At 37.2% G+C, this 72,089-nt stretch overlaps 2 protein-coding genes across 2 annotated transcripts in view; one reads left to right on the forward strand and one right to left on the reverse strand.

Annotated features, from left to right (window-relative positions):
* Positions 1-4,141: 4,141 nt before the first annotated feature.
* FAM185A (family with sequence similarity 185, member A) lies at positions 4,142-34,687 on the forward strand. The gene is made up of 7 exons (XM_010001800.1): positions 4,142-4,251; positions 8,606-8,698; positions 13,584-13,722; positions 17,808-17,849; positions 23,650-23,745; positions 25,856-25,990; positions 34,270-34,687. The coding sequence occupies exons 1-7, from the start codon at positions 4,174-4,176 to the stop codon at positions 34,383-34,385; spliced, it is 699 nt and encodes a 232-aa protein (XP_010000102.1). The 5' UTR covers positions 4,142-4,173; the 3' UTR covers positions 34,386-34,687.
* A 2,025-nt stretch (positions 34,688-36,712) lies between these two features.
* FBXL13 (F-box and leucine-rich repeat protein 13) overlaps positions 36,713-72,089 on the reverse strand; it is a 75,606-nt gene continuing 40,229 nt past the window's right edge. Inside the window, 10 exon segments of the mRNA XM_010001803.1 lie at positions 36,713-36,772; positions 36,774-36,873; positions 44,633-44,796; positions 48,260-48,394; positions 52,877-52,960; positions 60,480-60,606; positions 61,640-61,759; positions 64,853-65,015; positions 65,168-65,285; positions 65,914-66,012. Coding sequence (XP_010000105.1) covers positions 36,713-36,772; positions 36,774-36,873; positions 44,633-44,796; positions 48,260-48,394; positions 52,877-52,960; positions 60,480-60,606; positions 61,640-61,759; positions 64,853-65,015; positions 65,168-65,285; positions 65,914-66,012 — 1,170 coding nt within the window.

Below are 72,089 nucleotides of genomic sequence, written 5' to 3' on the forward strand. Positions count from 1 at the left end.
TTTTAAACCAAAGGCAACTTGTACTTACTGGGTTGCTTACTAAGTGATCTTCAACTTCTGAGTGTCTGGTCTTAGGCTGTGTTTAGTCTTTCAGTATCATACATGATCTGATAATCCTCTCGGACACATTTAACCTTCATACATTATAGATGTCAATTAATTTCTCTTTAGTTTAGCTTATTTATTTCTTTTCATTCAGATTCTATTTAGATGTTAGCTGTTTAGTCCAGGGACAGTGTAGGCTCATGTGTATAGGTTCAGAGCCTGCTCAGCACAAAGAGAACCCTGTATCAACCTGCACGTGCTAGTTAGACCTGAAACCAGCTCTTTGGTTACTGTACATTGACTGAGTACTTAGAGGCAAACCCGGCTGAGGTCTGGCACAACCATAATTTGAGATCCATCTGTCCTGTTTTCCCATGTGGATCTTAAGTTTTGCTTTTGTGGCCACACATTGTATTAGTATTGTAGGATAGTTCAGATTGGAATGGACCTCAGAAGGTTTCTAGTTCAACCTCCAGCTCAAAGCAGAGTCAACTGCAAGGTCAGAGGAGGCTACTCAGGGCTTTATCCAGTTTGATTTTGAATCCCCCCCAAGAATGAAGACTACACAGCCTTCTTTGGCAAACTGTTCCAATGCTTTACCATGTTATACCCTGGTGAAGACAGCAGAGGTTTCTATGCCGATGTGAAGTAGAACAGTAAGTTTTGAAGTGGTGGCCAAGTTTCCCAAAGTAGAACACCAAGATTCTGTCCCCTCCGGCACAGGATCAAGCACTCCTATTCTCAGCCCACTTACAAGCCAGCATGGTTTTTTAAATTACTATTTTTTGTTTATTTTTATAATAAATTCTCTCTGTGGGAGAGAATTATCTCTCTCTTCACTCATTCACATCAGTCTTATTTAAGTCCATGAGATCTCTTCCCTTTTCAGCTAAATACTGCAGGTTCTTAAGGCAAACTGAATAAATGCATGGATCTTGAATGTTTCTGTGAATCCATTATTTTATTGTATCCCTTAAACTATTTTTATTCCTACTTATATGAGGGGAGAACCTAAGCTCCTGAGACATTTCTTATTGTTGTTGTTTTTTCTTTTTGTAAATGTTAATGGAAAGCAGATGTGAATGTTTTCAACAGTGTGCATTTCTGAAGTCTTAACATATTAATGAGTTGGGAAAAAGATAATCAGTGTCTGCTCCTAAGCACAGCAGATGTACAGCCTCACAGTAGCCCTCAATAAATAGTTTTTTTGTGGACTGAATTATTTTACATATATTCCTACTTACTGGTAAGCTTCCTATGTGAGCAGAGAAGTGGATCATCATGAAATACTTCTTGTGGTCCAGAGCTGTAGAGTCACTTTAAAAAAGGTATTTTACCATATTTCAGATATTGTAGCTTAAAGTGATATTTCTGGAGTATCTTTGCCTAAATTTTGATACCAGGGATCTGTTTTTCCTTATGTATTTGCAGTTTAGGTCCTTTACACCTCAAAGATTTACATGTGTTCTTTGACGTTTGCGTGGCTAAAGTTGACTTCAGCCCTCAGCTTTGTTAAAGAGCAATCAGACTATCTATTTTTGGAGCTTTGGCACTGAAACAGATTGTATCCTGTTCCTCCTTGCTGGTTGAAATTTCGTTAGCAATATTATCCAGCTCTTAGCCTGCCTCTTTGTGGAGTCATTTATCCTTGCCTCAGGAAGCCTGTTAGGGACACAACGTAGCTTCATTCCCTGTCTGCTAATTTTTGCTGTATCAAGGCCGGCAAAGCTCTGTGACTATATAGAGGATCAAGGCACAAAGTATGTTTCCAGGAATCCCTGGTGTGTCTTAATAGCAGACTCATGAACCCCCAGATTTCTGTGTCCTCTTTTAGCATCCATCTTCAATGCAGATAGGATTACACTACTCATCTACTCTTCAAATTAGGGCCATAATATCCCCTGCAGGATCAGAAGTTTTTATTTGCCTTATTCTTACATAAGTCTTATCAAGTCTGACTGCTTTTAACCCTCTTTCTCATCCCTTTTGACAGAAGCAGTAAGAGCAAGGTGGTATGTAGCTGAGTGACATCCAAGATTTGCAGAAGCAAACCAGCTTCTGGACCTCTGTCTTTTCAGAAAGCAACACAGGAAAAAGTCTTGGACATAGGTCATATCAAGGACTGTGCTGCTTTCCTGTGCATGAATTGAGCAGTTTTGAGCTAGACCGCTTGTATTTCAAAAATAATATTGCTCTCTTTTTGAACTCTTCAGGTTTCTGCTCTTCAGGGACATACTGTTCCAAGTGTAGATGTTTGGAGAGTGCCTCTATTTGTGTCTCACCAGGCACTGTGTTTAAACAATGCAGCTGCTCCTTGAGAAGTAAAACCTTACAGAAAAGTTTTCTCTCAACTCTAGAGCTTGTAGATAAGTATTGGTCAAATAGAAATATCTCAGATACCAGTCATATATTTTTAGTCTGGTGAAACTGTTTAGGTTTTACCAACATAAAACCTTGTGGTGCTGGACCTTGTGCCTCTAATAAAAGTCACTAGTCCAGTTTGCCAGGTTTTATGCTCTTACATGCCTCAAAGCCAATCTTAGTTTACTTAAAGTTAAGAAACATAAAGTTTGGTTGAAATCTTTGCCATAGTATATCTTGGAAGTCTTCCATGAAGAGGCTAAGAAAATAATACCTGCAAATAAAACAGCTTTCTGGAAAACCTGCTTATCCAGTCCACTTCCAGCCCTCTTTCTTAGGGCATTGTTACTTGTGAATTCAGTCTGCATCCTTCACTAAATGTAAACTTGTAGCTTCCTGTGACAATAAGGTAGCACTCTTGCGGCAAAGATGTAGTGTGTTGTATTCTTCTGGTTTGTCAGATGGGAAAACTGTTGTTGGTCATTTGAGTTCTTGGTCTCTCCTCTTCATGGTCTGCAAGCTACTGTTGTCATTGTTCCAGCACCTGTGATGAGCAGCACCATGACAATATTGACCTGCAGCCTCTCCTGTGTCACTGGTTTGACTTGGAGAATCTTGTTGGGGCAGAGCTTGTTAAACATACTCTGATTCTTCACCTTGCATTTCTGGTTACATTAGCAGATAGTGGAGGTGAAAGAAAGACTTTCACAGGTGCTTAAATGATAAATGAAGGTTTCTTTCTCAGATGATCTCCTTTTCACTGGAGAGTAGTAGGCTAATGATCTTTCTCTTAAACTTTCAGTAAGGCATCTGACTCTCACTCGTTTCCTTTTTCTTCTTTCCGCCTTTTATCCTCAGAAGAGAAAAATGACTTTCCCTCTCTTTACCTTTTGCCAGTGGTTATGGTGATAATTAACTTATTATGAATATAGTCAAAATCCCCAGACTGTATATTCTCAGACTTATTTCTGATTCCTTAAACTCAGAAGTGAGCTCGAAGCACTATAAGCTCAAATAACTCCCTTGATAACAGTTACCTACAGGACCTATTGACATTTCTTTTGTGGGAGCCTGCGAACCGTAATAAGGTGATTCAGACCAGAGGCAAACATGCTTCTTCATGCCAGGGTTGGTAAATCAGGCCTTCCAGAAGGCTAGGGGAGAATGACACATGTGGGCTCCTCTATGCCTGTTTTTGTGTCACGTTAGTAGAAGCAGCACGTCTAAGCAAGACCTGCGCATTTGTGTTGTTGAATCCTATTGCTCTGCGTGTGGTCTCAACCAACCTACCAACCTTCCCACCCACGGGAAGGGTACCCAAATGTCTCAGTAGAATTGCTAATAGAATTGGTGACTAGGGTAGCTGTGAGATGGAGGTGGAGTTTAGTAGTTGCTTAAAAAGTAAAAAAAACAACACTTCACTAAAGGACCACACCCTGCTGATGCCCTGCCAGAGTTAGTCACTCTGCTGCCTCTTAAAGTTCACTCTTGAAGCTGGATGGTTACACAACCTTACACACTGTCAATGTCAGGTGTTGATAGTGATACAGTGATACAGATAGTGATACTAGTCATACAGTTCAAAGTGTGCAGACAAACTTTACAAGAAGGTTTTGTAGTAACAAGCTGCTTTTTCCCCCCACTGTATGTAGTTACTATATCAAGTTATCAAGTACTATGTTAAATAGGTCTGACTCTCATCATTCTGTTGCTAATAAAACTCTCTTAATTCTAGATTTGGATATCAAAACATCAGGGACTGGCTGCATGAAGATACAGAAAATAGAGTGTGATAACTGCAAAATAGAAACGGAGAAGGGGACTAGTGTCCTGCAGTCAATAAAGGTACAAAGAACCCTCCCTCACTCCATCAGTGAGTCTGAAATGGGATTGCGTGGAATATAGTGTAAAAACTTAAATACCAGTTCTGGAGATGAGAAGTACTCTGATATTTCCAAGTGTTCCTATGTGTATAGCACCTCACCCTTGTTTATTGCATACAATTGCCTCGCAGAGTCAGTAACATGGAGTCAGAAGTCCAGGGACCTTTGATGACAGGCAAAGCCAGCTAAAACAGTGACAGTAGTAAGCCTAATATCTGCCCTGCCCACCTCTCAAAAAAACCCATGCAGAGTGGGATTTCCTGTCTAGTAGGTGAATAGTCATGTTGGCTCAGTTGGGACTTTTTTTTTCCCCCTTGTGTTTTTTTAATAATTCTGATATATCAGTGCTGTTGACAAATGCTTTAATTTAATTTTCAATCAGACATTACACATTACATGTCCAAAACACCAGACTGAAATATGTCTGATAAATACTTTTCTATATCATGATCGTGACCTTGCTTTTTCAGTCTTAAGACTTCAGGTTTGCTGACACAGGCATTTTTAGAAATAACCAAAGTATATCTGACTTAAGTGCTATTTGGAATCAATTTTACTTGAATAATTGAGATTGTACCTGCAGGGATAGGTATAAATTCAAAAGAAAGGCCCTTCAAATAGGGTGATTCCTAAGTTGAAAGATTTTTTCGTATCTCAAAAATACTTAAATGTGTTTGTTTTTTTTTACCATGGTAAGAGATAATTGTATAGCACACATATGGGAAACCAAATTTAAGAGGAAATTTAATATACAATCAAGCCAGGTTTACTCCATATTCAGTGACAACTTGTATCTTCCAGATTCTGTGTAATTTACCATATTACTCTTCAAAAGGTAAATAAAATCTAACAAAAGTTAACAGTACTAAATGTGTTCTTGCTGTCTAAAGTTTTGGTTAGAAATTAAACTGTCCTATAGTAAAATCAAACAGCAGTACATGAGAAACTACATAATATGAGAAAGCAAGGTAGTTTTGGCCAGCAATAGTAACAGTCATCTCTGCATGCTGTCATAAGTGTCAGGAATTTCTTGTGATGTCATAGAAGAAGGACTCTGAGGGAAGACAATTAACTGTTTTTGTGGGCATCTTTTATCATGTATAATCTAAGATGTGCAAAATGTTACATTTTAAAAATGAGCACGTTAGTTCTATTTTTCTTGAGGGTTGAAGTGGCAATGAAACAGTACTCTCTAAGGAACTGAGAAGAAGACTGCAGAGTCACCTGCTGTGGCTTCTGAGACTTGATTCTTCACAGCCACATTATGGGTTAGAGCAGTTTGGTGCTTATTTCCTCTGTCAAACTTTGAGCCTTCCTCAATTCACAGAAATTCTGTAGTGCAGCACAAGAGTTGATCTCCCTGCAGGGAATGAGCTTTACTGAGCATACTGAAGTGATACTGCCTTCCCCTGGATGGATTAAAGAACTTTTTAGTGTTACTTCCCTGTCATGCTGCTCACAAACCTCATTGACCAGGAAAGCAGGAGGCTCTTTCTGTACAGTAGAGATTGTTGATCAATGACTCTAAATACATAAAAAATCTGGTCATGTAGGGATTATTCAAGAGCACCAGCAGACTTCACAACTGCTAATTCTTTTAACTTGCCACAGACTGCAAAAAGTTGTTTGTATAACTTGTAATTAAAAAAAAAACTTGCTGGTTTTTGGTATTCTGAGTGATGTCTTTAGAGAAGACCTAGAGATTTGACATGTACCTTCCTCAATCATGCAGGCTAGTAATTGAAAATGAAAGATTAGTATTCTCTGAGGTTTTTAAATGGATTTTGACTGGTGCTTTTGGTGTGGCAGGCATTATACAGCCTGTGAGATTTGTTGAGTGTTGTTTTAATGAATATATTTTTTTATTTATTGGTTGTTGTTTTTGTAATTGACTAAAGCCCAGTTCACCCAGTCCCTTCCAAGTCTCTTAGACAACTGATAGTAGCAGTAATTTCAAAATACAATTACTAGTTCTAGGTCTTTTTCAGAGTATAAATTATTCCCAAATTCTTTATTGAGGGAACACTGCTGCTTTTTTTTAATGTTTTTCTTCTACTTTTTATGACAGTCCTTTAGCTTAGCAGAGACAGTGGGACCAAGGAGACCCTTTATTGTTTCTAGGTTCAGCAATTACTTCTGACTCCTTGACTGTAACTCCGCTGGTAACAAGAATTTCCAGATGTCTCATGCACAGTCAGTGGAAGACCTGCCATCCTTCCTCACCACACACATCTGAGCCTGACTTTTTAAAGTCCTGCACCACTGTCCTTCCTTTCTTTGAACTGAACACATTTCTCTGGTTTTCTTTTAATGTCTGTCATGGTCTAGAAAGCCTTGTACCTCTCCTTACTCAAACCTCTCTTCCTGGCTAGGAGAAACCCTGTGACAGATTAACTGAAAGGAAGCAGCACTTGTGGAGTATTCCTGCTTAATGAAAAAGTTACTTGACCATTTAACTTGCTTCCTCTCAGCAAGTCCTGCTGTCTGCTCAATGTCCCTGTTCATACCTGCCTCTGAAAACCTGGGGTTTTTTTGAGAGGTTATAGTCTAATAATTCTGAGAGGAGAAGTTGAGAGACCTATGTTGTTATCAAAGCTTTTTCTATCCCACATATGATAGAGTAAAAAAACCACAATAATAATAGCAGAGGGAATAAGTGTGTATGTTGTGGTTTTATTTTACTCAACTAACTTTAGCCACACTGCTAGGCCATTGCTATACATAAATTCTTTTAATCTTACAAGTTTCCATATTTTCCTCAAGTTATATGCTTGGAGGATTTGCTCTTTAACCAATATTCTGTTAATATGCCCAAGATAACTGCCTCAAAGGAGTGATGTTTGGCTGAAGCATCTAATTTAAGTATTCTGTTTACTGTGTACTTGTATTATATTTGTATAGAAGTTTAACTGAGTAGCTGAGTTGTTTGCAACTTCAAAAGATCTGAGGCACTGCTGCAGTCTCAAGTTAGGGGAGTTGTGTTTTACTGTGGGAAAGCCTCTTAAATTAAGAGGAGAAAACAGGAGTTGAGTACACAAAGATTAAGAAACACTGTTCTAAAGTTCTTCCTGTCTTATGAAGCCCCATGAAACTTCTGGTTCTTGGGATTTCATCAGAAATGTGTTGGAACGGTATGAGTCCATCTTTTCCATGTTGGACTTGCATATTTTCTTTTTTATTTTAAAGTTCTTAAACTTGTTGCCATCTGATTGCAACTTCTTAATGCAATTTATTATGGCTTATCCAGGCAGGTGTTTAATAAGTACATGTCTTTAATATTTCTGATATGCTTGATTGTCAAGTGTAATGGGTGGTCTTCTAAATTAAATAGCATTGACAGGATCAATACCCTTTTCAACAGAAGCTAGTATATCTGAAAATGGAGGCAGTGGTATAGGAAAATGAAGGAGAGGGTGTGTGTGTGTGTGTGTGTAAAAAAGCTTTCCCAGCATTAAGTATAAAAAATGCTGAATATTTTTTTACTTCTGTTACTTTAGTTTTCATGCTAGTGAGCATAAGCAAAAAGCTTTGAGAGCTATAGACTTCTTAAAGTTAGATTTGTTGAAGTTGCAGATTGTGAATACAGTTGGATTATTTAAAACTGAATTATTTTTTTTTTTTCTTTACCCTTCTTACAAATGGTTGGTTTTTCCTTTCAAGACCTGTGGGGTTTTCTTTCTGAGATCAGTTTGTATGTATTTCTGTAAGTTGGGTTTTTTTGTTAGTTATATGCAGCAGCTAAAAAGTGTAAGAGCTATAATGTGTCTTACTTGAAACCTAATTTATTTGTCGAAAAACTTGAGATTGTAATGCAGATCTATGCAAAATAGCTAATTTGAATTAGAATCTGGTTGGAGTTCAACACTGTATGATCTGGTTCCACTTCCAGGGCTAAGGTTTGAACTTTATGACTATAGATACTGCAAGTATAAGTAGCTTTGTGGTGTGTTTGTGTATATACATGATTATCCTACAGATTTCTGTGACACTGTAGATTCCAGATCACTGGAAGGCTCCAGTTTTTCAGTTAAAAAAAAACACAAATAAAACCAAAGCAAAACCAACAAACCCACCTATATTGAGAATAAAGGGTGCCTTAGCATCATTCTTTCCCTCATGTTTCTGGTTACAAAGAAAGGTGACTTTTTGAGTATGACTCCACTGGAAATAAACAGCAGTTTTGGTAGGCACTTGAGAAGCCGTCTTCACATTAAAAGGGATGTTTGTGATCTATGGTGGCACAGCTTGAAAAACAGGGTAACTTGTCTTCTAATTATGATTATCATAACCATATGAGTTTTAAACTTCTTTTTCAGAGCCATAAAATCGATATACGAACAAATGGTGGCAAAGTAATTGGTCTTGGAACACTTTATGGAAATACAGATATTCGTGCAACAGAGAAGGGTGTAAGTAAGAAGTAAAACTTACTCTTCAGTGGCTTGTTCAGCTTGTAAAATGACTAAATTTTGAAGAATGTGCTGAGGAATATTTTATGACCCTCATTGGTTGATTGTAATTTCACTGCTAGAATTCATTTGTCTGTGTAATCATACTGCATTATCTTATGCTGGATTTAGATCAGTAGACAGTCTCCATAGAAAGAGCAGTAATAAGCATGTGATCATCCCATCAGTGCAGAGATTGTGCTCGCTGATAGAACTCACTGACTTTAATTTTGTGGACCTTCACAACAACAGTCTTAAACTTTTTACTTTGGTGATATCTAGACACCTGGATTCTGCAACAGGCCCACAAGTTGTATCTCATGAATAGTGACTTGTATTGTATATTTGTACCTGCTGTACACTTTCAGCATTGTATGGTTGAAAGAATTGAAGAGGGGGGGAGGAGTTGTATAATTCTTTGCAGCTGAAGAAATTGCATGTAATATTGTTACAAGTTGCAGGGATAAGAATGAACAGGAAAACAATTTCATAGAGACATAGCTCACAGTTTTCAGCAGGTGGCAGCATCAGACAAACCACATGCTCCTCTATTCTGGTTTTCTTTCTTGTTTTAAGTAGTCAATTATCCATTATTTAAAATAATGTAGAGCTTGGCTCCCTTACATAGTACTATAGATCTCACATCTAGTTTTGAGGCTGAATTTGAGTGTCTAGGTATCCTAATGTCCATGAACTGGATGCATTAGGATTAATTGGATCTGAAGCATTGATACATGAACATGCACAATCAAGCCAAGTGTGGAAGTAGCTTGGATGCATGTAATAATCTGTCAGAATCAGTAGGTACCAGTAGCACTGGGAAGAATGAGAAAGAGTGCAGGTAACTCTCCCTCGCCAAGGGTAGAACTGAGACCAAGACACAAAGTTCTAGGAGCCCAAAACGGCCTCTGTGATGTGCCGCTGGGCGCTGTCCTGCACTTTGCAAATTGGTTGCTGAGATCATACCTGCACTTACACAGAAGCCAGCTGTTCTTGGCTCCCTCCTGTAAACTGAGCAATTTGGCATTGGATTTTACAGAAACTGTCAATGTTAAATTACCTGCGTTTCTTTGTAGTGGATGCTAGCCTGCTTGACTTTTGTGTACAAAAGAGCCCAGGGGCTGCTGTAGCTGTACTACTGGTATTTCTTTACAAACATCTTCATCCAGCAAGGCCTGCCAGCATAAAGCAGAGTGGGGAAGGTCTGACTGACATGCTCTGTTGATGCCACAGTTGGACTGTTCAGCGCTGACTGATTGGCAGTTGGGACTATTACTAGTTAGTGGAGTTAGGATCCACCCTAAACCACTAGCGACCACAGAGGGTGGAGGGGGCAGCAGTAGTTTACCTTTTTTTCTGGATGTGTCATCCATCTTCCTGCAGAGGGCTTCTGTTGGAAGGATCCAAAAACTAGAATCCTTGCTTTTTGCTAGTGGATAAGATTCAGTACAATGTAGGAAGTGCTTTGCTGTGCATTCATGCTGCTTGCAGCAGACTAGCATCTTTAAATCAGATTCGTGCTGCTTAGTAACTAATCTCAAACTAGTTTGTTACACCAGTGCAATCCAATGAGTTAATTTCAAATAGCATCTTGCTAGTGTTGATTAAAGCAAGTGGATGGTAGAAAAATAGTTAGATCTCTATCTATGTTAAAATACAATTCATGAAAATTAGAAACTTACTTAAACGTGTTTTACTTTGTATCTTTAAATGCTGTTTAAAAATAGTGTTTTTTTCAGATACAGTCTCCTGAAACAGTAAAACAAACTTCATGCAGTTGAAGTGCTTCTTTGTGATCATAAATATTTATATAGTCTGTCATATTGCTAGAATTCACCTTCACAGTTCTAAAGCTGTAGTAACTTGAGGGAAGTGAGTAATTTTAAAAAGAATGTACAGCTATGGAACAATATTTTGTGTTGTTACTGTGAACTTCTCATTAACAAACTTTGCTGCGTATTTAGGAAGAACAGTGAGATTTCTTTTCTCAACTGGCCACTTCTGGTAATAATCAACCATACGTCTTCTTTTGTGTTTGTATGAGATGTTTCTACCATCAGTTGTAGTCATCATTATGTAATTATGTAATTATGGCTCTGTCAGCATTTCCAGCCCCCTCTTGGAGGTGGGGAGGGAAAGGATGTGGTAAAAGAAACTAAGCATTTGAGAAACAGAGTCTACTTTTAAGGGGGAAAATGGAGAATACACTAAAAATATTTGAGCAAGGGTAGCACAAAAAAGAAGGAGGAAGAACAGGAATATGGGGTAGGAGTTGTTTATGTTCTCTTTAAACATAGCATGGTGTTAGTTTTCATCTTTAAAATATGTTCAGGTGCAAAAACAGTCTGATTTATGAAGACACTGACACTTTTTTTCTTTAAAGGATAAGAAGGGTCTCAGTAAATGCAACTCTCAAGGCTCTACTCTGAATGGAAGGAATTTTTTCAGAGAATTTGGTGGTTCAGTGGACAAAAATAATCAAATTTGTTTGACTGGGGAGTCATTAGCTAATCTGTACCATGGGGACTTTTCTATAACACTGATTTAGCAGAGCCAAAGATCTATGTTCTGCCAAAAATTCATAAACGTTAAGGAATTTGGGGTTGAAAACATATTTAGTCTTGGCAAAAAGCAATCTTTTTTTCTTTTTTTTCCTTGTGCTCTCCTTATCTAGAATAATTTAGTCTTTTTCTTGAGCAGTCTGACTTCCCCCACTCCCAGATGTGGACTATTCTGAAACGTTCATTGTATTGGTAGTTTTTGGTTTATTTTTTGTACTAGCTAGGTGACTCAGTGCTGGTGAATAAGATGATCTGATATGCGAGCTTGTTTGTAATAAATACTGAATATTATTAAGATAAATATCTAAATAGAGTAAAAACTTGCATGCCATAGCAACAGATGCAGCTTTTTCTGGCTTTCCTTTTCCTGTGCAGGAATACCACAAGGCAGACAGTTTGTACCTAAACTATGCAATTATTTTTTATTCTTCCCCCTGCTAAAGTGTGCCTTGCTTTATTTTCATTGTGCTGGTAGCATGATGGCCCTGCTAGAGTTGGAAGGGTTCTTTGCAAGTTATTTGACTCTGTTCAGAACAGGTTTAGATCATGGAGCCTAGAATGACAGAGGCTTTTCTTGTCGCTTCAGCCACGTGCCACAGCAGGTTTACCCTTTGTCATCCAGGGTGAGGGAGCAGCAGAGTATTCTGAGAAATGTTCCTAGGACACGCAGTAACATAAACTTAATGTTTGCTAAAGTCTCTGCTTGTTAGAGTTTTGTTAGAAGCACTGTGGAAGATTGATAAGTTGACTTGCTCGCCCTTTCAGTAATGAAAAATTATACCTTAATATCATTGGTTTGTACACGGCTGATGCTTAGATGCTGTAGCACAGATCTGAGCAGCATTACCTGCAGAGATTGTAGATACTGTCATGCATCTTGAATTCTAGCTCAGCACTTTGATTATCAGATTTTCTTAAAGATTAATGTATCTTGTTACATTCTTAGAAGGCCTACTTTGTAGCATCAAACCAAAAGTCTTAAGACAACAGTCCATTTTGTAATGAATTAAGGGCTAAAGATGGCATAAAGCTCAATAGGTATGGATTGATAAACTCACAGTGTAATTAGACTATCATATAGTATGTACCAAACCAGACTCTTTAACTCCTTGGGACACAATGCAAGATGGAGCTTGTGCAACACAATTGAAGTTTGTGAGAGTACTTCATCCATAGCATATTTTTTACATAACATAATGCTGAAAGGGTCAGCAGACTCATTTTTTTTGTATTAACTTTTTTCCACAAGATGAGAAGGGTAAAATGACAAAGTGGGTTTAAAGGTAAATTGACATAAAGCACAGTTTGATCTAGAGAGTCATGTATCATTTCATATGATGAATAAGGATTTTGTTGAGTTCACTGAAAATCCGCATAAGAAAAATAAAAACAAATGGAATGGGGTTAAGTATGAACTATTGCCTGATTCCATAAAAAGTCAATTTAACTGAGGAAGAATAGAATTAAATTCATCTATTAGTTGCACAAGAATGTGATTTGCTTTGCTTTGTCCAAATCCACACAGGTTATGTCAAACGTCTTGTCACTTGTACGGAGATAATGTCATCACTTTTTATTCTCCAAATCTATCCATCGTGTAGCTTTTCAAATCTTACGCTTTCTCTCAATTTCTACTGAAAATAAATAGAAATTGAGATCTTATCTATCCTTTTTCAAGGCTTTGTATAGCTTGGGGCTTAAGTCCAAGAATAGAGCCCTGAATAACTGAGGTAACATGAACAATTACAGTGAGAGAAAGAGCTGCTGTGGCTCTTTTGCAAACCTTCACCAAAGCTATGTCTACAAAGTGAGCCAGTTAAAAGTCCCCATAAATAGCTGTATGCACAAAGACAGTGCATGTTTCAGTATATGGTAGCAGAAAGCTGATTACCAGTGCTTTTAAGTGTCATAATGCTGTATGAATGTTAAGTCTTCATTATTACAGCTGGTTTATTATTATCTTTCAAAATGAAATGTTTTGGTTTTTAAAAATAAATCAATTTTTTCTTTCATTTGTCTGTGAGTGCTTGGTTTCTTCACCTGTTTGATGGATGTAATAATTCATAGGAATGTTGTAGAGGTCATTAACTTGTTGGCTAGAATTCTTGGATGGAAAGTTTTTTTGTTTTTTCTTGCGTAGCTTTTAGCTAAGAATTTGATTGCATTTGTTCTGCACCAACAACTGCTTTCCATTTGTTTTGCCTCTTCATATGTTGCTTCCTTCTTCCTTTCCAAACTGTGATGACAAGTTTTCCATTATATTTATTTAAGTTTGTTTCTTACAGAGTGTGAATATAGAGAAGCTGCAGGGGACATCCATCAACATATCTACTGAGGATGGGCTGCTGAAAACTAAGTATCTTTATGCAGAATCATCATCTCTGTCTTCAGTAGCTGGTGATATTCTGCTGGGAAGTATTCATGGTAAGTAGAAAATACCGTCACAAATTTAGCTGCTTTGAAGTTGTTTGTAATGTTTGCAGTAACACAAAGACCATCACTAAACCAGTAATTGTTTTAAACTGAGAGAGCGGAGATTTAGGTTAGATATTAGGAATAAATTCTTTACTATAAGGGTGGTGAGGAACTGGAATGGGTTGCCCAAGGAGGTTGTTGATGACCCATCCCTGGAGGTTTTTAAGGCCAGGTTGGATGAGGTTTTGTGCAACCTGGTCTAGTGGTAGGGTTCCCTGCTCATGGCAGGGGGTTGGAACTTGATGATCTTTAAGGTGCCTTCCAACCTTAATGATTCTAAACCAACTGTGCACAGTAAGTGAACAAAACAGGCTTTTATTAGAGACTGAATTGATGGGAATTGATTTACCATAGAGCATACTGTGTTTACTTTTAGAAACATTTTTATAAGCACACTTGTGAAATAAAAAAAGTTGTATATTATTGGAAAGACACATGCTAAGGATGTTAAAATATTTTTAAATTGAGCAATGGAAATTATACTAGAAATAGTAAAGAGTCTTCTCTTCCTCTCTTTCCACCCTTTATTTACTTCATAGAAGTAACTCTTACAGCATCTACTAAGGTCTATGGTAGAATTTGGTTGTATTTTACAGTTTTTAGCAAAAAGGGTCTGTGTGTGTGCTAGCACCCTGTACTGATAGACTGGTGACAGTTTGTATTCTTTGACTGGGGGAAAGAGGTCTCAAAGCCATCCCCTGTTTACTGACCTTCTTCTAGATCTAAAAGTAATGAACTTGAGTGTCATTTATATAAACAGTAGTCAGGCTTGGAATCTGGTGTGGTTTTCTAATTAAACAAAATTCCCACTTAATTGTGACTGTGCTATAATGTGTTTGGGGTGACTTAGTAAATATTAAGTAAAACAAGCTGGAAGATGTACAAACAGTGAAAAATTAATTTAGGTAGGTCAGAGTTCTAGATTTCCATCTGTCTTATAAGCAATTTGCTGAAATTTTTCAGCAATTTTGTGTTGTTGTCTTGCTTCAGAAATAACTCTTGTTTATTCCTTAAAGGAGCAACTCCTTTGTCCATTTATATAAAATAAAGACTGGCTTCTAAACCTGTTAGGTCAAGTTAACCTTCAACATGCATAGGCATAAAAAAGATATTTTTTTTCTTCTTGTTGTTACAGCATTTTTTCTAATGTGGGGACTGTATTGTTACTGGTACTTCTGTCTGATAAGCTGTTTTCTTTTGGTTCTTTTTTTTTTTTCCCGTAGCTTCAACCAGGTATAATCATATCATGATATAATCAGTTTGTGTGTTCATCCCTCTATGCACATCGAAAAGTTTATTTTTGTTTTCATGGTACAGAAGTGAAATAACTGCAGTGAGTTACTTACTCCTTTAGTAATGTCTCATTGTCATTTAGCTGAACGATACTGTGAAAACAAACAGAATTGTTCCCAACTTATACAGACATTTCTTACATTACTTCAAGATTATTTTCATGAGCTCTCTACTAAATGGGTCTGGAATGCCTAACATCATTTTAGCAGTTTCTTTTAAAAACAATTGCACATTAGCATTTGCTTGGTACTTCTAGTCTGTTTTATTTTTATTTTTTTTAAAAATATTTTCTGCAAAGTTTCATGCTCCTCAATCATGTTCTAATAGCAAAAGCAAATACTTTAGAAGTCTTTTAAATTATTATATTACATAGAGGTATACACATATATTACCAGAAAATATAAACTCAGGTTATAGTTCTATGTTAGAAAAAAACTGATCACTTTCCCTTGAGTCTCTGCTCATGGGGAAGCTCAATGTTAGTACTAGTTTTGTAAATGGTTGGACAGATTGTTTCTTGCAGTTAAGGTCACTATTTCCCTATAGCTGGCAGTTTGCCAGTATGTATATTTGGCATAAAATCACCACATCTGTGCACCAAACTGAGCTAGAGTTCATTGCTTTTGCACTGAGAACTTTGAAGGCAAAGCAACATAAACTTTACAAACCTGCCTGAGACCCATTTTGTGTTTGAAACTTGGCCTGTACAATTCCATCACTGTCAGAGCCCAAGCTGGAGTGCAAATTTGGCTCAGGAAGGCCGTGAATGGAATCAAAATTAGGACCTGAAAGAGTAAAACTGACTCTATGTAGAAACAGAATCACTTCATTTTAGACTTCATAGTGTTGCACTACAAAGCTGAAGTCAGTTGGATGTAATAATCAAACTAGCAATGGCCTCTAGTCAGGTCTTTCTATATTTGCCCTTGACTTGTCAAAAAAATAGGTGAATAACTTAAAAATAGTAAGGTAAGTGTTGGCCTTTGTGGAACAACTGCATGACCAAAAATGTACTTCTGTGCACTGTCTGTAGACACTGCAGGTGACAACATGGCAGGACACTCCTGTCTGCTTTAAAAGCAACTTGTGTTCTGGCTAATTGTTTGAAGTGAGCCTGTCACAGTAATACGTTTACATTACGCAACATTAGTTGTATCTACTGTGTAAGTTTGTAGTTAATAGGGGTTTGATTTCTAAATGTTTAGTATTTTTCAAGGGTCTGAAAATAGAAAACAAAAACCCCATAAAAACAAAGAGCAGACCAAAAAATCCTCAAGTCCCAGGGGCTGTATTCAGACAGTATAATAGCTTCAGCTCCTTGTGAGTTGCCAGCTGAGAAAACTCTAGTCTTTCTTGTAGGTTGTACGAAAGTAAGTGCTAGTTGTGATAAAATGTAGAAAAGGATGGTGTAATTATAGTGTGCCTTTTAAAAACATCAAACAGTAAAGCCAAATGTCTTCCAAGTCCATTCAAATATGGTTTTGTTTCAGCTCTGATTTTCAGAACCCCTAAGTATTCTGTACAGTATGTGCTTGAAATGATGAATTTAAGTCTCTTGATGATAGGCTGCTTTTCTAGCTTCCAGCCTACAGACCACTAAGGAAAACACTACAGGTCATACCCAGTGGAATGCATTCTGCCCTAATGATTGTTTACTACTGTGTAATTATGGAACACAAGAACAGAACTTGATCCATTTGCAATTTTTAAAGGCCTCTGTCAAAAGTTCTGAAAATTGTTGTGAATACTGTGTATTACTAAATGGACTCAATTAATACAATCAGCCTTATTTTTCCATCTGTTATCCTTCTGGGAAGATGAAAGAGTGGCAAGAATGACATGCTGTGCTTTAGTTCTTAATTTAAATAATTTTTTGTGAGGCAGTTACACATGTAACATTCATGGAACTATGGGAGTTTCTACCAACTTTGTTAGATTGTTAATAGCATAGAAGGCTTTTCTGTTCTGAGGTACCTCTGTCCTTCTTCCAGATCCCCTTGATCCAAGAGGTAAAAGGAAAGAGTATAAATTTTGAGATTAAGGATAAAACGCTAGTGTCTGTTGAAAGTAATGCAAGTTCAGTAGGAGTCCATTCTGCATCTTATGCCTTATGTGCTCTTTTGTTTGATGTTCCCCAGTTTGTCCAACACATTCAGATGTCAGTCAAGTCAATGAAAAGCATTGACAAGGGGTTGTTATGCACATGAGTTTGGAGGCAGTAGGTAATGTTGAGTTAATCCAGAAATTAGTCTTTGAGAATAAAGCACAAAATTACCTCCGAGGGGGGCATGTATGTATAAAAAAGAGGAAAATAGTAACTGTTGGTGTTAATTATCCTATTAAAACTACTTAAATCATTTATAGTGCTGTTGCAGACATCGGAGCAATTAAAAAACAAAAAAGGCCCAAAACAAACTAAGAAAATATTGTGCTTTAGCCTCACAATGCTTCTCTCCCTCACACCCAGTCTGTATCTTTAAGCTTTGCTCAGTGTCTGGAATCCTTCCTGTCTGGAATCACTTCATTGTTACCCACGTGTTGAGATTTTTATTTGTAAAGCAATAATATTCAAACAATGTAATTAGTTGGTTCTATTTTGGTTTTATATGCAAATAAGATATACTACTGTGACTGTAATGCCCTTGCATAGGATCACATTACTTTAGCCTTTGCTACAATTTCAGAAAGCAGTTAAATAATCAGCTTTTAACATTTTTTTTCCACTTTTCTTTTCTCACTAGGTAACACCAGCCTTCAGACCAAAACAGGCAGTATCACAGTAGGTAGGTTCTAACTTCTGAGAACTTTTTCTTACTCTTCCCTTTGCCATTCTAAAAGCTAAATGTCCACAAGGAAAGGAAAAAGGAGGTATTTCCTTACATATGTTCTGCCCTCTTTCCAGGACTAGCAGGGGTAGCTCTGTAGCTGCAGGAGATGCTGTCCCAGCCCGGCTGTCACCTTTGGCAGCAGGGCAGGGCATGTTCTGCCTTGTGCAGCACGGGACTGCTGGGCTCTGCATGGGTTGGACTGAGGTGTTGTCTTGTGGATTGAGATGGGATGAAAGGACATGAGAAAAGACTAAGCATTCATCCTATGCAATCATTGTGCCTCTAACTTCTGTCTTACATTTGTTGATACTAATAGTTAGCTACGATTAATTTTTATTAATCATTGATGTGTAGCATACTGTGGCTTGTGATAATATAAACGTTTCCAAACTATTACTCCAATAAGTGGGCTTTTATACAACAGGATAATTCAGAGTTCTCAATTATGATACACATTCTATCAGTTACATTATTCTAGGAAAACATTAGAGCTTCTCGATTGACCATTTTATAGTACATCAACACGAAAGTGAGAAACTAAAATCTGGTCATTTCCATGGCAGAAAATGGAAGTAACAGAATCATAGACATGACTCCGTGTGTCTTAAATGTACATGGAAGGGTTTCCCCTTCTGTAAATAAACTTGGTGACAGGCCCAAACCTTGAAGACTTCTGCTAATGGTAGTAACCATAGTCACTGAGAAAGCATTGTTCAGGGACGAGCTGGACTGTCAAACTCTTCTTGTGTTTCTAAGCAATCTGTATTAATGTTCCAGGAAAATAAGGCAATGCACATTCTTAGGAGTTAGTCATTAAACCACAGAATTAAATTAAGCTTGCTAGTCTGTTTTTTTGCTGTTAAATAAACTTATAGAATATGAAGAGTGTTCAAATCAAAGTTTCTTAATGCAGGAGCTAGCTTTTTCCATCAAAAGATTTCTGTTATTAGAAATTATATCTTCCTTAATTAGCCAGACTCAGCTTAAACATTAAGACACTTTTTACAGTTTAATAAACATTATTTTTCAGATTTCAATTCTGAAAGCAGTAGTTAGACTTAAATCTTATTCCTAAAGAACTTTAAACATCCCTTAGATTTTTATCGATTTTTTCCAAAAGCAATTGACTTTTCAGATCTAGTGATTCAACTTTAAAAGCTTAAGAAACAGAATGTTAATTTTTAAATGAATTTTTTGTGTGTGTGAGAAGTTTACACCACAAGATAGTTCGTTGGATTTCCAGAGACTTGAAAGGGATGTGCTGATACACATAGGAGGAACAACTCAGATCTTCCAACTCTATAGCTACGTTTTCATAGGGATATAGTAATTTATTTCACTGGAGACACAATTTTATCAGTTAACTGAAAAAAATGCATTCTCTTGACTTTGAGGATCTATCCTTAGCTTTTGAGAGTTTTTGTTTTTTGTTTTTTTTATAAAACAAACTAAAGCAGGGTTGGGAGTGCTGGATTTTTTTCAATATATTTTGGGGAAGATATAAGAAACTGTATTAACAGTTTCTTATTCTTTTATAATTCTGCATTAAAACAGAAGATCAATGCTTTTGTTTCTTACTCCCTTTTAATTTTTTGGTTTTTATTGTATAGAGAGTAGTTTGATTTGATTTAGGTTTTTTATGTTGGTATTGTTTGTGTAAATATGGTCTTTGAAAACTCCATTCAAAATTTAGTGCAATTTTTTAAGCATCTGTCCTATGGCAGTATTTCACACTGACATGGTTAAAATAAGAAAACAGGGATTATTCCTTTTTTTTCTCTACTGTGAGCTTTTTAGTCACTGACAAATTGTTTTCTAGCCCTAGACTAGAAACTTTCTAACAAATGTTCCATGTGCTTTGAATGGGCTTTAACTGAAAATAACCAGACCTGTTTTTACTTCTAGTTTAAGTTACTACTTTAGTCATTAGAAATCTGAATAATCTAAAAAAATTAATGGAGTACTTTGTTTTTAGAACTAGATCAATATTTTAATTTTTTATTTGGTAAATTCATAGGAGAACTGGGGTTTGAACAGGCCTCAGGAAGTTGCAGAATCACAGAATGGTTGAGGTTGGAAGGGACTTGTGGCAGTCGATCTGTGCAGCCACCCTGCTCTAGCAGTCTCTGGTCTCCAGCCTCCTGCTCAGAGCCATGCCAGCTGTGAGGCTGCTCAGGGCTTTATCCTGTGCTCTTGCAAACCTCCAAGGATGCAGACTCTACAGCCTCTCTGAGCAAAATTGCACTGCTTGACTGTCCTCAGGGTGAAAAAAATTTTCCTTTTATCCAGACTGAAACTCTCCTGTTTCAGCTTGTGTCTGTTTGTGCTCTCATATGCACCACTGAGGAGCCTGGCTTTGTCCTCTTGATCAACCTCTCAGGGATACAGGGGGGCTGCTGTCAGGTCCTGAAGCTCTCCAAGCTGAGCAAGCCTCATCCCTCAGCCTCCCCTGATGGGGAGGGTCCTCCACAGCCTGCATTTCTTTGTGTTTTTCTTCCAGTTTATTGATGTCTCCCTTTTCTTGGGAGCCCCAACACTAGATGCTGTGTTCTAGATGTGTCCAGTAAGTGCTGAGCAGGTAATCCCTTCCCGTGGTGTGCTGGCCATGCTCCAGCTAATACTGCCAAGGATACTGTTGGATTTCTTTTTTGCCAGGGCACACTGCTGGCTCATGTTCAGTCTTGCTAGGATTTGCTTGTTGCTTAATGTTACTGGCATGGGCTGATTATATATATTCTCCACCCTGCTGCCAAGCCGGATTTTCCTCTACTGGTTCAAAAAAAAGAATTTGTTTTTCCTTGCTGGATTACTTGTGTTTGACACAATTACACAGTGAAGAACTGAACCTTCTGTGTTTGGTGTAGTCAGAAATTATAAAGCTTATGGTGGTATTTTGTTTTTGAGGGGTTGGGGAACAGCCTTAACAGGACAGCAGGGACTTATTCTGGCAAGAAACTGTATCTTAAGATCCAAGAAAATCTATTTTTTTCTTTTATTATGTCAGTGACAGTTTGCCTTATTCTGTTAATTTCTTTCATCAGTAACCCACACCAGATAACCTGAAGTCTTCAGTGACTTACTGTGATGCTCACTGTCTTAAATCAACAGAAACTTAACAACTAAGAACATTTCAGCTTTCTCAAAATTTGAGTGTAGTCCTGACATGAAAGTGAATTGAGATGTCTAAGATCCTCCTTTGTGATGAGACTATTGTGTAAGGCACTTCCCTGGACTGAGACATAACACCTAAGTTTTAATTTATAAAGGGAATCAATTATGGAAAACAGTTACAGTATTCAAGACAGTTTTGGATAACAGAAAAAGAAAGCAATAAACTCTAGTGTATTTAGAAGTAACACTGCATCTTTGAGTTTTATTTTGAGAATTCAATTTTTATTATGTGCTCTATGGAATTTTAAAAGTAAAAACCTCATTTTTGAATTCCACTAAAGGCATTTACTGTACTTCATAAAGTGCAGCTCTTAAGTGCTTTATAAAAATAAATCACACAAATGCTTGTCCCTTAATAACAATTATTTCTATTGATCTAGTCTTTGCAATCTCCTTGAACTGTGTTAACGTTCTGGTTTTCATTTCAAGTCTCCTTCTTCCAATCCTGTATCTCAGAACTCGACCTTTTTCTTTGTTCCACTGATGACTAACCTGTAATTTATTTTCCCCCCCAATTGTTCCTATGCTTTCTCCCACACATTCCTGCACAAAGGGTGCTGCTGTCCAAGCAGATTAGAATCAGCTGCTTTTTCTTAGCATTCAGGTGTCAGATTATGAAAACAAAAGTTAAAAAAATTAGTTCATTATGAGTTAATGTCTACTGAGTTACTACTGGGTTTATCATCAGGATTAACTGATTAATATGGGTCCCTGTGAAGTACCATCAGCTGGTGGTGTCCTAAAGACCATCATCAGTTGTTCTCCCTGGAGAGGGTCCTTGTCCTACCACAAGAGGCTCTTCTTTCTTCATGGTGCAGATAAAAGAACTAACTGCATCTTTTGTTTAGAGCACTAGAGTCAGAGGCTGGATATTTCCTGTATCTTTTGCCAGCAAAATCTCTGTCAAGGTTATGTGGAGTCACAGGGATTGGCTGTTACTAAATTTTATTTGGAATATCTGCAAAAATAGCTTGGATGTGAAAATGTTGGTTTATTGCTACAAAAAAAAAATAAATTAAAGGGGTTGACTCATTAAAAAAAAAATCCATTTCAATGACTTTAATTTCCAAACTTATATTTTAAAAAGTTATGGATAAAGTGTTTCATTGTGACTTACACAAGGAAAAGTTTTTTTCCCAGTTCATTAATTTCACTTAAAGAGTTCATTTTTTTTTTTTTCCTTCAGATTTGGAGCAGAACTTCTTTCACTCAATCCACTGATATGGGAAAAACATTCCCATCCAATTGTAGTTGTTATTGGTTTCATGTTAATCAAGGAGAGTCTTAGCTTCTCAGCTGTCTAAATATGAGTTGGCTACATTAATTACTTTCCCCTTCAAAGAAATCAGTTTTAGCTGTGGGTTAATAGTCCCTTTCTGTGTTTTTACTCTCATATGCAACACACTGGTCTTCTGTGCTTGAGACCTGGCATCAGAAAAGCTCCACTTGAGTTTATTTAGAACTAAAATTATATGAAAGCTTTAGGCATTAATGCTGGGCATTGTTGTTATGATCAATTAATTCATTAATGTTTTTACTTTTAAAAATAGGAAGTTTCATTTGGGTTTAATTTTATTATTTTAGCTGGTTCTGAAAGTTTGACTGTTTCTTTTTCTATGCACATTGAGAAATTAAGAACAACAGTCTCTATCAGTATTTCAGGATTTCTTGCCAATAGTTTAATTTCTAGCAGTGAATCTAAAAAGATATTTCACTGCCTTATGCACATATGTAATTCTTTAATGCATCTCTAGACTTGCTTTGTAATTTCTTTGCATTTTTAAATCATAGTTCAAAAGTTAACTCTGCAGGACTTCACTGTAATATTGTAGAAATTTGTGTATTAAAACTGGAATAAGTTGTAGGTCATTAAAGACTACTTCTCAAGTATACAATTAAGGCTTCTTAAAGACATTATATTTGTAAAAAGGTTTCCTCAGAAAGTTTTGTTATAATAAATTTCAGTTAATAAGGTATAGAAGAAAATGTAGGGCTGTCTACTCCAGGGCAAAGAATGAATGCTGTTTTCCTATGGGTATTTAAGTGCAATAGTTATCTCAAACATTTGTTTAACATTCAGATGTAGTGAATCAGACTTCACAAAGCCTGATAAGCAGTTCCTCTGTGGAACAAGTTACAATGTACAACTGCTTGGTCGTTGCATGGGGTAGTTTTCCTGGGGACAGTTCTCCCTGTGCAGAGTCTGAGCAAATGAGCTCTTAGGGAAACTGAATTACCTGATAGTGTTGAGAGTTTGAGCTTGGTCTTCACACAGAGATGGATCCATTCTTCTAGAAAGGGGGGAGTGTTGTTAAAACCTTGTAGATGCTACAAGTCCAGTAACAACTGCAGGGCAATGACCTTTGGATCACTGGATGCCCCAGTTCTGGACTGGGGAGAAATTTTGTTCAGAAACCTGTTTTTCTGAGAGGTCTGACATTCACTAAATAAATATAAGATACTTGTAAAACATGGAAGAACGGACAAAACCAGTTCAAAGTACAAATAAGGATGACAGCAAGTTTTTAAGTAAAAAGAGTGAACAATAAACAAGTTTTTCTATTGTCTTTTTTATTTTTTTTAGATTCATCAGATGGAAGTCTAAAAGCTTCTACACATCATGGGGCAATAGATGTTTATGTCAGTCAATTAAGAAAAGTGGATCTGAAATCCGAGAAAGGTTGGTAAACTAAAGCAAATATTTTCTGTGGCAGCTTATGATGTAAAAGAAAGGGGGGTAAAGGGACTTTTGTTTATCATTCTGGAAAAAAATGAGTTTGGGATTGTTGGTTATCTACCTTCTTTTTTACTTATAATACAGTAAACTCTGTAAAGGACAATGATACTTCAAATGGATTATAGAATTGTTTTGTTTTTCAATGTTTTGGGTTTTTTTCCTGGCAATCTAACTTGCAGAATTCTGAAGAGTTCTTCAGAGTTCACTTGGATTACAATCTTCCTTTGCCTTGAGCACAGTTTACTTTATAATGCTGATAAATATGTGTGCAGAGTGACCACCATCACACATTTACTTTCTTTTTCCTGATCAAATGTCCCATTATTGAAATTGGAAGGTAGACAAAGATGAGGGGGCCTTATTTTACCATTCTTCCTTTTTCTCCTGATTGCTCACTAAAATTTCACATCCTAGTTAAAAGCTCACTCATAAAGCTGGATTCATAGTTTTACAATATCATTATCTTCTGAATGGCAAAGAACAAGGGAAAAAAAGCACTATAACATTTCTATACTTCAACATTGTCAGACACTACAGGTGATTTAAATGAACGTGGTGTTTGGTACCTTCTTCTCATTGTGAGACAATCCCTCTGCCCTAATAGTTACTCAGAAGGGGAATAATGAAGGAAATGCATTGAAATCACTTGTGTTCCATTCTGTACAAGCTATTCCAGTTTCATTGGCAAAGAAAATATTTTTAATTTTCTTTTCTAGTTACCTTCTGAAGCACTTAAAATATTAAGCTACATCTCTGAATTAGTAGCAAAGAGGAGCGTATTTAATAAAAGCTAGTTAGTGTTATTTTCAAAACATTGCCTGACATCTCTTCTGGCAGGACAGTTCACTAAAAGCAAAGTTGATGCAGTTCTGTTTTCATTTACCCCATAAATTCAGAGTAACTGCTGACAGCTGCAGTGTAGAAAATGTCCCATTTGTGATAAATAAACGGCATGTGTGTTGGATTTTTTGAGTCACTGAGCAACTCCCTAAGGAGCACCCAAAGATTAAGACCTTTTCCCTTTCTTATCTTAAGGCTTTGGTGTATCCAGCAAAATTTAGGCCTAAATTATTCTGACAGTTCAGAGGCAAGTGATTCTGCTGAATTTAGATTACATTGCCAGGATTGTTTTCTAACTGCAACTTAGTTGTTGTGTCATCAGTTTTCTTACCATGTTCTGCTTCAGCTTTTGGGATGTATTTGAAGAAACTTTTGTATGTTTTTCTAAAGTGAATATTGGAATTGGGCAAGAAGTAAGGAGTATGGATACAGAAAGTGTATTCTGCATGTTGGTAGGTTTTGTTTAAATGTGTGGGGTGCAGCTTCCAAACATTGTGACTGAATAATTCCAAAATTACTAACATGGGCAGGTTGAGGGCCCAAGATCTGCTTTCAGTCTGATGGATAGAAGCACATATTTAGGGGAATTAGAAGGCAGAATTTGCTTTTAATCACAAGGATAAAATTATTCAGGCATTTTAGTGATACACAGTCTAAACTGCTTGGTCACTTTTGAGGCTGCATCTGTTCCAGGATGTGAACAGCTGGCCCTGTGCAGTGAAGCACAGACAATTCTTAGTGTTAACTGTAGGTAAGTGGCATTATCAGTCCAGAGGAGCAGTTCTTTCATCATGTGCCAGGCAGTGGCTGGATTGAACATCAAATCCAGTCTCCCATCCTTGCTCAGGAGTGTAAATATGCAACTAGAATATTAATTAAGTCATAACACTTATGGGATCTATAAGATGTGTTTCCCTTGAACACTCCTGAAATAAGATCCTCTTCCAAGAGTCACTGCTAGCAGTTATATGTCCATGTCAATTTTCATGTCTGCCAAGGAAATAGTGTGATACCATTTCTACAAGCATTCTGGTTATGATTTATGAAGGTATCTTTGTTTATACTTTCAGAGATAAGAAAGAGGTTACTGTGTCTGCAGGCTCTTAAAAATAAGCCAAACAGACAACAATTTGATTCAATTTGGCTGAATAATTGTGTTTCATGCTTTAATCTCTATGTAAAACTAACTAGCTTTCTTTTAAATTTATCCCAGGATGTATTACAGTCAAGGTGCCTGCCTCTCTCAAAGCCTATTTACAGTTGTCTGGAAGAAAAGTGGATGTGAGCTCAGAGATCCAGTTAAAAGAAACACAGAGTGCCTATGAAGATGATCACGTAACTATAAGTGGTAAGGGTGACTAATCTTGGCTTCCAACAAATGTCTGTCTGGCCTTAGCCAAAGGCATCTATGTTTCCTTATGAGTTTATTGCTCTTGGCTTCTTGTTTCATTTCTTTCAGGTTCAAATGTTTGCTTGTGCCATTGTACTCCCCATGTTACTAGGTGGCTTTTTCATTGTAAATGACTTGTGAATGCAAACAACTGTTTCCCTAACAAAAGTCTTAGAGCCAAATTATTCAGCATTATTCCAGTTAGTTTGTGGGAGGTAATCCAGGGCTGAATTTGACCCGTTGCTTTGTTGGCTTAGACAGTCACATAAAATAAATTGTCAGGGAATATATATTAGAAATATAATGAAAAGTTTTTCTCTGTCTATATCTGTTGGGTGGGAGGGGGAAGTAAAGGAGTATATGGCATATTTAGAAATGTACAATATAAATTTAAACAATTATGAGAAATGATGGATGGGAGATAGCTAGAAGAAGCTGGAGCATGAAGGAATAGAGAGTACATGGAAAAGTGCCTGCAATTATTGAAAGCATTCTTCTGATGCATTTAAAATTGAACTCAGGAAGCCCAAGTCTTGCTCTTTCCTGCTTAGGAAACAGTTGTACTATTCATTGTCAGGGTGTGTATTTCTCTCCTCTCCAGATGTATCCATCTAGAAGATAAAGCTGTTGCTGTTACCAATTACTCAGTTTGCTCAGGAGGAAACACTAATGTAACATGTCTAAGGCTCCAGCTTTGTTTTTGAACGTGTTGTGTCAGTATGACCTGATATGATAGCAGAGCTTTGAGTTTTTGTTTGGTTTTAAACCTAAAAAAACATGCACAAAGGTTCTTTTCCTCCCCCATGTAAGATGATAATCTCAAAGTCAGGAAATGTTAGAAGTGAATGTACATAATTTTAATATGTAGCCTGCTTATATAAAATAGTAGTCTTGAAATGTATACATGTATCTCTTCCTGTCTTAAACAGTAACTAGCACTTGTATTTACAAGGGCTTATTAAATATAAATATTTTTTTTTCAACCATAGTTAGAAGCTTTCAGGCTAGAAACCTGTGGAAGGACCTCAGATCCCAGCAGGGCCCTGTGGAATGAGTCGCCTCTGCAGTAAAAGAACACAGTGAATGAGAATCACTGGCCAGTCCATTGTCTTTCTGGCAAAAAGATAAGGGTGGTGTTTCAAATACACACAGCTGAGTGGCTTCTCTGGTTTTATGACCCAGCCAGTATTTACTGTAGGATAGTCCTTGCTGAAGCAGATGTAATTTTGCACCCACCATCCTGCATGGAAATGATCTTGGCAGTTGCGGCCACAAGTGGCTCTGATTAGTTAATGTATGTATCCACAGGCATGGATATCAGCAAGAGTTGTGCAGAGACAACAGCTTTAGGCCACTGATTATCAGGTGTTGAAAGAGGTTACAGCATTGCACAAAAAAAATATTAAACATAGATCTTAATTGATCCTAATCCAGGTGACTGAGAAATGTGCCTGGAATGGATTTTCTGCATGATACAACTCAGCTAGAGCAGTGCTGCCCTGACATAACGTGTCTGCATCTGTCTCTCTGTGCAGCATTTAGCTTTGCTGAGTGCTTGCTCACCTGATGACACCAGGGATTTATAGCAGATCTTTCCTCCCTTTTCTTCATTGTTCAGTAAGAAGCAATAAATGTGACAAGAGATGAAGTAGTTGGATTTAATATCTGCTTTGCTCCTTTTCTAACCTTTTTGAAAACAGTGCATCCTCTTTCTTTGCCAAGTCAGTAACACTGCTTTGGCATGGCCACAGGAGATGCTTCCTGCTTTCCCTTTTCTTTACCTTATCCCATGGGGACAGTGTATTCTTTCACAGTATCCTTCTAGTTGGAAAAGACCTTTAAGATCATTGAGTCCCTCAAGTTCTTTGTGCAGGCCAAGCAGTTATCTCCTCATTCTCAACGATCTCTTTAACATTAAAGTTGGTATTTGAGAATTTTCTTATACAAGTAGATTCTGAAATAATTAAAAATCATTTAATACTGTTTCTATATCATGAAACGTTACCCACTCTTGAAGTTTCAGAGTCTATAGTTGTCCTGATGCAACCAAAGAAATTTAAAATTGAGAGAGAAGAGGGGTTTTGGATAAAGTGGGTAAAAGTGGATAAAGACCCACTCTATCACAAGAGCATGACGGTTTCAATTTTTATACTTCTGAGCTTAAAGGTTAGGTTAAAAATAGAAGATTTTTTCAGAAACTGTCCAGTTCTCATGTGGGGATAGATGATTTTTCACAAACTGTCCAGTTCTCGTGTGGGGAACAGGAACCAGCTGCTTTCAGGAAGCTTTGCCTCTGGGAATATTGTGAGAGATGTTGGAGAGGAAGCTTTCCAGTGGGGAGACAGGGTAGAGTTGACTTGGGTGAACATGTACATAGTCTGTTCCCTGCTCTAGGAAGACCTTCCCTGCTGCAGATTGGGAAGACAGAGGGGGGAAGACAGGACACTTACTGCCATGAGCAGCCACATCTAGGCTTTCACAGTGTCACCAAGGAACAGAGTGGGATTCAGTTGAAGCAAGAAGATGAAAGCCTGGAGAGAATGCTCTAGAGGCAGTGATGGGCATATGGAAAGTTGTTTTGGTCTTAGAAAAGGGACTTCCCTGCAAGATGGGGATGCTTGCTGGGAAAGTGGAGGAATCAGAGAGCAGTGTCAGGGAGTTTATTCTTTGGAGCAGTTTGCAAAGATAAGGCATCTATTTCTATTGACATCAGTAGGAACTTTTAGAAGTAATATATATGATATAATTAAATCTGTTATAAAAACACATTTTCCATCTCAAGCACTGGTCCAGCATTTGTTTGACTGTCTAGTTTGAGAGTGCTTCAGTAAATGCAGTAATTTCTGATGGTGATTGTGTCAGGGCATCCTTTTCCTTGCCCTGGCTGAGAGGGTAGGATGAGAGCATTCTGCTTAGCCCTTGCTGCATGATGTCTGAAATGTCCTTGTGTCTCCAGGTCTACCTGTATTCTTAAATCAGCTGATTCAAGAAGCCTGTAGAGATTATAAACTGTATCTGGAACCATATACAGCAAGAAGAAGGGTACCAGGCTAAAAAGTGTCAAATGTTTAAGCAGAAAAGGAGCTTAGGTTACAAACATGGAGAAGGGCATGGGTAAAATTAAAATAATCTTGATTTACATTCTTTTTAGGCCATTTTTCCAAAAAGTCCTTCTAAGTTCAAAGTATGAAGGTAGGAATAATATTTCAATAAAAGCATGAGTAAACAGGAAACAATAACATTACACAGTTGCAAAAAATAAACTACATTAACATGACTGTTCTGTAAAACTCAAAATAATCCCTTGGCTTTACTTGGCATTAGTAATACTTCGCTGGAAGCTGACCAGTTTTGAGTACTGCACTTCAAAAAGGATGTGGCCAACTGTAGAGACTCCAAAGGAGAACACATGATCAGAGCCCTAAAAACATGATTCATGAGGGAAGACTGAAAAAAAGTGTTGTTCTTTGTAAAGAAGAGAAGACTGAGGGAAGATAAGATACACTTTTCCTGTATGTAAGAAATTGTTGCAGAGATGAATGAAATAAACTGTTCACTGTCCACTGCTGATAGGACTAGAAATTATTATTTGACCTTACAATAAAGAAAACTAGCTAAATAATAAGCTAAAATTGCTGTAGTAAACATTTATCTGGTGAGGCCATAGAACTGTCAGTGCTGGAGCTTGTGAAGAACAAGCTAGGCAAGCGTGTCAGGTTAAATGCAGAGCATCCTCAGGAGCACTGTACTTGCTTTCAGCCCTATTTTCTCTTGTCCTAAGTTGATGTGACCATCTGCTCCCACCCACTCCACAGTAATTCCAAGGAAGGTTATGAGGCATGTGGGTGGATGAATTTGGGGACTAAAGTAATGCAGCCAGTGGGCACACTTCTGCCCCCTTCCACTGCCAGCATGTGTTGACATCTGTAAGCTTGCTGGAAAAAGTCTTGCAATTAGTCAGAGACTTTCTTTGGAACTCTGTAGCCGGTGGTGTCAATTGCCAAATCTAATTGTCTGGAATATAACCCCTTTCTTTACACCATGTGTATCTTGCATCTCAGCGGTGCCAGGGTCTCGTCTGACTCCAGATCTTTCTCCATCCCTGGCCCCAGTTCTAGTGCCGAGTTCATTTCCAGCAGCAACCTCTGACCTGATGCTGTCCATCTGCTTGGTGCTGGGGGAGCTTTTAACCTTGGCAGTCACTTACTCCATCTGGTTTTCAGCACTTCCATGAGTTTCCTTGGTAAAAGTCCCACAGTGTCACAGGTGCTCCTCAGAGGCTGGGGATGTTTGTCTTTGTAGGTTATTGTGCCTCCTTATTCTTACTTTCTCAAGCTGGAAAACCAATCTCTGTGTATTTTTCTGCCCTCTTTCGAAGGACATACTCTGAGAATGGTTGTCTTCTCCAAGTCAAGACATTCTTCCTCTCTGTTTCTTCTAGCTTGACAATAGTTGCAGCAGTTAACAGGCTAAAGAGCTTTTGGTACTTATCCCACTCCATCCACAGCAATACAGCTTTGCTGAGCCACCTCTGACCAGTGTTCCTCTCAGGGTTATGCTTCTGGCAACGCTGAACGCAGGTAACAGGGCTCTCTCTTTTGTGTTGTCTTCTCTGAACCCTTTTCTCCTGTGAAAGTTTCCAGGTAGATGTTGCTTCTACTTTTTTGGGTTGATGAGCATCCAAGTATTATTTTAATCACTAGCAACTCTTTAGACAGCCTTCCTCTTCACATGCCTCTAGAGAGAGTCAGCCTGTCTAATTACCAGATTGCCTGGAAAAGATGGATATTGACCATCCTGTCTCTGAATTTTTGGGTTTCTCTTCACTTTCATTCACTGAGGCATGCACTGAAATAAAAAGACTTTAACATCTGACTCAGGTTAGATCTAGGTTCCCTGTGAAACACAGGGGATTTAGACACATTTTCTACCTTCAGGAATAACTTCTTTCTCCCTGCTTATGCAATGGCTCCTCACCCAGTAGTATGGGGAGAGCAGCCTATGAGGTGCTGTGGACTTACCCTGTAGGATTGTGTAAGGAGGGAGCTGACTGCATAAGTCTCATACAATGCATACAAAGCTCTACTGATGTGCTTAACTGTTTCTGTTATCAGAAACTCTATGTTGTTTATTCTAAGGTAATGTCTGTGTATTTTAGCTGCCTGGAGTTCCAGGGTTAAATACAAACACAGCTGAAGGGACAGTGAATAACATGAGGCAAGCAACTTGCCTTTAAAAGGGAAATACTGAAAGAGCTTGTATTATGGCAGTCCGCTGAAACTTCAGTTTCTTCTGAAACTAAGCAGCTGCTGAGTGGAGCACTCCATCTCCCACTGTGCAGCTGGCTTGGGTCTTGCATCAGAGTTATGGTTCTGATCTCTGGAGTAACACTATCAGCTGTTGTATCCCTCCCCATTTGTCTGTTCTCAAGGCACTTCTTCAAAACTGTCCTTCTTTCCTAGAAACAAATTTTATTGACTCTTTGCCACTAGAATTAAGTTGGAAGAGCTTTGTTGTGCAGTTTCACAATGTCCCTCTAAACACTGTCACTCTGTGAAGCCTTGGTCCTTAAGCAGTATCTTAGTAAAACAAACAAAGACCCAGGTTGTATCTGGAAAAGATTACATTCCTTCAAGTCGAATAGAGAGTTCATCCAACTTTTATAAAACACACTAGCTGAGATGCTATCCTACAGATTTTTATTGGTTTCAGCTTGCAGTTAACTCAAGCTGTTCATAGGCTTATTGAGATATACCACAGTCCTGACAACAATACCAGTGACAACCATTTAAAATATGCTCATCTTTGTGTGTTTTGTGATATGAAAACAGAGGTCCCTATTCACTTGTCTTCCTGGAGACTGGAGAGGTTAAACAAGTACTTCACTGCATAATGTTCTGCAAAGGTGTCCTCTGCCTTCAGATACACATGAGAGGCAAAACAAAACCACACCAAAACCAAAAACCGTAACAACTTTTACCTGGGCATTAAATTGGAAAAGTGGCCACGCAGACTGTTGACTTTTGTGATTTAATCATGCTAGCAAAGGCATCCTCAAAATCCACTCATGTTCCCACAGTATTCAGAGTGCAGGCAGTGAGTACAGTTAAGACCAAACTGTCATCAAAAGGTCTCCAACTAAACCTTGTTGTTTGATTAGCATCTCATGCACAAAGATGTTTAAATATTTTAAGCTTGATTTGAACCTGCTACTGGCAATAGACTTAGTAACTCAAGAATAGTTTGAAGATCTTCATCCCTAGGGAGGGGAACTTGACACTCCTGCAGGCAGTTTGATACTACTTTCTGCATTCCCTTCACAGGCGGATCTCCAAATAAAGCATAAGGAACAAAACATTTTTCTAAGTTCACACAGCAAATGCAAAATGAGAAACAGAGCTCAGACAACAACTGAGCTTTAAACCAGCTCTTGTTAATTTGTTTCTGTGTTTCTTCAAATCTCTTCCTTAACTTTCCAGCAAAAGTGGGGCAGGATGGAAACAGCGCATGAAACTGTTCATTTGCAGGGCTGGTTCTGCACCTCAGGGTTTGGTCCTTGTACAGAAGAACAAGCCATAGAGACATAAGCATGAGAGGAACTGGGACCAAGCACTTCAATGTGCACTTCCTGGAAAATATATCTTTGCCCTACATTTATTGTCACCCCTCTCCTGAAGGGGAAGGGAACCCCTAACCATATTTGCAGTGCTCTAAAACTCTGTTAAGGGATCTACTGGAATTTTCCTTTACACTTCATTGCTGGTTCTTTTTTTTGACACCCTGAAGCTATTTCCTGTTTAATTTGGTCTGATCTAATGTTTTAAGGGATACCTCTGCTTCAAAGATTATTTTGTTTTCTCTTCTCAATTCTCTGGTACAATACTATTGCAAATTGATGATTCAGGAAAGCTCTCTGAGGAATTGAAGTTTCAGATTTTTACAGATTCCACATACAAAACGTGTATCCACATTTGTGATGATCATCATAGATGTCAGTCCATAATTAGATGGACACCAGAACTGTGGATCCTGCCTTACAATAGGAGTGATATTATGACTGTTGCTGCCTGGAGCAATCAGGAGTGCAGAAGATGGACTAGGACATCCATATGGAGATCCTTGAAGGCATGTTGTAGTCTGACAGTAAAAGACACTGAAATACCTCTTCATTCAGTGGGAGAACTCTATCCAACATTGTTGGACTTCTCTGAAAATCCTGTACTTCTAGACAGTACCTCAGCCTTCTAATGCATTGATGTGGGTTTGGCCTTTACCCTCACATTAATCCCACTTAGATCTACCAAAGCACTGAAATGCTAGTTAAAAGTTCTGGCTCAGAGGCTTGAGTTGTGGAAGGCAATGCAGTGATGTCCGTTGGAGTTTTGCCGCTGGGTTTGATGTGGCCAGAGTTTAATTTCAGCTGTGTGACAGGTCAGAGCAGAGCATGTTTGCAAACTTGCTTCAGAATCTGTTTCCCTGCCATCCCTTGTGCTATTCCAGGCTCACATTAGTTCTAAACTTAGAATTCACTCAGTCACATGAACACTAAAATAATAATAAAAGATATTTTGTGAAGATAAAACCACAGGGAACGTTGATCTTGTGATAAAGGCAGTGATTTGGGACTTAAAAGATCCTGGTTTAATTCCCAATTTGGTCATGAATCTTACGTATAAATTTGGAAGGTCACTAAATCTCTTGGCCTCAGCTTCCTAATTGTAAAATGAGGGTAAGTTGAACTCTCTCCTTCTGGTATAGAACAGGCTGTTCAGAGCATGACTCTGCAGACTAAAATGTTGTGAAAAATGTAAAACATACATCTCAGGGGTGAGGGTTTTTTAAGCCATTATCGTAAGAAAGTTGTAATAGTAGCAACATGTCTGGTCATCTGGAAAATTAGGTCTTACCCATGGCTCTTTTGCCTGTTTACCATAAAGATGAAAACATTTCAAATTACTTAGTCAGCTGAATCTGTAGTGTAGACATATTTCCTAGCCCATAGTAAATGCTATAGTACTATATAAAAGCCCCCACAACTTTATTGTAATAATATATTATAGGAATTGAGTTTAATGCAAAAAAACTAGATCGAGAATGAGATGTCAGAAGCCCCTGTTAAAAATACATACTTTCTATCAAATAGGAGTCTTATAAGTATTGCCAGGGAGCTTGGAAAAATATGAAAGCAGTATGTTTACTGTGTGTCAGATTAAACTGAACAGAATTCTCTTTTCCAGGTCACATGAATCAAAGGAATGAAACAGACAAATGGATTAAGGCTGACACACAAAATGGCAAAGTGTCTCTTAAAAGCCAAAGCTGGATCCAGTCTGTCAAGCTGAAGAGTTCTTAAAGGTGAAATAGGCCAAAGAGATTAAATCAAGAAATAGGAAAGGGACATTTCTGTAAAATTACTGAAACTTTGTCGATGTATATTCTTAATATAAGAGAGAAACTATATTAAAAATGAGGGTGTTTTAACAGAAGATTTGCCTATCACAGTGTCTAGTGTTTAACATGTCTGGTTTATTTTTAGTGCCTTTTAGGAATGACAAGATCTTACATACTCTGAATTTGTATAACTTGGCCCACTTACCATGTCAGTTTAAAAGGTGGCAATTTTCAAATAGAGGTTTGGAGTCATAATTTAAAAATGAGAAGTATTGTCAACATCTAGTGTTTGATAATATCAACATTTAGTTCTAAGAATACATGCTCTGCAAGCTATTTTATATTTTTAAACGTCTCAGTGCTGTGTTAATTCTACTAGTTTATGCAAAATGCAGAGAATTTTCTTTGTTCAAATTATTTGCATTATTGATAGGATAAAACCACTTTCAGAACTAAATCATAGAACTATTCAGGTTGGAAAAGACCCTTGAGATCACCAAGTCAAACCATCATCCCTACTCTATAAAATTCTCCCCTAAACCATGTTGTTGTTGTTAAACAAGAAGAACTGTAGTTCTTATTGTAGTTCTTGTTTAGTGTTTGACCTCTAAAAGGTTTCTGCCTTGTCAGTGGGTGCTGTATGTGTAAAACTACTTGTGTGAAACAACAGGACTTGCTCCATGTCATTCCAAACCACTTTTTAAGGATAAGAATCGGAAATCTAGCTGTATCTTCCACTGCTCATCTGCAAAAAAAACCTTTTCAAATAAATACCCAACAGTGCAATGGGTCTGGCTGTTTTTGTGGAGGAACACTCCACCAACTAGACTTTAGATTAGAGTCTGATGGGTGTGGCAAATTATGTATTTTTAATAAAACACTAATATTTAAAACATGGCTAATATCATTATTAAAAGCAATCTAATAAATACTACTAGTTGGTGGTAATCCTTTTTATATTTTTTATGATACAAAATATAATAAATCAGTAGTGGTTTTAGATTTCCTGAAAAATCTTTGAAATTAGTTATTTATGATAGGAAGCACCTCTGAATTCAAGCTACACTGAAAAACAAAAACAGTGTAGTAGATATTCCACAAAATCGAGCCTATTTAGTGGTTTTGTTTGTCACCTCGAATAAGAAGCCTCTCTGCCTCTGTGATTAAGGTTGTGCTTTTTGGGACTGCTGCATGAGTAGTTTAAGGGAGAACATAGTGAGAAAACATGTTATTTCTTTCATGTTCAGAGGAAAGCAAGCTAAGGCTTTCATATTCTAAAATAGCTGGAATTAATCATTAGGATTGCTAGTTACTTGCTTAAAGAAGTTTAAATAAGCCATTAGAAAAACTGAGCTCCAGCCACTCTGATTATATTCTTTCCAAGCTAATAAATGTTGAGACCAGCTAGAACTTTAACGTAAAGGTCAAAAATGAGCTGAAGAAAGAAATCTTTAGGAGTTTCCCCAAAGGCCTTTGAATAATGTCTTGTTCTGCTATAATGAAGTGAAACTTTATATTTTTCTCTAGACAAGAAAGATTAGTGGGTAGCCAGTAATTGGGATTTGAATGGTAACGCCATGTGTGCTCATTTTTTTTCTGTCCATTTGATGAGAAGACACACTCTCATAACTAGAGAAAATTCATCCTTTAACACTTTTCTCATCTGTTCTCCTTCTCATTTGATTCTCCAGACTCTGTCAGCTGCCAGCCAGCCAGCAGTTCAGATCTGCAAATGTAAGCATCAGCTTGCTTAGAGAGTTGAACTCAGCCTGAAAGGCTTTTATGAGAATGAGGGCTCTGGGCACGCAAGTAGAGAAGTGCGCTTAGATGTGCACGTGTATGTGTGTACGGAGGAATCTGTAGTGACTACCTACCCACTGCTCCTCATTGCTCAAGAACACTGCACTGATGAGTACCAGCCACGACAAGTGTGAAGTTCAGTGGGAAGCCAGAGTGTTTATGTCCTGCAGAGGACCTTAATGGCAAACAAGAACCCCAAACACACACAGATTTATTTATTGCTGTCTCTGCATGGGACTACAAAAACGTCTCATTATTGATGACTAAGTCAGCTTGAATGAACATCTGAAAGTTAGCAACGTTGTTTCACTGCTCCTGTCTTCCTTGAAGGCACATGCACTCCTGGGAGTGAGATTTGCAGTGCTTACTTAGTAACCCAAACAAATGGCCTTTTATTAAAGTATGATTAGTTTTAAGAAAAATAACATAGTGCTCTTTTCATGCTCCAGTGAAAAACCTTTGAACTGTGGAAGTTGTTGTGCAGTTTCTTCATCTTTCATTCTGAAGAATGTGTATATTCAGGCTCCCATGTTTGTTTTTAGGTGTCAGTAAGTATGTTGCCATCCCGGTCATATCCAAACCAGGAAGGAGGGTCAGTATTACTATGTTCATGTTTCTCCAGTTTGGCTGTGTATTTCAAGACAGCTTGTCTGCAACAAGAATTAAAAAAAAATTAAAAATTACAGAAGAAAAAAAAATAGCAGAGGCTGTTTCTACAAAGAACATTAAAAGCTGTTTAATGAGCACAAGTTCCTAGTTTTAGCTGAAGCTATTGACATTACAAGAAGTGGTGTGGAAATTAAGAAAGAAGATAATTAATTGGTTAGGCCATAGAGTCACAGAATATATTAGCTTGGAAGGGGCCTCTGGAGATCATTTAATCCTGTTCTTGCTCTAAATGGATCCAACTAGACCAGGTAGGTCATGGCTTTGCCAGCTGAGTTCTAAATCTCTCTAGGAATGAAGATTGCACAGCCCTTCTAGGACCCTGTTCAAGTGTTTGACCAGATTCCTGATTAAAAAATTAGTTTCCTTGCATGTAATCAAAACTTTACATATGCTGCTTGTCTTAGTGCACCTTTGAGAAAAGTCTGGCCATATCTTCTCTTCTGTGTCCTCTAATGAGAGTTACAGAGGGCAATAAGGTCTCCCCCAACCTGAGCCTTTACTTCTTGTGACTGAGCAAAGCAATTCTTTCTGCCTGGGTTTATATTTCTGTGCTCCAGCACAGCTCCAGTCTCAGTCACCCTCATCTGCACTCGCTCTAGTGTGTCCATGTCTGTCTGGACTGGGGAGCCTAAAACATTGATCTTTGGGACTGAGCAGTCAATGCCATGGGAATAATAACATTGTGCTGTGAAGAAAACATTACACCAAACAAGATAAATAAACCAATTACATCAAAAGATATCACAGTGTCTCCAGAGTGGATTTTCATAGCTATTCAGAGGAGATGTAGTAACTGTATTTTTTTTTCCTTTTTTTTTTTTTTTTTTTGGAGTCTCTGTGGCACCTCCAAGTATTTTACCCTTTCCTGGTTCACCTGCTTTCTTTTTGGCTAATCTCTCCACTTGTAGTTAATCTTCTGTTACCCACCTCTTTTCAGAATGTGTTGTCCCTGAACTGCATGCCCAATGGGCAGTGTTACAGAGCTGTACTGTTACCTGCCCTGGCCCTGTGCTCAGCCAAGGCTGTGCTTTGCAGCTCCATGGTAGCTGAACCAGGATGTCCAAAAACACCCCTGGCCCCTCTGAGCTCTCGGCCTTTTGTGGCCATTGCCCCTTTGCAGCACTAGAACACAGAAACAATGAACCAGAGCAAAATTACACAGGAAGGGGAGAAAATCAGGCCTACTGAGTGAGACACCCTAAAGAAGAAGCTGAAGATCAATTCTGTCCTTTCCAGGCAGTATCAGTCCAGCAACTTTCCTTGCCTTCCTGTGCTGAAGAAGCTCAACCTGCCACTTTCAGTCCTTTGAATGTCTCTTTCTCTCCCTTACCCCTGGGCCTTGGCTGCCACCTTCTCCCCAGTGCACAGAGCCCTGTCTGCCCCAGCCTCCCCAGGCTGCCTCCTGTGCCTCTGGAAGCTCCCCTGGGCCAGGAATTCTCCTGTGCTCCTTGGGGAGGAGGCAGCAGCTTGGTACAGCTCCCATCCTTTTCAGGAGAGTCAACCTTTTGCTGGTATGTCTCTCCCTGTTGGGCAGTTTCCTAAGCTCTGTAACAGAACATAACATACAGCATCTAAACAATAATAGAAAAAAATCAAAATTAAAGCGGTCTGTCATCTGCCAGCAATGCTACTGCAGCATTCATCATGTTGGGGGTGTTTTTCCCATAGTGAAAATGCTGAAGATGGTTCCAGAAGAGGCAGCTGTGCACAGCTGCAATGCTTGCACCACCACAGCAGGAAGGGGGAAGTGGGGAGGGGTGCAAAAGGGACAAAATTAGTGAGGTGAGGAGGGCTTTTTTTCAACCCCTGCAGGATGTATATATATATATATTTAAAAATCTAACACTGACACACTGTGTGAACCACATGAACACAAAGCTGTATCTGTTTTTAGGGAGGCCTGTGCCATTGAGGAATGTGTGCACAATTTATATGAGCTGTAAGCTATAAAATAAAAATCAACTCATCCAAGTCCAAATTCCTGTTTTTCATGGAAAATGCAATGTATGGTGGCTGTCTGAAGCATGTATAAGGGGAGCTGTTACTATTTCTTTGGAAGCTTATGCTGTCCCATGCCTGAAGCTACAGTTGATTAGTTTGCCAGAAACAGCCATTCATTAATCATCAACACATGGCAAAATAAATCATTTATTTAAGATACTGTACTATGACAGACTGCCTTTATTTATTTACATAGTGTCTTAAATGATGACATTGATGAATAAAAGCATTTCAGCAGATTACTACAGTTATCTTTGGCAAAGCAAATATGTCTTGGTCTAAGTCGGACAAAAGAACTGGCCCAAACACATGGCTCAAGCAGCACTGGAATATATAATTGAATCCTTACCCTAAGTTTTAGTCCCTTTTGCTACGAGGAGATATGAATAATCCTGCATCATGGCCTGAATGCTGAACCATTCCAAAATTCAGAAATGTTTGATTTGGTCCATCATAATAAAAACCAGAGGTTTTTTTGATATGAGGTTAAAAAAAAACAATCATGAGTAAAAAGTAATGGAAAATAAAATCATGGGAGAACTGTTCATAGTGTGAATGTAGGAGAAATTAAGCTGAAGAGGCAAGTGAAGGCAGGCAGCTAATGGGAAAAGCAGAAAGCATCCTGCAAGCACTCTCAGGGTAACCACAAGTGAGAAGACTAGATAGAATCTGAAGTATTCTGAAGTCCATGGCAGCTGCAGTAGCTGAATCTTTTTATGGCATCCAGCTCAGGTGCACATGGTGGCTGAAACAAGGCATGAAACGTGGGAGCCTCCATGTAATCCTGAAGAGGGATTCACAGTCAATGAGAAGACAGTACTATAGTATTTTGATGCTTCTTCAAGAGAATACTTGAGTGATTATTCTTGATCTGTTGCCAAATCATGTGCAGACTGTCTTCTTTTCCAATTACATTTGTGTGGATTCCCAAATCCTTCCTGCCTAGAGATCTAACATTTGAATAATACCTAAACATTTTGCTTTTTCAAGAAAACAGAGTTCTTGCAAATCCCTTTCTGACCAACAGCAACCATCAGAAAACACAACACAAAAAAAACCCCCAAAACAAAAGTCATAATATTCTCCAAATGTCAAATGTTTTGTAGCTATTAAGACACAATGTAATTTCCATTTAAAAAGCAAAAATTGTAACAGTGTTCGTTGACAACTCACTTGTTCACAGAGTAGTCATAAGCTTAAAATAAACATAACTGCTTTCATATTAGTGCAAATAGAAAAGAAGGAAGCATTGAATTTTGCTCTCAAAGAGCAGCTTTTGGTGGAACCAAACTGTCACAGATGAGATGCAGTTTGGTGAGAGCATGAGGCTGGCTGGAGAAGGCTTCTCAAGGCACTGGCAGAGTTCCTCTCTCACTCTGCTCCCAGAAATGCTGATAGAGCACAACACCTTGCTCAGCACTGCAGCTGAAATTAAATGGTATCTGTGCTTTGAACTTTAAGGAGAATGTTTTCCAGGGAAGAGAAGTGTTTCTCTAAAGATGCCAGTGTGCTACCCAGTGTGTATTTCTTCTAGGATTAGTCCTAAGTGAATCAAACCAATACAACCATTTCTTACTGAAGCCACATTTTACAAAGCAGTTAGTTAGCTTGCTTCTCTAGTAGAAGAAAGCAATTGTAGCAGTATCTTATACTCCAGCAGGCAGATTATCCATGATTCTTTATGGCATTTAGAAACAGGATGAATTGAAAGGTCATTAGCCTCTAGATACAGAAATATGCAGCAGGATATCAGGCCATAGAATTTTTTCTCTCTTCTAACATTTAATAAACCTGTAACCAGGCTAGTATGTTGGCAAGTGTAATCTCAAATGTTACCTGATACTGGAAAGAATGGACAATTTACATGCTTGTAACTGTTTCCTATGAAGCTGCATGGGACTGAAGCTTGAAGAACTTTGTGGCTCCATATGGTTTCTATTTTAATCTAACGAAGCAGTAAAAATCATAATTTGAAAAAGAATGTGACACAATACAAGAGATATGCTTCAATATTAGCAAGGCTCAGGCTATTCAGAGAGGTCTGCTAGGATTGATTGGTGTTTAACAATAAATAATGGGGAATTCCTTTGGCAAAATGAAGTATACATGATTTATAGATTTTGTAGGGCAACTTTAAACTAAAAATGAATGTCTTCTATTGCTTATTTAGAACTTAAGCCAGTAGCATGTTTTGTTCTCCACATTAATTTTATTTTTGCATAGATGTCCTCTTCCATCTCCTCAAACAGGGAATAAAATGTCTCTGAAATGTACGTCACACAAATGTCTCTGAAATGTACGTCACACATGCAGCATGTTAATTATACCCCAAAACAGCCTTTTCCTCTACATTCTATGAAAATCTAAGAACCCAAATAAGATTTTAAGATTTAGTCTGAAAACAGAGAATGAGGCCCTGTTGGTCACTTTTCTGACTATCTTGCTTATTATTGATTACTAAAAACATACAGGTTGTGAATGAAATACATAGTTCTGTAAGAATATATTGTGATATATAAGTGACAGTACTGTCATCACTTCTAATGTCATTACTGAAAACCTGCTAAAAGCTGACTAACACTGTAGCATCACTGCCATATTTTACTGTGCTTTTCATGTAGTTATTGGCAGAAAACAAGTAGTTTTTATAATCTTTGCAATATTGGCCTTCAACTACAATAAAAAAGATTTTTTGAAAGCCTGACACATACAGGCTGTGGAATATTTCTGAATCTAGCTGTGAACTCATTGATTCCTGATTATCTTCACATCTAATAATGATTTTAGAGTCTGCATTGAAAAGCCACCCTGATCTTGATGTGGTCATTCTAGTCTGCAGCCTGCCTAAGTCTCGGGAGGCTCTTCAGACCCACTGGAAAGGACAAGCAACAAAATCTTCAGTGCTGAATTATTCTACATGATTGATCCACCCAACAGTTTTTGTGGGTTTGGAGTTTCCTTCATTGAACACAGGATGCAAAGGGTTAGAGATTGGGGCTGGCAAAGAAAAAAACCATCCACCATTGCATACCAGAAAATCAGGCTCAAGAAAATAAAATTGGCAAAGTTTGCCCAGCTCTAAAAAATCACAAGAAGGGCAAAGAGAACACTGGGTGGAGATGTGTGTCTCGTGGTTGCTTTTTGTTTTGTAAGGATCTATAACTCTCCAGGGCTTTCTTTACAGTAAAAGTAACTGGTTGGGAAATTCCTTGGCTGAGTCAGAAAAGTTTAATCAAGACATTTGGAGAACCCATAGCATATGGGACTCTGAGGCAGAGGCATAATCCTGGGTCATCCTGCAAAGGCTACAATAATGCAAACAGTCTTCTGAGAAGTTGCATCAGTTCTTTGATCATGGCTCACCCAGAAGAAATGAAACTTGCACAAATTTCTCTCCCTACTACAACACACTTCCAGGGGAAGATGTACAAGCAATGAGACCATGCCAGGATGATGCACTGTTTACTGCCCTAAAGAGAGAGGTGAAGTCACAGAAAAAGCAAGTCAACAACAGTAATCCAGGGGTCAAAGAAAGCCCACTGAGACTTAATATGAGAAAAACTGTAAAGCAGAAAGTTATGAGGAGATGAAATGTATTTGAAATATATTTTCTCAGAATTAACAGTGCAGTTGAATTACAATATTTTTTTCAATTACTACTCTTGCATAACAATCCCTCAGAACACTTTCTTTATCTAACAAGTATTTAATTAGAAGTAGAGGTTTTAAGGAGGAAGTTCTGAGATGACATTAAAAAAACTCAGTCAGAGAGAAGTAAAGAAAATAAAAGTAATGACAGCTGAATTGTCAGTGGTGAGACAGAGGGAAATAAACCAAAGAGGGTTTGGAAAGCATGAACCACACAGGAAATATCTCTTAAGTTATTAAATATCTGCATTAATCTTGTAGTATATAAAGTGACTATTAAAAGTGACTGTTAAACCCTGGAACGGTCTGGCAGGGAGTGCACTATGTGTAGTGGTCCTGTTAGAGTGGAGTTAGAGCTCCCCTAGTATGGACACCCTCTGTATAAGATAGTATTATGTATCTCTTATTCTCATAAAGTTTGAATAAGTTATACAGTCAGGTACATCAACCATGCTTATACTTTAGTTCTTTTCCTTTTCTTTAGTTCAGTCCCTTTGGCACATCTGGCCACGTTCTAGGTGTACAGCACCTGGTCTGTGGGGCTCTGAACTCCCATGGAAGGGTGATGGACACTAAAGCCACACCTTTGAGACTTGCAGCTGAAAACTCAGCTTTAAACTCAGCTCTCCAATTTTCAAGAAAAGCAAGAAGGAAGACACTGGTAATTACAGGCCTGTGAGTCTCACTTCAGTGCCTGGTAAAATTATGGAGAAGGTTATTCTGGGAGTTATTGAAAAACACTTGAGACAACACAGTCATTGGTCATATGAGTTCACAAGGGGAAATTCCTGCTTAACCAACTTAATTTCCTTTTATGACAAGGTTACCCATCTAGTTGGCCCAGGGAAGCCAGTAGATGTGGGATTTTTTTATTTTATCAAAGTGCTTTATACTGTCTCTCACAGTATCCTTCTGGATAAACTGTCTACAGCTAGACAAGTCCATAATATGTTCAATGAGCAACTGGCTGATGGGTCAGGCTCAAAGGGTTACAGTAAATAGGGTAACATCAGGTGTGCAGCCAGTCATCAGTAGGGTTCCCCAGGGCTCACTTTTAGGCCCAGCACCCTTTAATGTTTTTATAAATTATCTGGATGCAGGAATCAAATGTACGTTAAGTTTGCCAATGATACTAAACTAGGAGGAGCTGTGGACTCCCTGAGGGTAGAGAGGCATTACAGAGAGATCTAGATAGACTAGGGAGCTGAACAATCACCACCTGCGAAATTCAACAAAAGCAAATGCTGGATTCTCCACCTGGGAAGAGTAATCCTGGTTATATATACAAACTGGGGGAATAGAGGCTGGAGAGCAGCCCTTCAGAAAGAGATCTGGGGGTTTGAGTTGATGGCAAGTTGAGCACTGCACCTCTAGTACGGTGTGCAGTTTCAGACAGCTCAATATAAGGTCTCAAGGGCAAGACTTACAAGGAGCAGCTGAAGTCACTTGGTTTGTTCAGATTAGAGAAAGAAGGCTGAGGGGTGACCTCATCACAGTGTACAGCTTCCTCAAAAAGGAACAGCAGAAGAGGAGGTGCTGATCTCCCCTCTCTGGTGACCAGAGATAGGACACAGGGGAATAGAATGAAGCTGCATCAGGGGAAGGTTACATTGCACACTAAGAAAATTATCTTCACTGAAAGGCTGTTTGGCTGCTGGAACAGGCTCCTCAAGGAAGTAGTCACAGCACCAAACCTTCCAGAGTTTAAGGAGTGTCTCAACGATGCTCTCAGTCATATGGTTTAGTTTTAGGTTGTCTTGCAAGGAACAGGGAGTTGGACTTGATGATCCTTATGGGTGCCTTCCAACTTAAGATGTTCTATGATTGCATGATTCTGTTATTCTAAACCTGACCAGAACTGTTTGTTTTTTAAATACTGTGGGGAACCAGGAAGGTGTAGATACCCACAGGAGGCTACAGGAGTCCTAAGGCAGCAGTGTGCACAGCCCCTAGAGAATGGAGCAAGATGGCTCAAGCCAGACACGTACCATGGCACCAGGATGCCAATGAAGAAAAAAAAACCTTCATTCAAAAAAACCTTTTTTGGGTTTACAACCAGCTCTGAATCAAGACAAGGAAATATCCTCTTACTTGGTAATATTTCTGCAGTACAGCATCTTGAGAACCTTGAGTTGCTTGCAGCTTTCCCAAAGATACTTCAGTGCTTTGTCAGTAAGATGAATGCAACCCGAGACATCCAAGAAGCAGAGATAACGGCAGGATGCAGCCAAGTATTGGATGCAGGTATCAGTCATCTGTAAATGAAGCAAGAAGACACACAGAAGTTAGATGAATAGTTGAAAGAAAAAAAACCATAGAGCACAATTTTAGCATTTGTTTTGTGGGAAAACTATGTTATAAAATGCTTCATGGAAGTAAAGTTTCTAGCACAGCAGAATTCTGGATATCTGCAAGAGGCTGTACAGGAACAGTCACTTAAATATCAAGGTATTAGTAAATTGTGATTCCAGTACAGTCTAAAGTGTTGTGGGATATTTTTTCACCTAATCAAAATGTTTGAACTTTCCCAACCTCATAATTTCACATCTAGCACATAGAAGCCTTTAGCCTTACCTGCTATTACATTGTTCTCTCTTAAACTATTAGGCTGCGCTTGGAGTTTTGTTACATCAGTTTTGTATCTCAGATCTCTGTTACACCAAGACGTTTTTAATGTATAGTTGGTTTCTTTAGTTCTGAAGTTCAGTTTCACCACACAATTCCATTTTTCTAAACTGATATTCGTTGCTATTAATGCTGGAACTTGCATTTGAGAAAAAACAAGACACAGAGTCTTCAAGGTACAAAAGCAGACATACAAGCTGCTTAATGGCTCCACTGACCTCAGTGGGAACAGTCCAGAATACGTTATGCACAACCTCTAACTACCTTGTTCTGACAGGACCTAAAATCAAGAGGGACATACTAAAGACCTTTTAAAGATACTTGATTAAATCACTGGAGTGGGATGCTGGGAAGAGAGATGAGGGCTTCACTTGCATTAAACAGCCAATCTCTTGAGAATCTAAAAGGGACAAGGAGGCAAGATGAAGCTGAGACCTTGGGTTGTGGAACATAAAATTAGCACACTATCTTGTGACACAGACCTCCTGGAATATAGAGGTAATTCTGTGCTTTGCTTATTCCAGACTTAGCTATATGCTCAATATCAGAACTGTAATAGAATCATAAGTAGATTAAATTTTTAATAAATACAATACTATTCCTTTTGAAATAAACCACAGTTGCTGACCAAACTCAGTAAGTGGTATCAGATGCATTTAAGAGAACTCTATATTCATCATGCACTCAAATCCTGTTCCCTTTAGAGGAGCATATTACAGAATTAATTATCCATCGACTGTGTCTTCAGAACTTTGCTATTTAAATATTAATCTAACCAGAGATTTATTTTCAGTTCTTGCTATATTTTTTCATGTGTATGATATGTTTCCCACAGCAACTTCATATTTTTCCTATGAAATCAGAATTGCTGTTGAATCATGCTCATTCCTTGAGTAAGACCAGGAACTGAACTGCCGAGTATTTTATAGTATCAGCATTTGCAAAATGACTTGTACCTGTTGTAGGTGCACAGCAATGTGACAGAGAGGCTCACTGCACTTCTGTTGAAGCCACTGAAATTTGTTCAAAGACAAATGATTTGCCCCAGTAGACATGATTAAAGTGGTAAGCTCCTCTAATCTTCGAGTAACCTTCATAGCACAAGCCAAAACATTCTCAATGGACATGCATTTCTATATTGATTTTTTCTATGTTCTCTTGCTGTGATTTTTTTAAAATTTATATACACACACAGAGAGATATATATCTATGTAATATAGCTGATGTTGCAGGACATGACTGTTGGGCATATAAACCCATATCCTTTGGAACAGGTTTTATTCTTACTTTAATCTCCTGACAATTTTTAAACAATCTCTGAGTGGAAAATATTTCCTTACTTAGCAGCTGGATTCCCTCAATTTACACGAGAGATTGCCAAAGGATTTGAAACGCCCATTAACTTCAACATTCACAGGTGTACCCATCTCATTTTATGGAGTTGCAAGCTGGATTAAAGTCAAAAAAGGACTTGTAAACTTATGCGTAGGTTTATGTGAAAGAGTCTTGATGTTCTTTTCTGAAAATAACAGGGTATTAGCAGTTAATAGATTGGCTTTATAACCATTTAAAGAAAAGATACCATCTAGGAACAAAGCATTGGAAGGGGGTTACAACGTCACTGAGTCTACTTCTTGTTCCAATTTGCAGGAACTACAAACTATTACCCAGTTAATTCCCTTACCAAGTGCCATCCTAACATTCCTTAATTCTTAGCCCTATCTCCCTTCCCAGGATTCTGTTTTACAATTCACTGCTCTGATAATCAGAAACTCTCCCATTTTCTAGACTAAATGTATCTACTGCCATTTTATAAGCGTTGGGGTTGCTGTTTTTTTCCTGTTAGTTTATAAAGTGTAGTGGAAAGCATGGCAGAGAAGACTGCCTGCAAAACTACCAAGCTTCAACTACTTTGTGAAGATCTCCACCCACAACTTCTATTATTACTGTTATTATGGAAAAATAGCTTACTATCTATCTAAAAGCAGAGACTCACCTTTATAATAATTCATAGTGTACAGTAAGTTTCCATAAGATAAAAACCAAGAGCTATTCTAAGACACAGAGCAACTTCCTTGACCTGCCTGGAGGTTTTGGCCTAGAGGCTGAGAAACTTTAGAACTTTTGGAAGGCTAACAAACTGATCAGAATAAGAATAATTTAGGGCTGGCTAACTAGTCAGGCAGGACAGCTCAAACTAGTTGTCCAGGAGGCTAAGGTGCTCAGCCACTGCAGTGAGTAAGAGAATATAAGGGCTGAAAGGACAGTCAAGGGTTATGGAGATGGCTGTTGGAGAGAAGAAAGGCAGGGACAAAGTGAAGGTTGTGGAAGGAAACTGCATGTGGGTACTGCAGTAGGAAAAAGGGGAAACTGGTCCAGTGAGTACAATGACATTTTAAAGGATAGTTCAAGATTAACTATTCCAAAAGTAGTATAAACTTTGTGTATTCCCACTTGATAGTGATGGAAGTAACAATAAACTTTTCCAGCCTAAGGAAGACCTCTTTCCATAGGTATAAGCTAGCCAAATACCTCATAAATTTTAAATTAATAAGGACTTTTTTTTTCTTGGGCTTAGAATCTTCAAAATAATTCAGCATGAATTTATATCTCTGAGTGCATCAGCTTTTAGCCACTGCCCTGTCATTTAAAGCCTCAGATATAAAGTTCTCACGCCCCAGTTTAAGTCTTACCTGGGGAAAAATAAAGCATGAAAATGCTAACAGTTATTTAAACAAAGACACTGCCCTTTGGAAGCCCCCAAAACATCAGAAGCTCAGAAGAGTATTTGCAGGAAGTATCTTCATTCTTCCTTAGACACCAGCCCACGGAGAGACAAACTTTTACCTGATAACAGCACAGACACCTTCATGTTGTAACTGCAACCATTAGAAGAACACCCAACACTCCCAAGGGCCAAGTCCCAGAATTTAAACTCACATCAAGTCAGCACAACTTCAGCTCTGATTTCTGAATTAGTGGAGCACATTGTAGGATTGTGAGAAGACACAGATGCAAGCAGGTCAAATTTCTGAATGAAACACTAAGTACTTCTTTGGAACAGCAACCCCAGAGCAATTGCCCTATCCATACCTCTGGACAACCTGCTATGCTGACAGCTGTCAGTCTCTGGCAGTGAAATGCCATTGCTTTCACAGCATCATCCGACAGCTGAGGGCAGCTGCTGATATGGCAGCATTCCAGGTATCTTGTGCCCTCACAGAAATCCTGAAAGAGAACAAAAACACACCAGTCATTCTTAAGTAATGTGCCTACTCTGTTTTTCTCAATTTACGATATGTTTACATCAGTCCTTTGATCCACTTCAGGCCCTTCATCACTGCCACGATTTGTGAGTGTCGCAAAATGTTCTGTGGCTCAAGCAAAGGTTTAGCTCCAGTGAGAACCCTCCTCTTCTCTGATGTCCAGCCTAGAACTGTGGTGAGATGCCTTAAGCATGTTACTGAGCTGGTCATTCAGGCCTGCTAATCTTGACCTCAAGCCAGTGCAATTTGTCATTTACTGGAATAGAAATTCTACCTCTACAGGGTAAAAAAGGAAATACTTATGTAGTAGATTGAATAAAAAACACTGGTTGCACAAAGCATTTCAAAACATTCAAGTATTAGTCCTCAACAGACTAAGGGCTACATGGATAAATAACTCATGTGCATACACACAGAGACACATGTGTGTAAGTGTAAGTGTAAATGTACATATTTATCATGCACAAATATTATATATTTATATTCTGAAGAAAAAACAACAAACCCACTGCAGTAATCAGACTATTGCCTTTGGCATTGCTATTTCTTTCCTTACATAAACAGCAACTCAGGCACTCAGGTTGATCACTGGAAAAATATTAGCTTTGTTATGACCAAGAAATCATATGATTCTGTGTGATTCTCATAAGTATCACCTAAAAAGATGCAGAGAAACTTACTAAGTCTGAAACTTGTTTCATAAACCAGAATTTTAGAACTTTTTGCCTGTATCCTCACTGACACTTTTTTCCATCTACCAGTATAGCTGTAGCAAGGCAGGGCTTCTTGGGCTTTGGCTTCTTGTTTTATTTTACAAAAAAAATATTAGAATGTGAATGTTTTAACTAAGGGCTGGTTAGAAAGGACAATTCAGAATTTACAATTGGCTTCTGTACCTTTCCTATTTCAATCAGCTTTACATGCTCTTTGTTACCTGCAATACAGAAACATTCTAAGCCAAAGAACTGAATATTTTTATCCATGTGTAAGAGAAAATGTAGTCCCTTCAGAATTAGGCTTCAGATGTGATGACTTAATCACTGCATTCTCAGCTAGGGTATGTAGCACAAGCTGAAGCCAAGGTTTCAATGCCTGTGAGATATGTTTATCTTGTTTTTACTGGCATAGTTTGTCTACATACGTATATAAAATATCCTTCAGAGTTAGGTTCTGAATTTGCTCTAACCTTTACCTCCATCCCTACAGTATTTTGCAAATAGCACTAAACCTCTTTTTGCAATCAGAGGGAATTGAGCTTTGTTCTCCTCATTTCTGTGTCCCTGGTTCTATGCCTGTATAAAAAATAACCTAAAAGATTGTGAAGATAAAGTTTGCAAAACATTTAGACACTACAAAGAACAGAAAACCACCTGAAGGAAATAACATAATTTTCAAACTTATTTGCATAGTTTGAATTCTGTGTAAATAAGACCTAAGGAGACACACAAGCATCAATGAAAATACAAAATACTGAATTGCTGCTCATTAAGTAAACATCATCTGAGTTATGAATGAGCAAAGATCATATTTCTAAAATATATGATCACATAAGCATTTACATACTGTTATCATGCCTGGGAACAGATAAATAAATTAAGACTTTACAGCCAACATTATTTTTGGCATTTTATAACTTTCAGCAGTTTACCTTAATAATATCAGTAAGGCCCTCTTACTATGCATTTTCTTTTCACGTGATTTAAATATTCTTTATCTAATCAAAGGATAATCCAGATGTGCAGCATACAATGGGGTTATTCTTTACAAATTTTCCATAATACAAAAAGATTCAACTTACAAAAAAAGACTTGCTGTTTCATTTCTTGTTACTTCCTTTCCTCTTTGTCCTCTCCTGCCCTCCCTAAATCCATGACCACATTGCTTCTCTAACTCCTACATGTACTTATTGCTGATGCTTTCCTTCTTAAAATATTCAAAATCATATGGCAGACAAAGGAAAGTGTAAGCACGTCTTTTTTTCCTATTCTTTTTTGGAATTTACTTTATACAGTGCAACACTGAAACAGCTTCTTAGCTATAAGCAGAGCACAATGTAGAAGTGAAGAGTCTCGTGTGAAAGCAGCAGCACTGGCACTACGCTGACTTTCCATGGGATACACAAGATGTACATACTTGGTCACTGTTTTTGTAAAAAACGTGGAACTTCATGCAGAACATTCATGCACAGCAATTCAGAATTGCTCCTAAAGAAGCAAATCCCAATGGCCTGACGTGTTATGTTGGGTAACGAGATCCAATCCAGATGCATGCAGCAACAACTGACTTATTCTCACAATATATGGCTATAAAATGATGGATGTTGGAGCTTAATAAAGGAAAAATGTAGAAGCTGACGACAGGGATTACGTGATGGCATTGCCTGTACCTGCAGCCTTAAGTTCTGCAACTCTTTATGGGCATGAAATTTATATCATTAAAAAACACGATTTAAGCTTTTCTGTTATATATGGTTAGGAAGAATTTTCAGTTACAGAAAAAAATGGTCTTATTTGGATGTAAGTCCTCTCTCCTTTATAACAAGATGGATGGTTCTTTTTTCTACAGTGAAGTCACCTTATAACAATCTGAAACACAAAGCAGTAAATCAATACAATCCTATTGGATTTGTCAAACCTCCATAAGGATTTAGGTAAACTTCAAGCAACCAGTGATAAAGGAATTTAATTTTGGAAACAGTAATGGCCTTTTCTTCATTCAGAACTTTCAAACTAGGTCCATTTCATGCCCACCTAGATTATGTATGGAAGCAATCAGCAAAAAGTTGATCCCTATCCACCCTTTTCATGCCACTTGTGATTGAACAGAGCTCAGTCGTGTTCCCTCAGCCAGCCCCTTTCCAGACCAGAGGTTATTTGCTTATTTATCTGTTCCTTTTATGGAGACTGTATCATACCCTGATCATCCCCATTACTCTCTCTGAATCTTTTCCAGTTTCCAGTACACTGCTTTACCCATAAAAAGAATTACACTAACACTGAATAATTGATTTTACCAAAATAAGACGAGTACCAATAAATCAGAACTGAGTATGTAGTTACTGCTCTGATGATAGTGTAAGCCTAGTAAATATTTGGATGGAAAGTCTCATTGTTGACATTCACTTAAAAAAAAGAAATATAAATCAGAAATATAAATCAGAAATACATTTTTAAAATTATAAGCATTGTAACATGAAATTGAAATACTGTGTTAGTATTCATGTTTCTATGATAATTGCTGATTTTTCAAAAGAGAAAGTGTTTTCTCACTATGTAACTTCAAAACTTGCCATCAATATAAATAACTTTGTCTTTCAATCAAGTTGCATTTCTACAAATTAGGTAATTTCCTGCCTGTTTACTTCATAAAGAGTATTTGCCCTCGGAAATTTCTAAGTTCATAAGCTAGGTTTGAGATCAGAACACTAAACAATATATGTAACCTTCTTGTTTTAAGAACAATATATAGCTTTATATTGCCCAGATCCCATATTCAAATTTCAAACCCACTGTATATAATAATTATTTTAAAAATAAAAACATTGGAAAAAACCCTAAGTTTAGTGAGATTCAACAAGTGTCTTGCTGTGAGCATGACATGATCTTTAGAATAAGAAGTCCGTATTCCACAGATGTAGCTTAAAATGTCTATTTTCTAGCAGATAAGTTTCATCAATAGAACTGAATTGACTATGTCTTTAATGCTTTCACAGGATATCTTTAAAGGCTTTATTTAAATATTGACACAGTTCAATTTGAGCTATTTTTCCCAGAAAGCAGCTAAGACAACTATTAAGTCTGGAAAATTTCCATATGCATTTCTTATTGAAACTTTTTTTTTTTTTTTTAATAATAGTAATAATAAAATTTATGCTGGTAAGAAACATGCCTTTAGAGGTATACTGAGCAATATTTGTGTGTCTCTTAAGAGCTAATGATGTGTAACCATATATCAGCAGCCCATGAGGAACCAGATCTAACTAATGAAATTCAACTATGCCTTTGAGCTAGGGCATGCTAAGTCATCAAAATACAGCAATTCAACAAATGACTGACTAAAGAAGCAGAAAGCAAGAGCTGAAAGCCCACATTAGCAAGAGGAAAAGTATGTTTTAGACAGAAATTGGTGAAGGATTTGTAGAAAGCAAGTAACAGTACCAGCAATTTAGATTGCAATTTGCACAGTACAATTCAGTAGAAATTAAGGCTCTTGTGGAGTGAATTTTGGAGTCTGGCAGAGGGCAGAATTCAAGACTCATTAAATTCATAGACAAGATGAAAAAAAAAACAGCTAAGTTATGGAAGGGGAGAATAATTTGTAAGACTGAGAGTGTAGAATGGTGTAACGAAGAATGCAGAGTAAAATACGATCAGTTCAGGACATGGTTAATTAGAAGAAACAGAGAGGCTACCAGGAAACATCAAGAAAAGAGGTGAAGTTTTACCTGAATTCCAGAATCACTGATGTTTTTGCATTCTGATACAGCAAGTTCCTTGATTTTTCCATGGCAGGCAAGAGCTCTCAAGCCCTAAAACGTTACAGAAAAATGAATCTTAATAATCAGCACATTCATTTATATATTATCACATTTAATATGTTAAGATGGTCAATCATAACCAATTCCTGTATATTAAAGCTTTTCTCTAAGAATTGCAGTGTCTTTTAAGACATTCTCTTCAGTGGAAAGCATATGGTTTATCCTCTGATTTTTGCTTGAAGTACATAAAAGAGTTAAGAATTCTTTGTAGAAATAATTTGAGAAAGCAAAGAGATATATTTTCCTACCTATTCAGAAAGAAAGAAATTGAAGAAAAGTAGCATGGTGTGAAATACACAGGACACAGATCAGGACTCTCAAAGAGCAAAATACATTTACAGATCTCCAGAATTTGGGTTTGAAATAACTTTTCTCAGGTCTTTCTTGCTGGAAGAGCAAAATACTATTTCGTACAATCAAATAATATATTAAAATTGCTGCCTTTCTGATTTGCTTACCAGTAAAGTCGTCATGGCTACAGCTATGGTACAAGACAGTATTTGAAATAGTGCAGTCATACTCATAGGTGAATGAACATCCCTCATCTTGAAGACAACAGGGAGATGAAAAACTCAGTAAATTCCTGGTTTAGGAGTGATCTGAGGATGCTTTGTGATTTTTACTGCTTATACACCATCTTCTGATCCTAAACTCTAATGTGAAGGAGTATTAAGTGTTCATTTTGTATTTTGATAGCCACAGCAGAAAATCTCTGTGCTTCATATTAATGAAATAAACTTTGCTGAAAAACAGTTATCACTTTATTCCATATGGTTAAGAAATTATCTACAATTAGGCTGCAAACAGCACGGCACAGAGAGGAAATGTCATCTTAAAAAAACAAGCACATGTAAATAGTGTCAGCAATCCAGATGTGGACACTGTAATGAGAATGCTGGAAGAGTGGGGCTGGAGTTCAGATTTTGCAAATTCCTGAAATCTCACAGGCTGAATAAAAACAAAGAATGGAACAATGAAAGAGATTTCCAATCCTGCTACTCAAGTAAACAAAGAAATTTGCATTTTTCTCAGCAGACACAGTTATGTGGTGACCATTACTTTCAACAGCTTCCTGAAAATCTACAGATTTCCAATTTTTGTTGTCCAGAACACTCCTACTTAAGACAAAAAGCCAACTATGTACTTAAACCCCAAATTGGTTTATATCAGAACTTGAATTCCTTACAGCAAAGAATTACACTGATAATGGTGACCTTATACACATAATTTCTTCCCACATTTTTATTGATTTAAAAATGGCACCACTTTAATCTACTTGGCAATGACATTCTAAAAAATATTAAGATATTTTAATACGTGATAACTAATGCTGTTATGACTTCAAAGTTAATTTATAATAATTTTATATTATTAAAATGACATTGAATCACAGAATAACTGTTTTTTTTCCCAATTAAAATCAAGGTCTACTTTGAAGTGTTTAATTACTAATTCCAAATTTGAGGAAAAAAGTAAAAGACATGGAATGTCATTAGGAACTGTCTATTCCACAGAAAAACTAAGAAACTTCTAAATTTCAAAAAATTAAACTCTTTAAACAAGGTCTACACAGGAAGTCTAATCTATATGAAAAATTTTACTTTTATTTTGAACTTATATAGAAAGGAGCCATTAATCACTAGTTTTATTAGATGTCTTAATTTATTTAGCAGTGTTTTCTGATAAACAATATCCCATCCCATCCCATTCACGATACTGAACTATTTCTAGAGACTTTTATTTTCTACACTAAGACTCCAGACTTTTTTGAAAGATATTAGAACTTGTGGAAACTAGCAAACCAGACACTGTGCAGCATGCAAACCAGCACCACCCACTCCCTGTGCTTCCAAAAGTATATTCCTCCTTTTGCACAAAGAAATCACCCCATGTATCTTGGATCAATCTTCTGTTGCCCCAGAAGGGAGAAGAAAAGACTCTGTCCTGCATCTCTTGTCGAGCAAGTATATTACCATTTCCATTTAGAAAAATAAAGGTTTAAAAGAAAGTTCTTACTCTTCTCCTACAGCTGTTTTTTCAAGCAATTTACACATTTTTGGTTGTCTTTCATTTACTTTATTACACAAGGCCTGCAAACAGTTGCACAACATAACTTATAATTTTGCAAAGAGTTTTGTAGATGAGAAAATTAGTATCCACTGTACCAGCCTGTGATGGACTTCTCTTGCTAGAGACAAAAATAATCCTAGGCTAAGGCATTCCAAAGCACAATTCTTCATTATTTATATTCACAAGCTGCAAGTCTCTGCCTTTCAGCTGCAGGCTGCTATGAACATGTCTCTCGCTAACTATAACCATGTGCTACAACTTCTTCTGAGGTTCCTGTTCACTTATCTCTTTGTAACCTTAAAGGTCAGCATCTGTAATGTATCTTTATGTTTCAGACATACAGATGTCACTTGCTTTTCAAACTCCAAACCAGATTGACCTCAAAGTGACACCAATCTTGGCAGACAGCTCTTCCTTAGGAGGTATTTCCCACCCTCCATTTCTGAGTCATTTAGTAATAAATGACTCAGCTTGTTCTCTAAAGTGCTCAGATTTCTGAACAGATTAGCCACAATCAGGCATCAGTTTAATGGATCAAACACTAGAAGTGAAGGATTTAATTCCTATCATGCAGTAGGGTTTTTCTAATAATAGTTCATATGTGACAGAAGAAAGTTCAGCTTCAGATAGCAAAAACCTTCTGGAAATACACTGTTTCCAACACCTGACCTAACACAAAAGTGGGTCAGCTCAGTTTACAGGAACTTTAGAGACATTTTTATATCACAGTGCAGAAATCCCCTGTATGGCTGTGTATAATGTATGCCATAAAATGAAATATCTGTAGCTAACACCATTTGTGGTTAGACCAGATCATAACTTAGGAAATGGGTTTGCCAGTATTTCTTGGCACTAAGTCTAGACAAAGGGCTTCCATTGCAACAAAATGTCCTGCAAAAATACCAAGCACAATTGTCAACGTTGCTAAGTACCTTTAATTCCTACTGATTTACATAGGGACTCAAGGTGTTAGAACATATGGCATCCGTTGTAATGACTCTGTGCCAGCGTTTCCTATTTCTATGCAAAATGAAGTTTCTAGGTCAAATTCTTTCTTTCTTTATTCCCCTGAGCAAACTGGAGTACTAACACCTCAATTTGAAGCCCACTTTAATCTATTCAAATATTTTATTTTCCCTGCCTTGGAAATGCATATGATTTGTCCCATTCTTTGCTTTGGAAATCAAATGCAATTAATTCATTTGCACTCTGTTGCTGGTTATACCCATTAGACCTGATAATTTCTTTTTCTCAGGCTTTACAAGGTTCTTCCACAGCCCTACTGGCCTGATGTAGGAAAGACCAAAGTGTGGAGCTGAGCTATGGATTCAAGTCACCATAGATTCAGAATCCCACCAAGAGTGCAAAGAAATTACTCTAGATAACTGTGGGAAGCCAAAATGCCACTTTTGGGTATTTTTTTTTCACTCTTCAGAAATCTATTATTAAAATATTAGTAAATACTTATGTTGCATCCTGTCCTTCAGGACCTGAACATCATTAAGGACAAATGCTTAAGAAAAAGCAAGTTGAGCTGTTTATACAACCTTATGGCTGCTACTGCAGAATTTCCAAGAATCACAAATTATCCTCAAACTTAGAGGCACATATCACACACAAAAAAATCTGTGACTGATTAGCTGACTTGATGCCACAGATAATTCTTGAGGATGCATTTCAGCCAGAAGAAAGACTGGGGCCTTAGATTATTATGAGAGAGAATTTAATGCATGACAGTCATAGAGTGGTCAGGGTTGGAAGTGACCTTTGGAGATCATCTGGTCCAACCCCCCTGCTAGAGCAGGATCATCTACCCTAGATCACACAGGAACATGTCTAGACGGGTTTTGAATGTCCCCAGAGGAGGAGACTCCACAACCTCTCTGGGCAGCCTCTTGCAGTGCTCTCTTACTCTCACAGTAAAGAAGTTTTTCCTCCTGTTTAACTTGAACCTCTTATGCTCCAGCTTGTGGCCACTGCCTTTTGTCATTTGGCATCTACTGTTCTGTTGCTGGATGGTCTATGTAACTCAGGAGGCAACTAAGTTTCCTTAAAATTTCATTTATTATACTTTGCTATGCTTTTTCTGTCTAAATCCTACTTGACTTAAGACACTTCCATCAAATGTCCTGACACCTCTTAATTTATGTTTTTGTTTAAATGTCCAGAGAAGATGGGTGGTCCAGGCCATGTGCATCAGCAGCATGTGTCAGAAGAAGGAAGGCCAGGCAGCTGCATGCTTCAGACTCCCAGTCTTGGAGCAGAGCTGCCAAAGCTGTATTGTATAGACAGAAGAAAAAGTACAAGACATTTTAACCAAAATCTGGAAAGTATGAGAATAGAGCTTATAACTGAAAGTGTTTCTCTAACTCATGGAAGCATTTCCACTGAGTCTGATTGTGTAAGAAAGACAAACAGGTTTTGGCCCTAAATGCTAATGTTTCCAGCTCTGTAATAGAAGCCTAAACACCTTGGGTATATTATAAATAGCTTTACAATTATATTTAAAGCTACTTGTGATATTATCTCTGCATTTATGAGCATGTTCATCATACTCACAATTTAAAACACTATGGCTGCTATTCCAGAGCGTTTAGAAGAGCATGAGGGTAAACAAAGCAGGATGGGAGGCTAGATAGGAATAAATGTGAATTTTCTTAAAGGATTCAGAGGTAGTTTTTTCTAAGGACTCAACATCTTTGCTCAGTCACTGTGGATTGTTTTGTTGTTTTGTTTTGGTCTGTGTTTTTTTTTTTTTAAATGCTGTCACTAAGTTGCAAATCTTTTCATTTGTCTCTTTTAAGTTGTTTATAACTAAGAACCAATTTCTAGTGCTACTGGATTGACAAAACCAGAACAAAAGTCCTTCCCACTATTAAAAAAATGATTGAGACTAAAAAACGTGTGTTGCTTGTTTGAAAAAAAAATTCAATTTTGAATTGAAGGAACTACTTTCTGAAATATAAAAGGATGAAAGCTAAAATAACTGAGTGAATAAACTAATACCTAAAATTTAATAGAGGGGGCTATTTAATATTATATATGGGAGTAAGAGCAATGTAGTCAAAACACTACTGAGAAAAATACAGAAACTTCTTGAGTATGCCACCAGTTTCTCACAGGCATAAAGATGACATCCTCATCATTGGAGGATATTTAGGAAGCCACTGAAGCACACAGACAACTTAAGCATGGGGACAATTACTTGCCTTATGCCACCTTGTGTTTAGAAGTTTGCTGAGGCATTTCCTCTCTCTATAAAATGCATAACTTTCCACATAATACCAAAATCTGAATGCATGCAATTACTATTTTATTTAATTTCCAGTTTTTCTGTTGATGAGTAGACTCCAGACAAAGATAATACACTTCTTCAAACTTCAGTGGGACTTTTAATGTATTTGTTATTAGAACTATATTTTTAATCATGGTGAGTTTATGGGGTACTGTAGTTTTGTTTGTTTGGGTTTTTTTATTAACATGATCTCTTATCAGGGACAATTCTAAGAGTCAGTATATTCCTTCCAAATGCAACTAATTTCCTGAATAAAAGCCAGATTGCAACAGGAATGTTCACTTATGGGTCACCAGAGTAACTGCAGAAGAGGAAGGCACCAGAAGTGGAAAAAAGCCTTTCATTTTGCTTAAGTCAGTCATGGCTGGATACAAATCTGTAAGAAAATTTGACTCTACTGTATCTTTTCATCTCCATCCTTCACTTCAGTATGTTACCCTTGTTGCAGTGAATTCTACTCTGCTTTGATGAGCAGAATAATTCTGCTGTCATTTGAAAAACCAGAAAAGAAAATCCTCTTGTGTAGGGCAAACCTACGTTGCACATTCTACATTGTTTACACTCAACAGTAAGACAGCAAAAGCAGCAGGGATCTACTACTGCACAGACTACAGAAAAGCATACGAGCCTCACCATTTTCCTTTAGCAGCACAGAGTAATGGTGCTGGTTACTGCACATTAAACACTGAGCTTTCTGCCACATTTGTAAAGCAATACTTACCAAGTCTAAAATGAAAGAGACAACTTCATCTATATGCTAATAAGATGCACATTGTAAATTTATATTTAAAAAGTCAAAGCATACAAATAGTAGCTTGTTACACAGACTCCTAGATTTCCTTTGGTCAAATAATGTTTAAGATTAGGAAATATGTTTCATGTACATGCATGAATGTTACACACTTAAACACAGCCAACAGCAAAAACTGCAACAGTTTTGGAGCTAGGACTAGCAATCAGATCAGACATTAGTAAAATTTTAAATTATTAATTTCCAGGGTAATTTATCTGTCTTGTGAGAGAGAAAACTGAAAGCCTTAGAGATGCAGTGTAAGCAAAAGAGCTTGGCTTGCTGCCGAGGTCATGGGCTGTGCTATGTGAAAACTAGAGTAAGAAGCAACACAGCATTTACAAAGACTAGCTGTGGTAGGCAAGGAGAAAGAAAACATTTATGTTGAAATATTGTGGGACTGTAATTCAGGGCACCATCACTTTCATTCAGATATAATTTTATGATACTTTAAATGATCACATTAAATTAAGTCTCCTTGGATTTCCTAACCCTCTTTTTTTAGCTTAATTATTTTTTTTTAATTTTTATTTCAGGCCTCCATAAAAGATGCATGCATTTTAATTACTTTTATACAAACTCTGTGTTAGAGCAAAATGATAAAGTTCTTGGTCAGAATTTGGTTTGAACAGTGACTGAGTGAATAGTCTCTATGGCAAGTTTTCTTCATGAAGTTTCTCCTAGATTTCCGTGTTCAGTGTAAACAGTTTGCCCAAAAGCAAAAGAAACAGCCGAACTGGTACTGAACCCTGCACACAAGTCAGGACCTGCCAAGAACATCAAATGTGGAGACCTGTGATGTTTAACCTGGCTCCCACACTCACTGTTTAGCTTTCCAGAGTCTTAGCAGTTTCACACATCGAGGATACCTTGTTAGTAAATCTTTCACTAGCAATTATTCTCTAGACCACAGTAGAGGGCAGTGTCTCTGCTAGAGCTAACGTTCAGGATTTTTCACTATAAAATCCAGTTCATGGAAAACACAACTTTCACAAATTTAAAATTTTAAAATACCACTTCTTCAGTTTTCCTGAGGCCTACTCATCCTGGAGCAAAAATACTGCTTAACAAACATTCTCAGATCAGCTTCAGAGAAGACAGACTTCCTCTTTCTGATGGTTTCCCTTTCTCTCTTTCAAATGTTAAAATTGTCCAACTTAAGAATTACCCTTTATTGGTTACTGACTATCTATGGGCAAATACTCTACACACTTCTAAACCACATTTTAATGACACTGTACCTCTACTGCTTCATATCCATGAGGTTTTTACATGAACGGATTTCTATTGCCCTTTTTTCCAGAAAGCCTAAATAAATAGTAAACATATTCTTTATTCTTTATTCATATAGATACCGTATCTGAGATGCTGGTTCCAGAGATATCAATGGATATCAAGGATGACATCTCTACCAAGGCTTCAATTCCAGCATCGGTCACATTTTCACAGTAACGTAGACTTAGGTAGGTCAATGCATAACACCTGAATTAAATAAAAACCAGGAAATTACAGCTTTCCACTTCTGTTATAGAAATTTAGTATAGTAAGTATATTTACATAATAACCTTGATTAGTTTTTTTCAGGGAACCTATAAAAATAAGCACTCTAGACTTTTGATACCTTGTTTACATAAGCACTTCCAAGGATTCCACTCATAAGCAATGCAAATACTTCAAACTGTGAAGAGCAATCAAGTTAAAATAAAACATAGAAAGGAGCTCTATTATTATTATTATTGTTATTGTTGTTGTTGTTATGATGATGATGATGATGATGATGATGATGATGATGCTTGACTTGTCCCCATCTCTCCTATCTTCCACAGAAACATCAAAGCTCACTGCAACACCAGACTCCAGGACCCCATGGCAAACTGGATCTTCCCATAACCAAACCAGAAGACCTAAGAAATTTGACACCCCAAGCTCCTCATCCATGCTTAGGGCATTAGGGGAATACTCCACCATTAAAACAGAGACGGCACTCCTTAGCTTACCAGCAAGCTTGCTACAATTATTCACAACTACTGTTGGGAAAGCATTAAGAGGGGCCTGCTGAGATATCTAGTAAGGAGAGGAAAAACTGACTGCAATCCTCTCTGGAGATTTAAAAAGAGTCTTTCAATTGCCAACACCAATACTTCCAAGGAACTAGAATTGGAGCAGTTTAGCAATAGAGTGCTTTTGGTTTGTGCAGATGAGTATTTATAGAGTGCACAAAATGTGACTTATACACACTAATTTGTAATGAAGTTTTGTCACTGACAACCGTAATTTGAGCACCTCCCCCCCTAAAATTAAGACTTCTTAGGTGTCCATGCTTATATTGATAAATTCCTATTTATAAAATGGGTTGTTTATTAAGAGATTCATAATGCCAAAAGGGACTGTACAATTCTCTCCATTCATTTGGCTGTATAATTTTCCCCATTTATTAACATATTAAGAACTTCAACATTAGAAATGTACTGAAAGTCTAACCACACCAGAAAAGTAAAGTACTGGACTATGGTACCTTTGTGCTATTTCCATGACAGAAGCATCAGTGACATTAATACAATTAGCTAAATTCAGCTCTCTCAGCTTAGCTCCTGAAGAACCTTGTACAAATAGACTTACACCTTCATCACTGATCCTAAAAGAGAAATTTAGGCAATATTTAAAATACATATTTTTCCCACTCCAGAGAAGCCATTATACAATTTATGTTCAGCACCCTACATTGCAGATAAGCAGAAATTAATTATGCTATTTTTAATAGCATAAACCCAAAGAGTAAGAATAACTAATGGCTCAATTAGAAAGATGCTGCTCTTTGAAACTGCTAAACTCCAGAATATTATATTAAAAAGTCTGTTAGATATTATGAGAACTTCTATTGGTTCCAACATGCAGATATGATAAAACCGCAAAGGACAAAGCTTGGAAAACATCTAGAAAGTATCAGAACTTGTTTACACATTTTAGAGAAATATTTGTTTTATTAACTTTGATAATTTAAGGAACTGAAATAATTTAAATGAAAAATTATCTTCTACCACAGAAGCAAAAGTCAGAGGTAGCATTTTTATGTAGCAGCTGTTCTGTACACACACGAAGAGTTAACCTGAGTTCTTCCTGCAAGTATTTCACTGAACCAATTGTATGTCTCACACACGAATCAGAAACTCATAATATACTCCAAGGTTATAAAAATTAAGTATATAGAAAATCTTTCATCCAAGTTGAGCGTGTTGGAGAGCTGACTACAACTTGGGTGTCTCAATCCAGTTCATATCTCTGGCATGTTTAACATTATTTCACAGTTAGCTTTTCTGTGCATTCCCAGTATTTATTCCATGTTCCCTGATGAATAAAAAATATTAATCTCATAATTCTCTAGGATGGAATCATATTTTGGCTTGTACAGCTTTTTGCAGCACAAAGAATCACTGCAAATTCCAAAGTCCTAGAAACATATGGGTAGGAATAGCACTACTAATAAAACGATAACCTGAACAGAGCCTCATTGTGTGACCACAAGCTACAGATGAAGCTGTAATTCATGAAGTGTTAAAGTAATCACTCTGCAATAATTCAACCACTGTGGCAGTTTTGGTGTTATTTCACAGTGTGATTGTTTTTCATTCAAGGAAGATGGATTTCAGAAATATACTTTCAGAATAATTACCTTAAATAAATTTTGTAAGGAATGCTGAGCCTGGCAACACAGTTAAATGGATTTCAATATTTATATACACACATACATATATATATTCATATATATATATATATATATTCTGTAACCATACTGGGTTTGAGGGCTGAAGTAACATTATAACTTTTGAAATAACTGTGCTGTGAACACACATGCTAAGTTTCTCTAGTCAGCTGATATGTGGTTGTTTTTCATTCAAGGAAGATGGATTTCAGAAATATACTTTCAGAATAATTACCTTAAATAAATTTTGTAAGGAATGCTGAGCCTGGCAACACAGTTAAATGGATTTCAATATTTATATACACACATACATATATATATTCATATAGATATATATATATATATTCTGTAACCATACTGGGTTTGAGGGCTGAAGTAACATTATAACTTTTGAAATAACTGTGCTGTGAACACACATGCTAAGTTTCTCTAGTCAGCTGATAAACTGTATAAGAACACAAGCCACACAATGCTTTTAATCATACATGAAAATAACCTCCTGAAACTGGGAAAATGTGCCAAGGGTATGAACCACTACATTGCCTGTATCCATTCTTAGACACTCCTTACTCATATATATATATAATTTGCTATTTTAATCATCATGATCAGTTAATCTCTTTCTTCATTTTTCACACGGAGTCAAATACTTTCTGTAATTTAAGAACTCTGAATTGTTAGATTTGTTCTTTCTGCCCCTTTTCATTTCTCAGAAAATCTTCCACATGATTATATTAGAAAGGGTTAGAGTCTTGGACTAAGATAAAACATCAGTGAAAATAAGGAGAGTGATTCAGAGCACAAAGATGGCTAAGCAGCTCGTTTTACCACAAATATGACACTTCCCTTGATTCCTACGAGAAATTCCTAAAAGTTTCTAACTCACAATGTGAACTTTGATAGTAACAAAGTGTCCAAATTAGAGAAACATAAATAATATCAATTTCTCTTTTGCAGTTTCATCTCTCTTGAGAGAAGCTCTTTGCCAAGTTTAGATGAGTTATAATCTATAACTTTGTTAATGCTGGAACTTTCACAAGTGTCTGCAAAAGCAATGAAGTAAGTACAGAGTTAACCATAGTTTTACAACTGCTTTAAAAGTTTTGTTAAGGTAATTAGCAATTATTTTGCAGTAATGACAGTAGACACATGTGGAAGCACACTCATAGCCCAAGATTTGGCTAACAGACTGGAAAATCCAGCCTTCTAAATGTCAAACCAGAAACCACAGGCAACTGCCCCATCTGCCCAGCTGAACAACCAACACGATGTCGTGGGGTTGCTCCAGAACGTCTCAGCACACCTACATGCAACATTATCAGGTTTTATACAGCATCAAAAAGCACAAAAAGTACCTTAGTTACACATTAAAGCAAAGTACCTAAAACTTAACATGACACCAGAAAAATTAAGATAAGCAGTAATTATATCTTCTTTGTATTATTTCATAGGTGTGTTTTTTTTTTAAATGTTTGGAGGTTTTGCCTTCCCTGTTCCCTCCCACCCTTGATTCTACTGATACATGACACTCCTGAAGTGGAAAACAGTCTTCACCTAAAATACATCCTTCGTCCACAAAAGCAATAATAATGTCATCTTGGCAATTGTAAAAAAATGGCAGTTTTTTAGTATCTTAGTACTAGATAGTTATGAAGTTATTATTTTACTATTCATAAAAGTAAGCAGTATCCAAATTTAAATTCATTTGTTGAACAGACATTGTCTTTGGTTATCAGCTTCATCTTCTTCATAGCCACATTCCAGAACTAAAGTATGACTATTAAGTAATACTACATCTACAGTTATGTTTTTTTTCTTTGAACTGGAATAATAATGAATGGATTTTTGAAAACAGGATACAGGAACAAAAAACTACTTGTATAAAATATTTTTAGAAATATTAAGATATATGTGTTAACATTCTAATAATTTATTTTTAAAACTGAAATATGTGTTGACAGGACTTATAATTAACTTTACTAAAATTGCTTCACAATGTTTTACAGAAATCTGTATGTGGTACAGTACCTTGTGCAGTCTGCTAAATTCAGTACAAGAATATGCTCCAATGTTGAAATCATCTCCAGACCAGCATCTGTAATCGTCTGGCAATTAGCCATATGAATGTGCCTCATGTATGGGCAGCATTTACTTATAAACTTTAAACTTAAATCAGTAATTTGGTTATTTCCTGTTGAAATACATAAAGATGTAAGTTACTCATCTGACATACATTAAGGGCCTGATCCAAATACCCACTGAAATAAGATTACCTATTTCAAATTACCTGGATTAATTTAAAAAATACATCGTCCTAATAATTTTATGAATTATTATACCAACCTTCAATGCTGACCTTGACAAGTTTATGTTGAGCAAGGGCTTCAAAACTTTTATCAGAAAGATGTGGCGAGTCAAGAAAGGCAACAGACATTATCTGTTGGCATTTTTGAACCAGAACCTTTGAAGGAAAAAAGGTGAAATAAAATACTCATGTACCTATGCTGTCACGTAACAAAATATCAGCAAATATTCTGCATACAATACCAAATGTTACCATTTCAAACAAATAGTTATAATCAATTTTAACACTAACTTCTAGACAGTGAGCAGAATACGAACTACTGAAATTCTCCATTTATTTATTATGTTTGGGTACAGAAGGAAAAGAAGTAACTGGAGACATGAAGTATGGCAGACACTTGAGACAGTGATCTAGTTAATAATCACTTTTGCAGAAGCCTGAAAGTTCTTTTTTGATGAGTAAAGACAATAAAAGAATGCTGTTCCCATATATCATATTAGACTTAACACTGAAAAACCTGAAATACTATGATTTATAAGCTGGAAGATAGCAATTTAGCCATACCCATATAGCAAAAGAAGACAAAACTACTGAAATTTTCTGAAAGTGACTGCAATAAGCAAGATTCATAAGCATAACTAGATAACAGTTGAAAGATGTTTTCAGGGAGAAATATTACTCTTAAATTATATCTGCATAACTTTCTTTACAGTCAGTTGAGAGGATAACCCAGTTACAACACCAAAAAGCTTCTCAAAGTACAGATTTCTTTTCACTTTCTTACTTGAATACATAAGTCTGTGAGAGTTGGCATTTTGTTCATTAGCAAATCTTTAATCCCACTGCAGCCTTCGGCAAGATTTCTGAAGCCATCAACTGAAATCTAAGAAAGAAATTAAACACATATGTCTTAGCAAACCTAAGAAAAACAATACAGGAGAGGCTTGAGATATTTTCAATACTTTAAAATCACAGGTACCTAGTTGCTCACTAAAACAGGAAATGCATTAGGCCCATTAAAAGAAAAACATACCCATGAAGTATACATATTATTCTGAAATGCTCACAGCATAATCCAAATCCAGGATCCCTTATGAAAATATGGCTACGTAGGCAAGTAGGAGAAAGGTACAACAATTTCTACAGTCAACACCATTTATAAGAGTAGCAAGGAGTGTCGTTGTCACATCCCTTTACTTTTATTTTCCCAGCATTATGAGGTATTCACACATGGCACATGCTCGAATCTAGTTTAATGCAAATCTTAAATGTAAAAGATCTTCATTGCTTTTTCCAGATCCAAAGTAAAATGTGTGTTAAATTCCAACAGAACACAAAGAAAGATTCTATGCAATCACAATCACATGGAGCTCATTCACAGAATCCTCCATGTAGGACCACATCACCAATTCTGCATACTCTGACAGTGTATGTATTCAGTGAAAGTATGAATGGACAGAGAGATCTGTCAATTGTGTGACTTCAGGGTGTGACTCCAAGGAGTCAATTCTTCAACTGCTCAAATTCAATAGATGTCAGTTGCTTTTTGGGCATACACGCACCAAGTAGTTAAGTATGTTAAAGTGAAACATTTCAACCCTCTAGAAATTTCAGTTTGAGAGGTGTACTTCTGGTAACTAAGTCTTGTTTTTGGTCCATATACTACAAAGAGCAAACCATTCCCAAGTGAAGAGAGGCTAAGTTACACCATACAATTTGTTCTAACACATGGTAACAACACTGTCCATTAAAATTTGAACACAATGCCTTTTCAAGAGAAGTCAGAAGTTTTCACTCTTCTGAAAAATCAGCCACAGTGTACTAAGCAGTTTGAGTATGCTTTATGTCATGTTATGGCAGTAGGATTTCCCCTTGTAACTGCTGTACAGACTTGCTATAATGAGAGAGAATAACTCTGCTCCCAAGAACAGACACTCAAAAGCTGAGATCATGCAGAACATGCTGAATTCACTGTTCAAACTGAAGAGATTTTATACGACTCAAGTTCAAATGTTTGCATCAGTTGGAACCAACTACAATTTACTCCTCTGGCTGCTGGCCAGAGGAAGGTGTGGGGCTGAATGGGGCCTGGTACCAACTGTTCTTGAGATTTTTATTTTTTTTACCATAAACACATTGTCAACTGTTAAGAGCAGCCACTGAGGTTGGTGACCACAGTTTGATACAGAGAGTAGGAATAAAAGATCCCTCATGTCTAGGTATCTAAAATTCAGATGCAAATTATGGATCTTACTTACGTTACTTGCTGCTTTGGCCAAGATTTTAAAAATATCACTGAAAAAACCTAAATGCAAACTCAGGAGCCTGAGTTTTTAAGCTTCTGACTTTGCAAATGTTAGTCATGTAACTGAGCAGTGAGATAAATGTTTGCTAGTCTTGCAGGTTGTTCTGATAATTGTAGAAGAGGAATCACAGTTGAGAGGACTTTAAAATCAGTGAAATAGGTAGGAAAAAAAGCAAAGCCAAGAAAGTGCCAATAATATTGATGCTGATTTAAAAAACAGACTGCAAATGCTAGAGCCTTTGTTTACTCCACTGGAATTAGGAACATACTCAGGGGTCTAAGTTAAAAAATTATGAAACCTGAGATCTTGTGGAGCAGGAAAGAGCAAGAAAGAGCCCAAGACAGGTCGGACCTGAAAGTCTGAATCTCCTCTGGAGACTTCTCTCCATCTCTAATTGTTACATAGATAAATCAAAGCAACTTTCTAGACATTATCTTAGGTTAGATGCCTAAAATTAAGTTGAATTCTCATTCTCTAAAGGATCAGATCAAACTCAAGAATGCTGAGGGCCAGAAGTAGCATATCTGCTTCTGGAATAGAGTAACGATTGCATAATGTTAACTGCAGTCTACAGGACTTTTAATCTCTTTGTCTGGAAAAAAAATGTTTGCTTAACATAGCTATTTGGTACCACAAATAGCAGCAATTTATTGTTTTCCTCCGTGCAAGCCAAAAACAATTACACTGAAGCAGCTAATAATACCACTGCACAGATTGTTTCAAATTTTTTTTTTACTTGAACTGTTTTTTAACTTAAGGCTGGATAACTGATCTCAGGCAGCAAGTTGAGAAAGTTACACTGTGAAACCTGTTCAGATAATATTCAATTAAATTAGTCAACATTTCGATGCTGCTGCAATATCATATGTATTTGTCTTAGTTTCCTTTATTCCTAGAACAATAAATCCTTAATCTTCAGTTTCTTTTTTGAAGCCCCTATGAATTACCTATGAAACTTCAGGCACTCAAAGATAAGGTGTAGAAATATGAAAATTTGTGCATATGTTAGTAAAACAATTGCTTTCCCAGCTTACTTGGAATTTCAGTGTTTAATAGATTGCCTCAAGAGTGAACAGCTTGACCCTACAATCAATTAATTACAGGATACATATGGAATTGAATACTGTGCTAGTATTTTATATATTATTGGTGTTACTAGTATTATTAGGACTATATTCTATTAATAACACCGTGTGATGTATTGTTATACTATTATATATTATATTATATTATATTATATTATATTATATTATATTATATACATTAGGAAGAAACTATTTTCTGTGAGGGTGGTTAGACACTGGAATAGGTTGCCCAGGGAGGTTGTGGAAGATGCATCCCTAGAAGAGCTCAAGGCCAGGTTGGATGGGGCTCTAAACAACCTGGTCCACTGGGAGGTGTCCCTGCCCATGCAGGGGGGTTGGACTAGATGATCTTTAAGATCCCTTCCATCCCAGACCATTATATGATTCCATGATTCTTTGCCCTGCATCAGTAAAATCCCACTTAAATCTCCTTTAAACCAGTTGTGAGGGAGGATGTTTTGAATGAGTCTAAGGTACTATAAAATTCTGCAAAACAGACTTTTCCTGCATGACTAAGTTAAATAATGTTATAAATATACTATTTTTTGCATGTACAGGATCAGAAATCAATTAAATGATTGTACATAAAATAGAATCCCTTGTTTGTGAGGAGTTTTCAGTCTAATATGTAAATTACCAGTTTGGATTTTTTATTAGCTGTATGCTTGTGTACTGTGATCTGAAATGAAAGTGCATCAAAACAAACATGGAGCAAGCCACAGCTAAAGATTTGTCCCCATAGATTTAGCAAATAAATGTACCAAAATGATGAAAAGCTTTCAAGAATGTAAGAATTAGTTTAAGCTTTTTATAGTTTCTTACATACAAAGAATAGGAACACACATAATTTTTATTTAGGTTTTGGCTTATTTGCTACACATACAGTACTGCTTTACAAGTCATTCTTTCTCCCCTTGAACTGATCGTATTTGTGGAACCCACCCTGCAAGGCAGAATGCTGTCTGCATCACAGAAGGGATTTTGAACCATAGAATCATAGAGTCTTAGAATGGTTAAGGTTGGAAGGGACCTTAAAGATCATCAGGTTCCAACCTCCGTGCTATGAGCAGGGACACCTCACACTAGGCCACAGCCTCATCCAACCTCACCTTGAACACCTACAGGGAAGGGGCTTCCACAACCTCCCTGGGCAACCTATTCCAGCACCTCACTGCCATCATGGTGAAGAATTTCTTCCCAATATCTAACCTAAACCTACCCTCTTTCAGTTTAAAACTGTTACCCCATGTCCTATCACTGCCCTCTCTGGTGAAAAACCCCTTCCTAACTTTCCTGTAGCCCCTTCAGGTACTGGAAGGTGCTATGAGGTCTCCCTAGAGTCTTCTCTTCCCCAGGCTAAACAGCCCCAACTCTCTCAGACTGTCTTTGTGGCACAGACATAGCAAAGAAACACTATTCTATGATTCTAGCATTGTCAATGCACTGTGAGTGCAGAAATTTGAAAATCAGTGCTCCGGGCTGAGGAAATATTCTTGTGGTGAACAAGGGGCTATCTTTATTTTTTTACTGTTCTGTGTTTGTCAAGAGTGATAAAATAAATTGTGACATCCTTTCAGATGTTTGGCTCATTACAGTAATGGCTTGCCTCCACATGTTATTTTTCTTTTAATTTTCCACTGTCCAAAAAAAGCTTATATTAACATACTCTTTAATTAGCATTCTAAAAATACAGAATAGTCCATGTGTAACTTATAATATCCTTCAGTGAGACATGTTTGTACTCAGGAAATGTAAGCAATGAGTTCTCTTCTTCAAGAAATAAAGAACATTGCTCAGATTGTCTTCCCAAGTGATGGCCCCTTTTTGCTGCTTGATCTGTCTGAAGAAGCCAGAATTTGACAGAAGCTGCCAAAATGACAATTCTCCCAATGAAGTCAGAGCAGAAAGAACTAAGATGGTGAAAACTGGTGAAGCCTACACGTTTGCTGATTGCTTCTCTGACATCTGCACAAACAAAGCAGAACATTAAGAACTAAAAGGGTCAAATTAATTTTTCCCCATGGTTTGTGATCTCCTACCCAGGTGTTGCAAACTACAGCAATCAATAGACCACTCTAAACCACTTTGGGCCAGAATAATTCCAGTCTGAAAATCAGCCACAGATGTTGGCACCAAAAATAAAAAGCCAGTTTCTTGGAAAATAGCCTTGAAATTTCTAATTTGACTAAGAATACCTTTCACCAAACTGTTCTTGTTGTACAATCTCAATCTAGTATGTCATTACATGACTTGCAGTTGCTTTATACTCTTCCATCTGTTCAGGTTTGTGTATAATAGCAGAAAATTTTCCACCTGAACTGTTCAGCTTCAGAAGCAGAACAAAGAAATCATATGCTTTCTAGGTAATTCTCTGAGAATAGCAATGGTGTAACAGGACACCTTTTGGGCAGGACACAAGAATCTCTATATTTTGATGAAAAGATCTTGAAACTCAGTAATGAAAATATTTACCACCCATGTCATAATGGCACAATCTTAATTACTGAGTTTTAATGCAAAAAACCCCCCACCATACTTAGAATTCATTCAGTATTATTACCATGTATTAATATAATAGTCAAAGGAAAGACCACCTTGTTTTGTGGCAACAGACTAGGAAATGTGTGTTTAATTCCCAGTTTTCTGCCTAACTATGTTTTAATAAGCTATTTAAATACACTGGTCCTCAAGTTGCTATTCGTAAAATCATTAGCAAAATCACCCATTTTACAAGTGGGCCTTCCACATAGATGTTGAAATCCTAAGTAGTAATGGTAGTATACGAACTCCCAGGAAAAGACCTGCAATGTTAAAATTAAGGAAAAAACAGGAAACATGAAAAAACCGGAAAAATATATATGCTATAGAATATATGTTCTGTTCTACAGAACATTTTTTACCATAATTGCAATATTTATACTTTAGCCTCACTACATTTTTCTAATTCTGAAACATCAGTCTTACAGAAGTTCCCTTTGGTTTAGTTCATTCAATAAGGAAGAAAAAAATCAATTCCATCTTATTAAAATGCTTTCTGCAACAGTGATGCAATTGATGCTCCTTTTGGTTTCAATTGTTTACTCAAGTACTCAGTCATAACCATTAAGCACTGTTCCAGAATCATGGGGAAACCCAAAATGGAGGAATCTGTGGAATCCCTTCCAGAGTTCTCAAATACACTGGTAAGCAAACGCACTTTCCTCTGGAAAGGGGAGGGTTGTGGTTTCCCAATTTGATAATCACCACTTCTCTGACTCTTATTAGCTCAATGCTTTCTAAAGGCAGATACTTACAGCTCATGATTACACTTCTTAACAAGCAGGAATGTCACTTTTGGAAAAAATAACCAATTACTGGCATTGTGAAAAGGTAACTCAGAGGTAGGTAGTTCCTATTTTTCCTCTAACCTCAGCTCTCATTTCAAATTTCACAGTCCCCACACAGTAGTCTCAGCTTGATATTCATTAACAAGAAACAGACACTCACAGTAAAGAGCAGTCAGAACAAGACTGTTGTCTTATCTGCCTTCATCCTTGAGTTTTTGTTAGATGGAAAATGAAATTGTTATA

Source organism: Chaetura pelagica, unplaced genomic scaffold (assembly GCF_000747805.2).
Source record: "Chaetura pelagica isolate M959 unplaced genomic scaffold, ChaPel_1.0 scaffold137, whole genome shotgun sequence".
In the NCBI taxonomy this organism is placed as follows: Eukaryota; Metazoa; Chordata; class Aves; order Apodiformes; family Apodidae; genus Chaetura; species Chaetura pelagica.

What these genes read in the sequence shown, in the direction of transcription:
- FAM185A (XM_010001800.1), top strand. Translation starts at nt 4,174, where the DNA reads ATGAAGATACAGAAAATAGAGTGTGATAACTGCAAAATAGAAACGGAG. An exon ending in TTCGTGCAACAGAGAAGGGT is followed by an intron (nt 8,699 to 13,583) that starts GTAAGTAAGAAG and finishes TGTTTCTTACAG; the next exon opens with AGTGTGAATATAGAGAAGCT. An exon ending in TCTGCTGGGAAGTATTCATG is followed by an intron (nt 13,723 to 17,807) that starts GTAAGTAGAAAA and finishes TTTTCTCACTAG; the next exon opens with GTAACACCAGCCTTCAGACC.